Genomic DNA, 68,403 nt, shown 5'->3' on the forward strand with positions numbered 1-68,403 from the left:
TAAGTGGTTCTAAACTGTTAAAGGAAGCCTTTTGTCTGACATAAGAACGTACAGTAGGCCCTCGCAGAGCACCCACCTAAAATAGTTCTGTCACTTTGGGTCCTGACCCACCAGTTGAGAACCACTGCAAAAAGCAGGCAATAGAGTTGGTGTTTGAGCAGAGATTTCCTGAAATGAACAGGCCTCTCTGTGGAGCGTGACTGACCATAGTCCTGGTCCTGGACACACTTCTGAGCCCAGCCCTTGGACACTGCTCTCACTTTCTCTGACAGACTTCTTCAAACCAAGGCAGCAGCCTGCAGTCTGATCACACAGTCCAAACCCGAGCCCATTGTTTGAACTGTCTGATCGGACTCAGTGTAAACACGGGCCTTTTCTTCGGTGTGTTGTTTCTGTTCGCGGTGCTGCGGGCCCTTTAAGAGCACAGCCAGTAATTGTCGAGTCCTCAGCAGTCAGATACCCAGCGCGTCAGTCTGGCGCCAGTGCTATGCAAACTGTATATTATCGGCACTCCTTCACCTAAATAACAAGAGGAGGACCTCCTTGTCAAAGGAAAAGCGCAGCCTCAGAGCGAGCTTCAGTTGGATGATGTGGGAAGTAAATCGTACAGTGTTTAAATCCAAATATAAGGAGTTATGAAAAGCCCATAAACTGGGGCTGACCTGAAAAGCTGATCAAAGTTCGGAGGATTCTTTGCACAGCCCCGGGCAGTCCGCCTAAGGCCCTAAGTCCCTCTCCTGAGGCTAATGTCTGAGTGACCCTGTGGCAGAGTGTGTGTGATGTGTGCGCGCCTCACCTGGCCCGCTCAGCCGGCTGTAGTGGTACGGGTTACAGCACACCTTGGTGCCGAGCGCACTCCCGTGGCTCTGGCAGAAGCACAGAGCTTTGAGCCGGTCCTCGGGCCGCAGGTCGCTCCACCTGAACGTCCTGCACATCACAAAGTGCGGGCCCGGCCGCAGCTCCAGGTCGGGCCCCAGCACGCACTCCCCGGGATCGCCCCCGCGGCTCTCCACGGCCCGCAGGAGGCTCTCCAGACTCGGCTCCGTGAGTCTTTTGAGAAAGGTGTGCGTGTGGTCAGCGCGGTCCAGTCCGGGCTCGTCCAGTGTGGGAGTCCGCAGGCAGCAGTCCCCCAGCAGACAGCACGTCACCCGCCGCTGCACGCACATGGCGCCTGGGTCCGGCTCCTCTCTGTCGCCGCTCTCAGACACATCCCCCGGCTCCGCGTGGGTCACCGGCCGCCGCTCTCCACACGGACCCTCAGCCTGCGTGGCTCCATCCCGCGCGCCGCTGTCACTGACCACACGGCTTCTCCAGAGTCGCCGTACAAGAGACGCACGTTTCGTCTTGAACATAGACAACCTCCACAGTCCTCCGCCCCGTGCTCAGCCCGTGTGCGCGCCGCGGGGGCTCGCAGTGTGATGGGTGTCCCACAGCATAGACACCCCCGTGCTCTGGAGGCTACATGCAGCTCGGCTCCGTGCGGTCTCAGTCAGCGCACAAGTTTAAGAAGCCGCTCCATAACTCCTGCTGACAGTCCCCGCACCATAGCGGATCCGTTTACGCACACACGCCCGTAGTCCTCATCCAAAAGTCAGTCCTCAGCCCGGGGAGCTCCTGTCACGGCACTCGGGAACTCAGGAGTAGTTTAAAAGAGAGCAGCAATGACTCCAGTCTCCACTCCCCCACAGTCCCCTCCGGACACGCACAGAGCCACACACACGCACGTGCATATCTCCACGCGCACAACACTGCACACACTCACACACGCGGGCGCGCAGGAGCTGCGTCAAGGCGCCGCTGCTGACTCTACCAGGGGAGCGGGGCGGTCACAATAAGACTCTGCTCCCTCTTCAGACTGAGGGAACTGTGTCCATCAAATACATCACCAATAAATATCAGTCTGTAGCTGTAGCACGTGGATAGTGAAGAACAACAGCCTGGTCCCAAACATTCTTACCCTCCGACTATTAAGTACCCGGTCTGAGTCTGTTCCGTCTTTACTCTGAAGGCCCACGCGGTGCTTCCTGCGCTGCAGCGGCCTTGACTTGGCTCTCTCTCTCTCTCTCTCCCTCTCTCTCTCTCTCTCTCTCTCTCTCTCTCTCTCTCTCCTCTCTCTCTCTCTCTCTCTCTCTCTCTCTCTCTCTCTCTCTCTCTCTCTCTCTCTCTCTCTCTCTCTCTCTCTCTCTCTCTCTCTCTTTCTCTCTCCCCTTTCTCTCCCCCCTCCTTCTTCATCCCTATCTCTGTCTCTCTCCCTCTCTCCCCCTCTCTCTTCCTCCCTCTCTCTCCCTCGGTCTCTGGGCCTCAGAGAAAGCCGTGGAGCCATTGGTTGCCTCTCGCTGCCATCATGTGCCAGTCTAGACTCATAGGCGGCTGTGGAGCCGCACTGATTGTTGCGCAAACAAGTTTCAAGTTTCTGAACTTGTAACTCTAAAGCATCCTGCTCGGCGCAAACTCTGTCACACACGGTCTGTTTTTGACCTTTGATTTAACCAGGAAAATACTACTAAAGTAAAGAACCTTTTTTGCAGGGAAGTCCCGGCCCCTGAGGGGAACCTATTGTACATGGTTTTAGTGGTAGGGTAAACGTAAACAGGCAGACATGGCGAGAACATGCAAAGTCCACACAGAAACGCCCCCGTTCAGCCAGGGAATCAAACCCAGGACCTTCTGGCACTAACCACTGTGCCACCGTGCGCCACGGCACAAAGGAGGATCTGGGATAACGCACAGGACCTACAAAGGCAACACAGACCAGTCAGGACAATCACTGGTCAAGTTTAACTGAAGTTCATTTTTATTTTAATGAGACTTTGTCGTTCATCCGCACTGGAATGATCCAAACGCCGTGTTCCATTTGATCAACTGTCACATAACCTGGGATTAGTAAGGTCACCATTTCACATTTTGGAGTCAGAGAAAAAATATTGCGATTTTAAGCCCGTCAGGTTCTCCTCCCATCTCCTCAAAATAACTGAAGCTCTGTCAGAGTGACCACCAGGTTCTTGGTCTCCTCCCTGACCAAGGCCCTTCTCCCTGGATCGCTCAGTTTGGACAGGCCCAGGTCTAGAGGTTCTGAACATCTTACATTTACGACAAACCTGTTTCGGAGTCTGCAGACAGTTTAGACTTCAGGGCTTAGTTTCTGCTCTGACATGGTCTGTCAGCTGGACTGGTGGACTCTAGGAGAGACGTAGAAGCATCTCAAGGACGATCAGTGGAAAAAAGAAGCTCCTGAGCTCAGTTTTGAGAGTCAGAGCAAAGGGTCTGTATAGCCTACTTATGCACATGCAATATTTCAGAGTTGTATTTTTTAAAACCTTTGTTAAACATCCTAAAGCCGAGGGCACACGCCGTAGACTGGCCGCAGAGGTTCTTTGTCATGTCAAGCAAACTCTACCAGCACTTACGTTTTCCACGTTGCACGTCGTCTGTTCGGCCAGCATATGTCTGTTGTACGTTTTGTATGAAACTGTTTCCGTATGTCGCACTTGCGGACTCTGTGTGCCACACACGCGCCATTAGAGTGACCAACGCACATTCACATATCTCATGCGTCCTCCATACATGTCGCCAGGCCCACCTTAATATATCCATATATATACATATATTCTTTATTCTTTATTCTTTATTAGGATCCCCATTAGCGCCCACAAGTGGTTGCTAGTCTTCCTGGGGTCCTGGCACAATATAAAATTACAAAACAATTAAAATAGAACACATGAATGTTGCACATTTCATATAATCATACAACCTTATAGGACACATATAACACACGGTGACTATGCTCACATGTACTGAGCTTATATCCTGGCCTGCCAGACACTCCTCCTTTCTGTTCAAAAGAAGAAGAGTCTGGACAGCTCCTCGCAGCCTATCATTTCACGATTTTACCCACATCGGTCCAATCACGCACCGAGAGGCGGGACTTCATTGCCCCAAGAGGCGGAAGCCGCCACCACACTCGACCAAAACATTAAAGATGGCGTGCGCGGTGAGTGACACAATGTTTTATTCTGCTCTTTCGTCTTTTAAATCATAAAAAAAAAATGTAATCCCTAAAACCGGAGCAAGAAACAGCGTTCGAAGCGTTCCTCGTACATAAGGACGTTTTTGAAAAGTCTTCCTGCCGCTTGTTGCTGCGACGCGTTGCTCTGATTGGTTGATGCCGTCTGTCAATCACGCCCACCGGTAAATCGTTGAAATTAGGCTTTCTCCCAGACTATATGTCTTTGAAATATCTATGAGAAAGCATGTAATTTGGCAGGACAGGCAAGGCTTAAACAGGACCCTGCTACTGGAAAAGGCTGACTTATCTCTGTTTTGCCTCCCAAAAAGTTTGCAGGCAAAGCAAAATGCATTTCCACTTTGTGGGGAGTAGCAGAGCCACTCTCCATGTAATTCTCCCCATTTATGAAATATTCTGGCTTTTGAACTGGCATTCTGAAGCAGACACATCAGCGTTCTTATTTTGGCAGCGTTCTGGTCCCATTTTGGCCCAATATGCAATATGCAATAATTCTTAATTCTGATAGGCCCTTGACTATGGTAGGCCCCCTGGGCTCCAGCCCCTGCTTGCCCGTTGGATAAGGTGGCTCTAACTTCGCTATATACAGTAAAGCTTAAGGCCATTTGTACAAAGTTTTTGCAATATGCCAAGGGGAAGAGGGAAGGTGAGAGAGAACAGGTGTCAGAGAGGGAGCAGAGAGAAAGGTGTTATACACTGCTCACAAAAACTTAGGGCACACTCAAAAAACACATCCTAGATGTGTCAATCAATTCGATTTTTTGAAAATCTATTAATTATTATTCATAGTGTAGGGCAATGTGTTGAGAACAAAATAACATAAGAATGATAAATGGAAATCAAATTCTCAGCCCCTGGAGGTCTGGATCCAAAATTATAGTCAAAATCAAAGTGACAAATCAGGTCACTGGTTGATCCAAATTCTGTAGAAATTCCTCCAAACGAGTCTGTATCATCCTCAGTCGTGTGTGTGGCCTCCACGTGCCAATGTGTAAAAATAGTGAATACATTATATACACTGCTCACAAAAACTTAGGGCACACTCAAAAAACACATCCTAGATGTCAATCAATTCTATTTTTAGGATGAAAATCTTTATTCATAGTGTAGGGCAATGTGTTGAGAACAAAATAACATAAGAATGATAAATGGAAATCAAATTCTCAGTGTGTGTGGCCTCCACGTGCCTGAATGCACTCCCTAAAACGCCTGGGCATGCTCCTGATGAGACCACGGATGTCCTCCTGAGGGATCTCCTCCCAGACCTGGATTAGAGCATCAGTCAGCTCCTGGACAGTCTGTGGTGCGACGTGGCGTTGATGGATGGACCGAGACATGATGTCCCAGATGTGCTCTATTGGATTTAAGTCTGGGGAACGGGCAGGCCAGTCCATAACATCAGTACCTTCATCATGCAGGACCTGCTGACACACTCTTGCCACATGTGGCCTGGCATTATCAGGCATCAGAAGGAACCCAGGGCCCACAGCACCAGCATATGGTCTTACAATAGGTCTGAGGATCTCATCCCGGTCCCCAATGCCAGTCAGGGAACCTCTGGCTCGCACATGGAGGGCTGTGCGGCCCTCCAATGAAATGCCTCCCCAGACCATCACTGACCCACCACCAAACCGGTCATGCTGGATGATGTTGCAGCAGCAGAACGTTCTCCAGGGCGTCTCCAGACTCTGTCACGTCTGTCACATGTGCTCAGGGAGAACCTGCTCTCATCCGTGAAGAGCACAGGGCACCATTGGCCAATCTGCCAATCGCTGTGTTCTCGGGCAAATGCCAATCGGGCTGCACGGTGTTGGGCAGTAAGCACCGGCCCAACGCCCTCATACCACCCTCATACCCCCCTCATGGAGTCGGTTTCTGACCGTTTGAGGACCAACATGCACATTTGTGGCCCTCTGGAGGTCATTTTGTAGGGCTCGGGCAGTGCTTCTCCTGTTTCTCCGTGCACAAATGAGCAGATAGCGGTCCTGCTGCTGGGTTGTTGACCTCGGTCGCCCCCCCCCCAGGTCTCCTGGTGTACTGGCCTGTCTCCTGGTATCTCCTCCAGGCTCTGGACACTGCGCTGGGAGACACAGCAAACCTTCTTGCCACAGCACGAATGGACGTGCCATTTTGGATGAGCATCACTCCCTGAGCAACTTCTGTGGGTTGTAGATGCTCCTCATGATACCTCTAGTGGTGAGAACACTGGACAAATGCAAAAGTGTTCCAAAAATACGGTACAAAGGATGAAGACGGGGAAATGGTCTGTGGTCACCACCTGCAAAACCATTCCTCTTTTGGAGTGATCTTGCTAATTGCCTCTCATTTCCACCTGTTGTCTGTTTAATTTCCACAACACCAAGTGAAATTGATTCACAATAAGCGTGGCTTCCTAACTGGACAGTCTGATATCCCAGAAATTTGACTAACTAAGTTACATTGTGTTTTTTGAGTGTGCCCGAAGTTTTTGTGAGCAGTGTACATAGTGTGACGTATAGCATCAATTCACCAAAGGTGTTTGGATCCATGTGAATGGATGACTATGACATGTCGTCACCGTGTGTCATACTGCCCAAACGTATGTAAGTATTGTACATAAGGACGAAATATATAGGCTATACCCCTCCAAATGGCCGGGTAGTCTCTGCAGCAAATGCATGGCATTAGTACACAACTGCACACGTGCAGATTGATGTGCAGTGCAAACCTCATACGAAGCACGCCTGGAGCCCTCGATCAATGCGGGTCGGTCTTACACCCTCCAAGCACTGGCTGTACGAATGAAGCGACAGCCGTACGTCCGAGCAGCCTCCGTGTGACGCACGTTGACTTAAAAGTTATATGTTGGGTGTGCGGTGATGTGAACGCCGCAACTATGTTCTCCACAAACAAAAAATAAACGCAGCGATTTGGGAAACGCCAAAAATCTCATGGTCAAAAAGTCATATGACCGGTTGTGACCTGGGCATGAAAAACTTTGTCATTATGGGGTACTGTGTGTAGATTGATGAGGAAAAAAAACAACACAAATTTAATCAATTTTGGAGTGAGACTATTAAAAGTGTAGCGTGTAGACTTTGACTATCCACTGTGGACACGCACTGAAGCCAGTCTGAATGAGTGGCTTCTATAGATGGGACTTAAAGAACCAGGATCATAGGTTTGAATGTCATTGTCAGTGAAAGGTACAGTTACTATTTAGGAATATTTCTCTGGTGCAATAGTGCAACATGAAACACTAACTAGTATTACAATGTGGGCGTTCTGCTCTCCCCAAAATCTTATCCGATGGACAGGGGAGCGACTGATTTTTGCGTTGCATTATGGGTTATTGTCCCCATCACAACTTCCAGATTTGTCTGCCAGCGTGTCTTTGTTTGCTCTGCTCGCTGTCATCTACTTCTAGCAAAGTAAAAAAGTTGTGTAGCTGACATTTATGGTGCAGACTTTGCCAACAGTCTATGGTTCTGACTCCCTATGTTCACTGCCTTTAGCGGACACTCAGTCACACACTGCCCTACTCTTCAGTCTCCCGCCTGGCTCGTGATAAGCATCCCTCAGATTATCTCTCTCTGCCCAATACAGCTTCATCTGCATTTTCAACGTGAGAACATCCAGCCATGTCAATAAATAAGCAATGCCCGCTGAGACACCATTGCTGTAGTACCTCCATATCGCCGCTGGTCGCCCATTGAAAAGCATTGGACTTTAGACACGTCAAAAACAACTTTAAAGCCTGGTCCCATTTTTTTTGGAACTATCTAGAGCTAGATATTCCTCCTGTGATTACGCTGGGTTAGGTACAATTAAGGGGACCAGGCTGGTTCTCGTAAGAACAATTTTAGAAATCTCGTACTTAATGAGGGTCGGACTGTTAGCATTGGAGCAGCGCGAGCTACACGTCACGCAAGGGCCGAGTCTACAGTGAAGATCCCGCCCTTATGCCCTTTTTAGGAACATGCTTCGTCAGAGCTGGAGAGGGGGAGTCTGTAAATCCGCCATAATTCCCCCACGAGCGTGGTCATTATGGTAAACGGGGAGGAGTGAACAGAAGCTGTCCATTATACTATATACAGTCTATGTAAATAAGTCCTTAGCCGAAAGGTTAACACCTGGGGTAAGCTGCTAGCTAAATTAGCTTCTAGCTCGCATCAATCCTGTAAAACAACTAGCCTTGTTTTATGCACTAACAACATCAATAAAGCCTTAAAGATGATCACACACTGAGCTGGACTTGTTGATTTTGTTGTTTATTTCTCACATTTAATGAATCGGTCAGCACCCGGAGCTAACTAGCTAATCAGCAGCCTGCAGCTAGCTCTCATCGATCCGTTGAACACAGATATTATGAACTAATCATGTCAATAAAGCCAGCAACTTTATAAAGCAGTCTTTAAGATGATCTGAGTCGGGCTTGATGCATTATTGCGGACTTTTCATCAACAATGAGCTGTAGGCGATTGTAACAAGCTAACGGGGCTAACCTGGAATAACCATTGTCCACTGCCACGAATAACTGCCCTGTATTCAAGCGTATGGGCGGGATATAGGCTTTAAAGACTGGGGAGATCTTTGCGTATCATGGGGGTAAGATCCGTTGAGATATTACGTGTGACGTCACAAGAGTCCCGCCTGTTGGAGGCCTTCCCAATTCACTCAAGCGCGTTATTAAGTTGCTGTGTATGGGGGTTAGGTTAGCTATCTTTTGCACAAGGGTGCAAGTGTTCTATTTATGGCTGTTCAAACTCGCAGATCGCAGAAGGCAATGGCAATGGCCAAAATCCAACAGGACTAAACCATTTCCGTGTTAATTTGTTTGAGGAAAACGTGTCTCAGGGAAAACAGCAGAAAAAAGCTTTTTGTTCACCTTATATATTTGGGATCTACAGTTTAAAGGCTGGTTCATCAAAGGCAGTTGCATGTCTTACCATGTCTGTGAGGTAATATGATCTATCTATCTATCTATCTATCTATCTATCTATCTATCTATCTATCTATCTATCTATCTATCTATCTATCTATCTATCTATCTATCCATCCATCCATCCATCCATCCATCCATCCATCCATCCATCCATCCATCCATCCATCCATCCATCCATCCATCCATCCATCCATCCATCCATCCATCCATCCATCCATCTATCCAAGATAAGATAAGATAAGATAAGATAAGATGGTACTTTATTGATCTCACAGATGGAGAAATTGCATTCGATGAGAGAGCATCCGGCAGCAGCACCCATTCAGTGCGCACCACTCTTTTTTTTTTTTTCTTTGGTGAAAGATCGTTGTGTCGCGGCCGCCATCTTCACTGTTTTGGTCACAGGAGGAGCACTGGTTGATGGGAAATCCGTAGACGATGACCACGGCGGTGGAGCTCTGTTCTTGGCCACACAGGTGTAGTTGGCCGTGTCGGACAGACGCGCCTGCTTGATGATCAGGTTGATGATCATAGCACATGATTCTGACGTCATACCATGCCAAGGTGGCGCTAGATCCTATGACAGTAAAAACATGAATAAGCTATAAACTAGTTAAATAACTTTTCAAAAACATTCACAAATCAGGAAGCCGCTGCATTCTGTAGCTAATCTGTCACAAACCCATTTATGAACTGGGTATAGACATCAAGACCTTTGTAGCTCTTCAGTTCTTCCTTTGTGTACTTGCTAGGTGTCCACAGTAAGTAATTTACAATGCCAGTGTAAGCTACAGGTGGTAATATGGACACATCACTGGTCAAACTTCAGTTTCATAAGGGTCAATGCAACTTCATTATATTATCATATCGTGATCGTTCTGTTTCACCAAGTCTGTTTTTATAACCCACACTGTCAAACTGTGCTTTTGCCTTCGTTTTCTGCCATCAAATACACGGTATAAAAGAAAACACAAGCAAATTTGACCTATAATTAACATAATTTGAGTTTGAGACCTCCAACATGGCGGACGCGGCACTTCCGGTCATACATTTTCCGGTGCGTGAAATATCTCATAGGACATGGCTGTAGCAAAGAGCCCCAAAAGGGCAGTTATTTTTCAGGCATGAGCTCCTTCCAAAATGTGGCTACAGTCTGACCGCAGGATGCTCTCAACAGGAAGTGGTGTCATCTTTTGACCACAGCCGCTCAGTGGATGAAATTTTGGGAGAGCAGAACACCCAAATTAGTAAAGCTGATGAAGCTATCAGGGCATGCGAAGACTGACCATCAACTGGTTCTTTTATAGAATCCATCCATCGTCTTCCACTTGTCCGTTGCCGGGTCGTGGGGGCAGCCGTTGGAGCTGCCCAAATTTCACATTGCACCAGCCCCTATGGCTCCCCCTGCAGGTGGTGGGTCCACAGAAGGACGGCCTCATGATTCTAACCTGTTGGTCTCTCATAAGGGGCTTCTGAACTGCTCTTTTTCTGACCCGTTAACTAGGACCTGTTTGCCTCTCCGTACCAGGGGCACTCCCAGGATCATTCAGGTGCTCAAACCCCTCCACCTTGTTAAGGTAGCGGTTCGAGAAGGGGTTTCAGTATATAAACATGTAAATTAAAACAATAGGCTATATCTGTGTCTGGTTATTCAACGAGGTCGATGTTTAATGAATGACAAAGACCATGTAGACAGTAAGTGTAAAATACTTCAATAAAAATAAACGTGCAGCTCCTGTCACACGACACGACACGATGGGTCAGTCATGTTTAGGTTTAAGTCGTCCTTTTGTCTGTGATTCCTGCTGTGGCTTTTATTCTGCCTATGCATGTTAGTGTTGATATCCGGTGTCGATACTTAGCATTGAGATGTGGATGTACTGGTGTCAGCCTGACAGGAGGATAGTGTCATCATGTGGAATCACAAGGACAATGGATGAATGCGACCAGGCTCTTCAGACTGAAGCCGCATTACAACAGATCAGATACATCATTTCATTTTATTATTTAAACCGCCCCAGGTAACCCTGGAGTTTTAGCTCACCTCCTAGGGCGTTGACTTTGACAATTAAAGGTTGTAAGATCGGTTCCAACACTTCTCTTTTCACATCACACACATACGCTGGGCTTTTACATCTCCACTGTCAGCTTTGAGTTATCCAAATGACAAATACACTGCTCACAAAAACTTAGGGCACACTCAAAAACACAATGTAACTCTAATATCTGGGATGTCAGACTGTCCAGTTAGGAAGCCACGCTTATTGTGAATCAATTTCACTTGGTGTTGTGGAAATTAAACAGACAACAGGTGGAAATGAGAGGCAATTAGCAAGATCAGTCCAAAAGAGGAATGGTTTTGCAGGTGGTGACCACAGACCATTTCCCTGTCTTCGTTCTTTTTACCGTATTTTTGAAACACTTTTGCATTTGTCCAGTGTTCTCACCTCTAGAGGTATCATGAGGAGCATCTACAACCCACAGAAGTCGCTCAGGGAGTGATGCTCATCCAAAATGGCACGTCCATTCGTGCTGTGGCAAGAAGGTTTGCTGTGTCTCCCAGCGCAGTGTCCAGAGCATGGAGGAGATACCAGGAGACAGGCCAGTACACCAGGAGACCTGGGGGGGGGGCGACCGAGGTCAACAACAAAGCAGCAGGACCGCTATCTGCTCATTTGTGCACGGAGAAACAGGAGAAGCACTGCCCGAGCCCTACAAAATGACCTCCAGAGGGCCACAAATGTGCATGTTGGTCCTCAAACGGTCAGAAACCGACTCCGTGAGGGTGGTATGAGGGCGTTGGGCCGGTGCTTACTGCCCAACACCGTGCAGCCCGATTGGCATTTGCCCGAGAACACAGTAAGTGACAGACGTGACAGAGTCTGGAGACGCCCTGGAGAACGTTCTGCTGCTGCAACATCATCAGCATGACCGGTTTGGTGGTGGGTCAGTGATGGTCTGGGGAGGCATTTCATTGGAGGGCCGCACAGCCCTCCATGTGCGAGCCAGAGGTTCCCTGACTGGCATTGGGGACCGGGATGAGATCCTCAGACCTATTGTAAGACCATATGCTGGTGCTGTGGGCCCTGGGTTCCTTCTGATGCCTGATAATGCCAGGCCACATGTGGCAAGAGTGTGTCAGCAGGTCCTGCATGATGAAGGTATTGATGTTATGGACTGGCCTGCCCGTTCCCCAGACTTAAATCCAATAGAGCACATCTGGGACATCATGTCTCGGTCCATCCATCAACGCCACGTCGCACCACAGACTGTCCAGGAGCTGACTGATGCTCTAATCCAGGTCTGGGAGGAGATCCCTCAGGAGGACATCCGTGGTCTCATCAGGAGCATGCCCAGGTGTTGTAGTGAATGCATTCAGGCACGTGGAGGCCACACACACACTGAGAATTTGATTTCCATTTATCATTCTTATGTTATTTTGTTCTCAACACATTGCCCTACACAATGAATAAAGATTTTCATCCTAAAAATCGAATTGATTGACATCTAGGATGTGTTTTTTGAGTATGCCCTAAGTTTTTGTGAGCAGTGTATATAATGTATTCACTATTTTTATACATTGGTCTTTCTTTCTTTCTTTCTTTCTTTCTTTCTTTCTTTCTTTCTTTCTTTCTTTCTTTCTTTCTTTCTTTCTTTCTTTCTTTCTTTCTTTCTTTCTAATTTCTGAGTCAGTTCTGTGTGGAATAATAGGCTCTCCCTGCTTTCTGCTGCAGCTCAGTTACAGCCTGTGGGCCAGGAATAGTGCAACTGTGAGAGTCCATTTTATCCATTTTCGGACGGCCCAAAATCACAGCGGCCCACTGGGAAACGTCCTGACTCTCCCCATTACCCAGCATGCCTATGGGTACATCCTATTCAGGCGCACCTACGGAACTGTCCTGGGTTGTTCAGGTCGTCATGAACGGCAGGTCGGACACGGGGTCGCTTTAGCTTGTGTGTTTTGTAAACGGGGGTCAAAGGTTAAGTGAACTGTATTATGTTAAAGTGGCTCTCTCTCCTCTGCTCTGGAGCCGGTTAGCGCTGCCGCCGGTGGCCCAGTGCTTGTACACAGATGTTTGCAGGAGCCGTTGTCCTGACAGGCACTGCAGGCCCCGCCCAGCTTTGGCTAACTGCTAATTACATGAGTCAGAGCGGATGAGACGCTAACCCTCGCTCTCATTATCTTCTGTAAGCATTAAGATAAACACAGGACGGGCTGACTGGTAATGGCAGTGTGTCAGCAGTCGAAAATGTTCTGTTCGCTGGAATGAGACCATCTGACACACAGTGATGCACTGACGCACAAAGAGTGCAGGAATAATGACAGCGACATGTTCACACTTCTTTACTCTCACTGGGGGCAAGCTACGTCTGAAGCCACAGTTGCCCTGGGGCTGATAGACAAGGATGTGGCTGCCATTCACGATCAGCAAAGAGTAGCTAAAAGATGTACTCAAGTAAGAGTAACTTAACTTTGTAGTGACCAAAATGACAACTCAAGTGAGAGTAAAAATGTACCTGTGGAAACTACTTGTATAGTACTTTAGTACTGAGTAGGGAGTAACTGTTTGAGGGTAAAAGTTTGATTTTAAGATTCAGTCGAAGAGCAAAAATCTATATGCGGACTCTATATACGGAGTCTATATACAGACTCTATATACGGAGTCTATATAGCATATGAAGCATAAAAAACATGAAACACAAACTTTCCTGTGTCACATGAGCAACTACTGTAGATACTGATTGAAATGTCAAGTAGAAAAGTATCATATGGTAAAACTCTACTCTAAGAAGTACAATTACTTCATCAGACACACAAGATTGTCAGTGTCTTGCTCATGGACACAGCAACTGTACACGACAATTAGTAATCTGGCCTAAGAGGGCAGACTTTATATATAGACTCCGTATATAGAGTCCGTATATAAAATCCATATATAGAGTCCGTATATAGACTCCGTATATAGAGTCCGTATATAGAGTCCGTATATAGACTCCGTATATAGACTCCGTATATAGAATCCGTATATAGACTCTGTATATAGACTCCGTATATAGAGTCCGTATATAGAGTCCGTATATAGACTCCGTATATAGACTCCGTATATAGAATCCGTATATAGACTCTGTATATAGACTCCGTATATAGAGTCCGTATATAGAGTCCGTATATAGACTCTGTATATAGAGTCCGTATATAGACTCTGTATATAGAGTCCGTATATAGAGTCCGTATATAGACTCTGTATATAGAGTCCGTATATAGACTCTGTATATAGAGTCCGTATATAGAGTCCGTATATAGACTCTGTATATAGAGTCCGTATATAGACTCTGTATATAGAGTCCGTATATAGACTCTGTATATAGACTCCGTATATAGAGTCCGTATATAGACTCTGTATATAGACTCCGTATATAGACTCTGTATATAGAGTCCGTATATAGACTCTGTATATAGACTCCGTATATAGAGTCCGTATATAGAGTCCGTATATAGACTCTGTATATAGAGTCCGTATATAGACTCTGTATATAGAGTCCGTATATAGACTCTGTATATAGACTCCGTATATAGAGTCCGTATATAGACTCTGTATATAGACTCCGTATATAGACTCTGTATATAGAGTCCGTATATAGACTCTGTATATAGACTCCGTATATAGAGTCCATATATAGACTCTGTATATAGACTCCGTATATAGAGTCCGTATATAGACTCTGTATATAGACTCTGTATATAGAGTCCGTATATAGACTCCGTATATAGACTCCGTATATAGACTCCGTATAGAGTCCGTATATAGAGTCCGTATATAGAGTCCGTATATAGAGTCCGTATATAGACTCTGTATATAGAGTCCGTATATAGACTCCGTATATAGAGTCCATATATAGACTCTGTATATAGACTCCGTATATAGAGTCCATATATAGACTCTGTATATAGACTCCGTATATAGAGTCCGTATATAGACTCTGTATATAGACTCCGTACATAGACTCTGTATAGAAACATGGCTGCACCAATCTGTGCTTCACTTCATGTAATGACGCCTGTGTAACTGAACACATTAATGTTTAGCTGCAGACCCGGAGCCGAGACAAATCTACCGTGAAAAGCGAATTCACATTGATAGTGCGCCCTCTGCTGGCAAAGACAGATTTACGACGGTATTTAGCTCATGTTTTACAGTTGTATCGTTGGGATTATTTTGTGTAATTTCGAATGTGTTGACATGTAACTTAGTTCAGGCTACATGTACTATTATTTGGGTTATTTTATTACATTAAAACTGTATGTTTTACTCCTTTCATTGTATTTTGTAGGACAGAGCCTTCATTTGTTCATTTGTTCAACAAGGGACAGAGACAATATTTTGGAACAAAATCACATTTTTATTGAGGTAACGGCTATTGCTGTAATCAGTAAAGAAAGAAGAGAAATCATAGGGTTAATAATGTTTCAGATGCAATAACTAAGTAAAAAATAACATACCGTCAGGGTCTTCCCTGTTTCCTAAATTCAGCAGCATCTTTCTGTCAACTTCACTAAAACAAAAGATCAACACTGATGTCATTAATGTGTAAAAATCAAATGTTGTAATTCTGGGCTAATAATGATAATAATGATAACAATAATCATAATAATAATACTAATAATAATTATAATACTACAGTCAAATCTAGTCTGGAATGACATATACATGCAACAATGTGCCATTAATAATGGTGGCATAACTTTTTGTAAAATTTTATTTGTCCTTTATTTATCCAGGATAAAACTCATTGAGATTAAAACTCTCAAGAGTGTCCTGGCCAAGATTCTTTAAAATTAAAATAAGCAGTCATTTGCCACAGAAAGTAAAAGGTACCCGTAATAGCCTACCTCATTATGAATAAATTATATATTAACTTTACAGCCTGAAAGCATCTTTTGGGTAGCATGTAACTGGGATTATTTATTGTTTTTACTCATTTACAACTAGCATAAACGCTATCTTAAGCAGAAAATGAATGTGTCATGTTAGCTTTATCAAACAACAGAAGCATCTACGATTTCAAAATTGGTTCATAAGAAATCAAAAAAATGAAGTAACTCAGTTAAAGTCTACTCACGTACGTTGAGTTGATCAAATCAATCTTCCCAAGACCTAATACCGTCGTATATCCGTCTTTACCAGCAGAGGGCGCACTATCACGGAGGATTCGCTTCACGGTATTTCTGTCTCTGCTCCGGGTCTGCAGCTTTCCCCAACTCACTGAACATGGCTGCGTCTTCTCTGGGGGCGCAGGCAGGTCATGTTTTTGAAATGTTTGGAAAAGTTCCTGCATACTCTGATAATTACAGCCGCTGAACAGTAGGCCGTTTGTTGGATTGTTGGTGTGACGCAATGTTGTCATAAATCTTGTCCTGATGTCTGTTCGTGTTGTAATGTTACTGAAGAGCTGTGAGGTGCCCGAGGCCGTACATGAAACACTGCCTTTACGCAAACCGAGGTGTTCAAAGCACCGCCCGGTTCTTCTGCCGACAGCGCAGCATCGGAACCACGTGAGGTTAATACCTATATACCTATATATATACAGTATATATACAGTATATATACCTATACACCAACAACGCCAAACCACTGATAAATACACAGGCAGAATTTTTTTCAATGGCAACTTCTCTCTCACATATGACTGATCATCCTAAAGGTCAAAGGGTCAAATGACTACTTCCAATGACGCTAATCTTAAAAACAGCGAGTGACAAACTCATTTACTGCAGTCCAGTCCACATCGTTGTTGCCAGTGGAGCTGCACAAATGACATGGACATTGACAGCGGTCTTAGCGAGCCTCTGGACTTACTCGCTCAGGGGTAAACGTGGCTGGAATAGGGCTCAACACTTGGTCCAGCTTCGTCAACAAAGTGTTGGACTTAGACATTGAATTGCTCCAATACAAACAATAGCAGCAGTGCTTTGTTGTCACCATTATTCTGTGGTTACTGATACGGAAAGGCTAGTTGATTATAGTGAGTTTGTCCGAACATAATGAGATATGCAGCATGTGCGGTCAGTCGAGCTATTTTTGGCACAGGCAGGAAACCAGACACAGACCTGTTAGTGCCCTACAGGGAGCTACAGACACGCCCACACTGGTCAAAACCCACCCACACTGGTACAGACACACCCACACTGGTACAGACACGCCCACACTAGCCCAGACACACCCTCACCGGTACAGACACGCCCACACTGGCCCAGACACACACACACACCTGCCCAGACACGCCCACACTGGTCAAAACACACCCACACTGGTACAGACACACCCACACTGGTCAAAACAAGCCCACACTGGTCCAGACACACCCACACTGGTCAAAACAAGCCCACACCGGCCCAGACACACCCTCACCGGTACAGACAAGCCCACACTGGCCCAGACACATACACACACCTGCCCAGACACGCCCAGTCGCCCACACTGGTCAAAACATACCCACACTGGTACAGACACACCCACACTGGTCCAGACACACCCACACCGGCCCAGACACACCCTCATCGGTACAGACACGCCCACACCGGCCCAGACACACACCCACACCGGCCCAGACAAGCCCACACTGGCCCAGACACACACACACACACCTGCCCAGACATGCCCACACTGGTCCAGACACACCCACACCGGCCCAGACATGCCCACACTGGTCCAGACACACACACACCGGCCCAGACATGCCCACACCGGCCCTGACACACCCACACCGGCCCAGACATGCCCACACCAGCCCTGACACACCCACACCGGCCCAGACATGCCCACACCAGCCCTGACACACCCACACTGGCCCAGACACACCCACACCGGCCCAGACACACCCACACCGGCCCAGACAAGCCCACACTGGCCCAGACACATACACACACACCTGCCCAGACACACCCACACCGGCCCAGACACACCCACACCTGCCCAGACACACCCACACACACCGGCCCTGACACACCCACACCAGCCCAGACACACCCACACCAGCCCAGACATGCCCACACCGGCCCAGACACACCCACACACACCTGCCCAGACACGCCCACACCGGCCCTGACACACTCACACCGGCCCTGACACACCCACACCGGCCCAGACACGCCCACACCGGCCCTGACACACCCACACCGGCCCTGACACACCCACACCGGCCCAGACATGCCCACACCGGTCCAGACACACCCACACCGGCCCAGACACGCCCACACTGGTCCAGACACACCCACACCGGCCCTGACACACCCACACCGGCCCAGACACGCCCACACTGGTCCAGACACACCCACACCGGCCCAGACACACCCACACCGGCCCAGACACGCTCACACTGGTCCAGACACGCCCACACTGGTCCAGATACGGCCACATATATATCACAATAGGCTCGTTCGAGATGAGTTTTACAGCCGACTGCAGACGCACGGTGCCGGTTAGATTTCTGTCGATCTTGCTCCAGAGGCTCTGATGTCACGGGCGGCACGTGGGGCACGTGGGGCACGTGGGGGCACTTGATCAGCTGCTGCATCTCTCCAAAGGTGCAGCGGCTCCACGGCCCCGTGCATGATGGGAAAACGCCCACCTGTCCGCGGCTCACGCTCAGGTGATTGGATACGAGTCTGCTGTAATCAGAAACGTGCTCCTCGCCCCCTCCCCTCTCCTCTTTAGATCTGAACAAATAAACCATGACTCAAACTACTAAAGTTATGTATCGTCCCCTAAAACAGAGCTCATGTCTGATTCTTTTACAGAACAAACTCATGATTTAAAATATTTGATCTCATAAACTTGAACAAACGGGAAAGTTTTCTCTGATGATGAAATGAACGTGATGTCTGAACGAGACGCTGGTGATCTGAGGCCGCTCTCGTCGTTCTCTGCATGTGGAGCGGTCGGATGTTTGTTTTTTATTTTATTCATTTATTTGAGCATACATTTTGCTCAAAAGGAGTGGGCCGAAGCAAGAAGCTTATGAGCGCCTACCCCCAACTCGAAATGATAAAACATTTCATTTCACAAAAGTACAATCAAGGTAAACAAAACAACAAGGAACAATAGCAAAAAAGATGAAGAACTCGTTACCTTTCAGAACAGCTTATTATCGCAAACCAAACTCACAACCACTGTTTGAACTCTTCACATGTTAACAGAACGAAACACTACTACAAGAACGCTCTTGTTTCCTGTAAGATCCCTACAAAGCAAGTAACAAAGCGACCATTCATATATTTCTTTCAAATGTTTACCAATGCCAAATATCACCCACACTCACTTGTTTTTGTGACATAAGGGCACATTAATACACACATTATACCATGCTCAGCACAATATTAATCTATGTGCATTTTTATTGTATTATTATTATTGTGTTATCTTGCTTTGTATAACATCTCAACAATGTCACTAAATGATCTTTGATTTTAAAACTAATGAGTTTGTGTGGTCCAAAAACCCAGCTTTATGAATCACTCGGACAGCTCTTTTGTGCAGCATTAATATTGGTTTTACTGTGGTTTTGGGTACTACCCCATACCATGGTCTTTTTCCTCCGCCCTCGTTGCGTCGGCTGCTCTCGATCATCCAGGCGAGCCACAACCGCATCTCAGATTAGCCTATTGTTTGCATTATTTGACGTTTTGTCAGTTGGATTACATCACTAAAAAAACAATCTGACTTACACTCGAAGTGTAGGTCATCAATTAGTTTTTGAAATTCTATTTGTATTATTATAATTAGATCACCATTTTTTATTTCAATGAATATACTGTATAAAAGAAAATATGTTACTTGAGTAAATACGTACAATTGTTAAATATAAAAGGTGACTCATTGGTGTGAGGGTTCTCTTATTGCAGGGGTGTCCAAACTTTTTTCATGGGGGGCCGCATACTGAAGCGTACACAGGGTGAAGGGCCATAGATCGGTGGTTAGTGCCGCAAAACCTTTGACTAGCAGAGGTTTAAATTGCGCCCCACACCTTCATTTATGCTCAAAACCTTCATGCCAGCTCTGTCTCACAGTAAAAGGTTAGTTGTTTGGTTAGAATTGTGTAGAATTATTACATTTCAAATAAAAAGGACTATCTCTGATGATGTGTCCTGATTCAGCAAGAAGGCAGAGGGCCACCAAAAATTGGTCTGAGGGCCGCATTTGGCCCCTGGGCCGCACTTTGGACACCCCTGTCTTATTGGTTTAGTAACAGATGTTTTAATGCGACATAACAAATATCTGACTGGTGTATGTTCACATTGTATGGGATAAACATAATGCTTGTGAAATATGTTCAAAACCTTTACCACAGAATGTTGGACCTTATTTGTGAGGAACCTCCTAAACTTGTGTGGATGCGAGTGGATCCGCTGACCTCTCAGTGGGCTCTTCAAAGCAGGGCAGAACCTTAGTGCCCTCACACTTCCTGTTTGGTCTGGCCTCTGCAGTGTGAAAGACCTGCAGCGGAAAAACGGCTCCACTGGCCGGACTGTATCTCTCTGACAATCCGCTACTGAAGCCGTTTATCGTCCTCTGATAATGACACGACCAGCAGAGCGTCCCGCCAGACAGACGGGAGACAGGAGCTTCAAACAGTCAGGGGAGAATACAGAACAGAAGAAAGAGGAAACTCGGGTCATTATCTTTAATTGTGTTGGAGAATCAAATGATGACATTTCTGATCAGTTGTGGAAAGGCGTGTGTGTAACTGTCCTCATCACAAAAGCTCTTGAATGATAAAATAATAAAATGAGGCGGCTTCTCAGAGAATCCATCTGTCAAGAAATGTCCCCAATATCCGCTCAGTTTAAAAAAAAACAAAAAAACATAAAAACCAAAGTGAGCTTGACAAGGGGAGTCTGGGGCTATTTGTCACACTTTTTATTCCAGAGTTCACTGCTCATCGACAAAAAGTCCCACAAGAGTCAGACCTGCATTAAATAAAAGCTTCAACACTTGACTTAAAGTGAACCTTACTTCCTTTTTCTGTCATATTCAGAGAAATAGTTATTAACCATCAAACACTAGAACATCAGCTGTGATAATGTGTCCCATGTGGGGTTGGTTGTCACTATTGTTTTTTTTTAGAGTTTTTGGTGCTAACATGGAATATGATAAACCTTTGGAACCAACAAAATAAGTATTAAAACAGTTGAAATGGAATGCCAGATGTGTCATTAGCATTCATGATGAACCAACCCCTCAGTTGGTGTGACAACTAACCCCTCAATCTGTGAGTCAACGCCTCAGTCAGCGCGACAACCAACCCCCCACTTTACGAACAATGTAAGCTAGCAAATGGCTTTAGCAGGTGTCTATTGTAAATGGCAGTGGTTCCCAAAGTTGGGGTCGGGACCTCCTGGGGGGGTCGTGGGACACAGAAGTGGGGGTTGCAAGAGGATTTTGAAACCTTTTTTTTTTTTTGACATTTCTGACAGTGAATTTGGATTGAAAAGTTTGGGAACCCCTGAGTTTATGACAAAAGGAAAGCTCTCGCTACAAAAATAACTAAACATGACCAAACCCAGATATTAAAGTTTGGAAAAAGACAGAAAAACAATCTCATGATGTCTAAATGAGAAATACCAATACACATGCAGTATAAAAGTACCAGTACACAGCGCCCTCTAGTGTGGCTATAAAAGCAATGTGAACGTGTATCCAGCGTGACAAATGGCCCTCATCTCCCCTATGTTTTTTTTGCAAAGATTAAACATAACTTTTTTCACAATACAATGTTCTCATGTAATAGGAATGACCAATAGCCCTTTACATCATCAAACCTCAGGATATTTCTCGACACAGTGCAGACTCCACATACTGTACCTGAAGTCATATTGTGTGTCGTAATCGTTTGGATGTTTCTTTTCTACTTGAAGTGCTCCTTATGTCACAGGCTTTCTGCTGGGAATGAAAAGTCATGAAATTATTTCTGCCAAAATCAACAAAAGCATTACAAAGCATTCAATTGGTTTCAAACTGGCATTAAATCTAAATTTATGGGAAAATGATGGCATCGATGATACTTAGTGCGTATTAAACACTTGATGTATAAGATACTTCTGCAGGAGACGTCAGTGTTTATTAAGAAGGATTTTGTAATGTGTAGAAAGGCTCATGAGGAGTAACTGGAGCTGAAAGTAGAAATGTAATGTCCGTATAAATAAATGCAGAGGTCCCCTGGTTGGGAAACAGTTTCCCAAGGTGTCAAGGCTAAAGCGCAGAAAGAAGTTCCCGACTAATAAATAGAAGCACTAAAGCCTGTACTCCCAGTGTTGTCAGTGTTGTTGATCTCCAGTCCAGGGCCGGGTCCAGGCAGACTCATTGCCCTGTGATCATGTAATACAAGTCTAATGCATATGGTTGGCAACATCTGAGCATCTACACCTCAATAAAAAGAAGTCATTGATGCCTGGTTAAAAGGACAGTTTTATTGAGAAATCTTTCATAATTCATTGATAATATTATAAACCTCTGTCCTCCAGATCTGTTATCCTCCTGAATGAACTGTGTCCGTTACAAACTTCTGCTCCTCCTCCATAAACATTTGAAGATTGAAAAAAGGATAGTCACACTTACTAACTACACCTTATTCATTCTTATTGATGAATTAACACTGAAATCCTCATGAACAAGTGTGACTAATACTTTACAGTTAATGCCTAACATCAAATGAATTGTTCTACACATACTTCACTTATTCATTGTTAAGTAGTTAATAAGTGTTAGTCACACTTAAGATGAATCAAGTATTAACTCATCATTTACAAAGCCTTAATAAGGTGTAGTTATTATAAAGGATGATTTCCCTCTTGTGACAAAGGAAAGTGTTTCAAGCACCAGTCGTCTGCACTGGACTGTTGGTGTGTCCACATATTTATTGTTGAATCTACAGACTAGAATATTTTGCTCGATGCCCCAGTTTGACCAGTGGATGCCTGGGAGGCCGATGATATATTCATTTTAAAGTAGGACTGGGCGATAGACAAAAAAAGGATATCTCAATACTTGTGGGGACTCTCAATGATGAAGCGATACTTTTGCAAACATCGAAATTTACATCCGTTTGTCGCTACATTTCTTAACATTGGAGATAAACTCGATATTGTAAATTTGCATATGTTCCAAACCGCTGCTTCAATATCATTTTGCAGACGATATATTTGAAATAGAGCTGGGTAATCAAGATAAGACATCTGAGATTGTTAAATACCATTAAAATGCCACCCGTATTTTTTCAGAAGCTCTGGCCACCCACAGGGTCATTTTAGGATTCCCTCCACAGAGTTGACTCAATTTGAAAATAAAAACTTTTGGCACTGTTATCATACAACAGCAAAACCCGCAAGCATGAAACAAATGACCTTCCACGAGCAGAAGCAGAAGCATCAGGGCCCGACTGATATGGAGATGTGGACTACAGACGGCTGATCCGGTTTATTCATCTTTTTTCCCCCTTCCCGTACAGCCCATTGTCAAACATTCACCCCTATAGCAACGTTTCAATCATAGAAATAAATGTTTCACTTCAATACTGTACAGAAAGGTTTTAGAATGTCCAACTGCTCCAAGTCCGGGATCTCCAACCACATTTATCAAATAACTTTGCAAACAATTAAATAACAGTAAAGAACAAACAATAAACTCATGTGATTTCCTTTAATTGTGTTGAAATATCCTCTGAACTCCACCTTAGTCGCATATTTACTGGCAGGCCCATATATCAGGCGAATATTTGGGTATTTTACAATATCAGCTATCGGCTGATCTAAAGCTGAAAAAAGCCTTTATCTCCAGAAGCGAATGGGATAGAGACTTCACGTTTTTGCTTTGGAAAGAGCTTAGTCAGTGCCTTAAAATGAGCCATGAACCATAAGAGACGTACCTCTGGCTCACATGGAATCCAAAGTCAATCAAATCAATGGCATGTGCACCTAAAAAAGCACTTTTAACCAGGTATCGGAGTGCCTCGGATTTTTCTCTTTTTTGCTCATTCAAATCAATGTTGACACTCACATTAGCCAAACAGGAAGTCAGGCACCAGCCAGAGAAAAGAATCCAGTGAATTTCGGGAATAAAATCAGCTACAAACTTAGGCTAACTTGGCTAATGTAAACACTACGGGAAAAGAACGTAAATGCGCTGTTTACTAGTATTTGTTTATGTACAAAGTTATTATTTTTATGAACCTCATGACGTCGTGGTCCTAAAACTGGACTCAATGTGAGTCACAGTTTACAAGAAAACCATAGGGAATACGTGCAGAAGCAGTTCAGTCTGTCAATGCACCATCACAAGCACACTAACAACCAGATGCATCCTTTTCTAAGAATAAATACTTTGGCTGGAAAGTTAAGCTGGGTGCCCACGCATCAGTCGGGCCCTGTAAGCATGCACAGAGTAAGGTTTGGACGGCGCTGATCTGAATAATTGGATGATTTCCTATTGGTCTGTGGATGAGAGTTGCATAAAAAAGGTTCAGAATCTCTTCATCTGCCTGCGCTCCTGCCTTCTCTGCTTCTTCTCGTTCACCTCCTCTGGAGCCGAGGGGTTCTCTGCAGTGAACCACGGCCCCAGGATGTTCACCCAGAGCAGGTGGAGAGCGCGGGCCGGGGCCTAGGGACACACAAACACAGGTACGTTCAGACATTTGTAGTATCTCTCCCAGACACCAGGAGAACCAGGAATTTGTTTATCCATTATTGGATCCCATTTGCTGAGTGAGAGCTATATGTAGTCAGCGAGTCTTCCTGGGTCCATTCCAAAAAAGCATATACACATACATATATGTTAGGGGTAGGAATTTAACGCGTTCATTTCGATTCATTAATTACAAAGATTATAGCGCATTAATGTGGAACCTTTCTATTTGCGTGTTTCTGGTATGCCCAAATATCTGATCCGCCCACAACAGCAATGGACAAGACGCTTCACTCGGCCCGTTGGGGACTCAGTTTAGTTTTAAAAATGTCCTGATGTGACGATAGACAGCTGTACTGCTGTGTGCAGGTTGTGTTAAAGAGTTCTCCTTCCACCATAATTACTCAAGTCTAAAACACCATCTCAATGTAGAACATGGACAAACACAGAGACGCCCTCCATGCTAATGTTAGCATTAGCCTCAACACAGAGACGTCCTCCATGCTAATGTTAGCGTTAGCCTCAAACACTGGGCTTCTGTCCGAATCGCCAACAGAATCAGTGGACTATATAGTCGACTATATAGTGCTGGCCTATGTAGTGAATGAAGGGTTAGGGACTAGGGTGGACATTCAGACACAGAGACGCCCTCCATGCTAATGTTAGCGTTAGCCTCAAACACAGAGACGCCCTCCATGCTAATGTTAGCATTAGCCTCAAACAAAAGCTCCAGCCAGCCCACTCTGAGCCACAATAACCCTAACCCTGGTCAGGATAAATGACACTTTGATTTCTGTTTACAGCAACTGTTAAACACTTAAAATGTGCTGTTTTATGGCCCTTTTGCTTTATTTATTTTTTACTTTAATATAAATGTGGCATTATTATTACTGTTTAATGAACTCTACAAGTTACATGAGTGATCAGAGTTCCTAAAACACTTGGAAGCTAAATAGCTATAAATGCACTTTGCCTCTGTTTCTTGAATAACTATAGAGATTAACAATAATAAATACAGTTCTAGTTGAACTCATGTTTCTATCTAATTATTGAATAATTTAGGTGCAGAAAATGTTTTTTTGGTTTTCTACGAACTAACTAATTACAGACCTGTAATTAACTCGATTAAAACATTTTAATCGAGTCCCGCCACTATAATACACAACAAAAGAAGACGCGCCCTTACCAGAAGCCACAGGTACCAGAAGTATGATGAGATGATGCTCAGCACTTGTACGATGGCTGTGAGTAGAATCACGTCCTTCAGGTGCCTGCAAGACCAAAGACTATACTGTTATCACTGAAGTGACCTTTGGAGCTTCAAGGTGCATGTTCTAATACTGTCATTTCATTCATAACCAGGGTTTGGCATTGACACTTGTCGTCTCTCTAAGTCGCCACATAAATGCGGTGTTGATTTCCTGGTTCCGTCCTCTGTCTGTGGTCTGTGGTCTGCTGAGCTGCTGTCAGAATCTGTCGTGCCGTCGTGTGTTCTTACATTCTCTTGTGCGCTGTTTTAGCACAAAAACTAAATTGCAATTTCTTTTTTTTAATTAGACAGACATTTCGATTCAGTTAGCGATCTTATGATTATATTTGAATATTTTTTAAGCAAGTGAGAACCGTCAACAAAATAAATATCCAAAACAGCTATTTTACATGGCGGTCCTCGTTTATTACATTTCAAATCAAACAGGCTTATCAGGACAAAAGGAGAGGATGAACACACGGTTGGTGGCATTTTATGAAAACCACTCGTCACCGTGACCCTAAAAGTTCATGTCAAGCTCTGGTAATATTGTATTTTCATCTGTCTCAAGACACTACACCGGCTGATGTTATGCAGTGATAAATAGATGACGTTTTAAAGGGACTAAAATATTAAAACTAAGTATTTTCCTCCCCCTGCATGTTCCAGCCGCGTCCTAATGTGTAGAATGAGCTCAGACCTGTTCACCACAACTGCCTCTAAAATCCTGCACTGTCACACAGAAAGGTGTTACTTCAGGTCCAAGAGTCGTCATACACGAGCTTAATATAGAAGGTGCAGTTACAGGTAAGATCTTAGGTGGCAGTAGTGAGTGTAAAATGGCCAACTTGCCTCTAGTCCCTTTGAGGAATGAATCATTTTAACTTTCAGAACAATGCCCAGCAAAATCAGGTGTTCGGGTAGAACTGTTACTGTTACATGGAGTTTGCAAAGCGCTCGCGTGGACTCACTCAGCCATTCCCTGCTCCATGTTCAGGTCGATGCCTCCGTCTATTAGACTTCCATCTTCAGCGAATGCTGGTTTGGCCATCGACGACATGGAGCGGTAACTGCCCACGTACACGGCTAAGGCAAACGTCAGCAGCAGCTGGAAAGCACAACAAAGATGTTCACATCCTTCCATTTAGACCGGAGATACTGCTCACCGGTCCTGCACTTTAATATCTGGATTCATTTGGCAACTTTCATTTCTGTTCAAAATATGCCTCAATTTGCTCTTAGTAGTAAAACAACACTATTTTTCAGTATCAAACTTCTTTATAATATAATATAATATAATATGGAAATCAAACGAATCAAACAAAAATATATTCCAACTGTTCATGACAGACTCACTCACCCATGTCCAAAATGTAGATGAACTGTAGAAAATGAGAAGGTTTCCAACTGCATAGATGGCCTGTGGGAAGAGCAGAGCCTGGTGTTAGCCGTGTTTACTTTGACCACGGTCACGGTGATGGAGCTGCCCTTACGTTGGCTCCGAGGATGACCCGTGTGTAGAACTGCAAAGTGCCAGAGTTCTCCTCATAAATCTGCTTCTTTCCCTTCGTGCCGACTTTACCTTTGGGCTGGAGAAGAAAAAGAGAAGACACTTAATGTTCCTGCAAATCTGTACAGGATTGATCTCAAACTTCAGTTTTGTGAATGTGATCAATAATGACTGAAATACAGACTGCATGTTTGGAGAGGTCAAACTACAGGCTTGGTACCCCCTTCTGTAAAATGTAATTAGCATTTATAATAATTTAAGGCGCAAAACATTTCAAATCTGGTTTAATGATGTTAGTTTGGAGATTTGGATATTGGCAAGAGCCAGATTGATGTTACAGCAATGACATCAATCTGGAACCGGCTTGAATCGTTCGGGGAGAGGATGCACATTTGCTGCTGATAAAAAAAAACGCAAATCCATTCAATGGTTAGTTGTAAAAAAAAAACTCCTGTTTTTTGTGATCGCTTGCGTTGTTAATTAGTGTCTAATACATAAAATCCAATGTCAGAAATGTACAAAAATGTACCACTTCAGTGTACCTCAACCTCCCAGGGCTCAGGAGTAACACCCCAACACTATTTCGCTGTTCAAATACTCACGATTCACTCTAAACCTGCTGCTGGGACTGTTTGATAAAGACTGCATCCTATATGGCTGTACCTTTGTTCTTTGTTTTGTGCTAAAATGATTAGATTTTGAGCCATTGAGCCACTCTGTCCAATCAGACATCATCATTGTGTGACCTCTACTCACCTTGAGCCAGAACATTGGCTGTGTCTGTGTGGTGCTCCTCTGAGTGTATTTGTAATCTTAAACTACTCAAATGGAGATGTGATTCTGCTGTTGAATGTGGAAAACTAAAAATGATCATAACAGTACAATCCCTCGAGTTGTCACATTTTTGTACAATAGAATGAGAGGAAATCAGTCCAATTTAAATGATCTGTACATGGAATATATTGTTTATGTTACATTACAGTTTTTCTGGCTCATTTCTTGAAACAGAAATGACATTCTTAAAACTCTAAGATCATTTGGCAAAACAGTCTTACAGTTCAGCACAACACCATGGTTCACCTGCAAAAGCTCAGACCTCTCCCAAAACAGTTCACTCATGCTTCAAAACTACATTTCCTTCTCATTTAAACAGTCAGTGCCCCCAAAATGCTTTGTCCCTTTGGTATTGTGTCAGCACCGCAAGTCTAAATGTTAAACAACAACAACATAGGATTTGCACATCTATTCACTTGGAAATTGTGCTAATTGTCGGCTACATGTACTTGATCATTTGCAAAGATGTACTGAGACATTGAGACATGGACTTAGACATTTGCAATTTGATGAAATTAACGAGAAATTCAGTTCTGTTGTGAACATTTGCCAAGAGATTTGTCCATGTTGTTTTGAGAATGTCATTTCTGTTTCAAGAAATGAGCCAAACCAATGGAGAAAAACTGTAATGCCATTGTTTGTGTATTGCAATGCTTTAACCTCTTAACCCTCGCCTTAACCAAGTGCATTTTCTCCTATTCAGCTTTACCCAAATCTAAAAGCTTACAGCCTATAGACCAGTGTAATGCCTCGTTTGAAAGCTACAAAACGGATCTGAACAAATCTTTTTTCTTGCGTCGAACTTGTCACAGCCTTTTTTTTAACTTTGCGTTTTCGCCACACAATTAGCACTTTTCTATTTTGTGGCCATTTTTAGTGACATTTTCTGCACTTTTGTTGTGGTTAAAAGTGTTAAAAGTTAGGGAGGGGTATGTGTGTGCAAAATATGACCCAGGGAGCTCAGTCCCCATCTGGTTTAGCTCCCTTGGCCTTGAAGGGAAATGTCGACTGCGTAGGAGAGATAAGAGGTCCAGCTGCTTCAGACCTCCGCTCTCAGGAGGAAGAGAATCATTCCAGTAATAGTTTACACATTTATAACGTTATAATAGAGCCGAACTGGAGAAAATGTGCTCGGTTCGGGTGGGGGTTAAGAGGTTAAATGGCACCCCGGGAAGACGAGTGACCAGGTGGAAGCTAACGGGGTTTCCAGTAATAAACTACAAATAAAGTTTAACTATATGAATACGCGCTCCCACACAAACAATGAGAACAACAGTTTCCCTCGGTCATATGTCCATGAAGTCTCGCACAGTAGAGACAGTTGGTGAGTTGGTGCTCTGCTGTCTGTCTGTCACCGGTGAAGTGTGCAAAGCTCACCGCCATTCCCGCTCTCACACCGCGGCTTCTTCACCATGGAGCTCCCGGCAGAGGCCTTGTCCAGCTTTATAACCCTGAGGAGGAGTCCATGCGTTCAGACGACCGCTCTCACAGCTCTTCAGCCTTGTTTTAAGAACACATCAGCATTTGCGGCAGAATGGAGAGTATATCCGTCGCGCGGGACTGTCGTCATCAGCTCCCCGCGTTTAGGCCGCGGATGATGACGTAGACAGAATCCACCGTGATAGTGCGCCCTCTGCTGGCAAAGAGGGATATACGACGGTATTTATGTATTTAGCTCATGTTTTACAGTTGTATCGTTGGGATTATTTTGTGTAATTTAGAATGTGTTGACATGTAACTTACTTTAGGCTACATGTACTATTGTTTTGGTTATTTTATGAAATTAAAACAGTATGTTTTACTCCTTTCATTGTATTTTGTTGGACAGTGCCTTCATTTGTTCAACAAGGGACAGAGACAATATTTTGGAACAAAATCACATTTTTTGTGTCAACAGGCCATTGCTGTAAGCAGTAAAGAAAGGAGAGACATCATAGGGTTAATAATGTTAGCTTGCAGATGCTATAACATAGTAAAAAGTAACATTTGTACCGTCAGAGTCTTCCCTGTTTCCTAAATTCAACAGCAAAACAAAAGATCAGCACTGATGTCATTAATGTGTAAAAATCAAATGTTGTAATTCTGGGCTAATAATGATAATAATAATGCTACTGTCAAAACTAGTCTGGAATGACATATACATGCAACTATGTCCCATTAATAATGACAACTTTTTTTTTCTTTTTTTCATTTTCCTTTATTTATCCAGGATAAAATTTATGCAATAATTTGCCACAGAAAGTAAAAGATACCCTTAATGCATCATTATGAATAAATTATGTATTTACTTTACAGCCTGCAATCGCATTTTTTGGGTAGCATGTGATTGGGATTATTTAGCTATTGTTTTTACTCATTTAAAACTAGCATAAACGCTATTTCAAGCAGAAAATGAGTGTGTCATGTTAGCTTTTTCAAACAACAGAAGCAGCTACGATTTCAAAATTGGTTCATAAGAAATCAAAAAATGAAATAACTCGGTTAAAGATCACGTTCGTTGAGTTGATCAAATCAATCTTCCCAAAACCGAACACCGTCGTATATCCGTCTTTACCAGGAGAGGGCGCAGCTTCACGGTATTTCTGTCTGGGCTCCGGGTCTGCAGCTTTCCCCAGCCCTGTAATGATAATATTTAGATTTAATGATAATAGTTAAAGCCACACCGTGTAGAATTTTGCCCAATAAATAAAATAGAAATACAAGCATTTATTTCATGACAGATATTTACATCATTGAAAAATACCTCATAAATGTACAAACAAACATGGGTTTTTGCTGTGAGCGGCTCAGACATGACTGTAACTTTACTGGGAATGGGTACGTCTCCAGCTCGTCTCCATGGTGATGTCGACTAAAGTCAGCAGAATATAAAATTTGAACAGGTTAGGTCCTCATCCAGATCCATCCTTTCATTACCCACTGCAGTAATGGACTTTTCTGTGTAGAGCTGGTCATTAGGAACATGTTTTGTAGTGATGTCAACACCATAGTCCAAAAGTTACGCAGTGTCCCTTTAACCTCTTAACCCCCGACTTAAACAAGCACATTTTCTCCAGTTCAGCTTTAAACAAATCTAAAAGCTTCTCGACTGGAGCTCACAGTTTGAAAGTTACATCAAACGGATCTTTTTCCTTGCATTGTCACTTTTTTTTTTCTTTTTTTTTTACTGTTTTTTAATCATATCTCTTCTGTCACTTTTTTGTTGCCTTTTCAACACATTTTTCATCGCTTTTTTGTCACTTTTTTGTCTCTTTGTTGCTTTTTGACACTTTTTTGTTACCTTTTCATGTGTACACACTTTAAAAAACGTGTGATATTATTATTACAGTCTATAGATAGATAGACAGACAGACAGACAGACAGACAGACAGACAGACAGACAGACAGACAGATAGACAGACAGACAGACAGACAGACAGACAGATAGACAGACAGACAGACAGACAGACAGACAGACAGACAGATATAATTAGGTAGGGCTAACTATGTACTGTGAAAAAATAAATAGTTATTTAAACAAACTATTTATTTATATTCACATCATAACAAAAACATATTTATTTGTTATGTGGCAATTAAAGTTACACTGTGTAACATTTTGGACTATTCGGTTGCCATCAGTGCAAAACATGTTCTGACCAGCTCGACACAGAAAATGCTATTTTTGCAGTGGGTGGTCAAAGGGAGGATTTTGATGAGAACCTAACCTGGCAAAACACTACAGGCAAAACTCAATTTTTTCAGTTTTCAGGTTTTGGGCCAAATTGGTCTCTGAACATATAAGCTTTCTCCCGGAAACCAAAAATATACTAATCTTCACAAAAACATGTTTAAATATTGCGCGGATTCAATGTTCCCCCATAGACTTATATGGGAGAACACAATTTCAAGGGCCTTTTTCTCAAAACACATTTTTCTGTCATTGTGGCGACACTATGTCCACGTCAGTCGGACCTAAAGACTTCAAATTTTCCAGCCTTGGACTGAACAATATTTGGAAGATTTTTTCAGAGGGATTTTTTATTATTTAATCCCTTAAGCCCCATTTATTGAGTTTTGAATGTCAAAAAATAAGGCGAAAATTACATTTTTACACATTTTTCCGCTAAAAAAACAGTTTATTTTAAAACTAAACAAGAAATCCAAAATCCCCCGTGAAAAAGTCTTGGCATCTCATTTATCAATAAAATGAAACCATACATTTGAATGTAACTCTATCCATTATTCAGATTTCGTCGCCGAAAAGATGGGAAATTTGGGGCATTTTTAGGCATAAAACACCTTGTTCTTATATGAAAAGATAAAATGACAGAAAACTTGCAATGTATTTTTTTCTCACATTTATGCCAGTGATCTACAACAACAGTTTCAAATTGATATCTGTAAATATAATTTTTTTCCCTATTTGCCTGCAGTTTCTCGCCTTAAATCTCAAATTCTGCTGACTTTAGCCACATCTCCATGGAGACGAGCTGGAGACTGACGCACCCACTCCGGGTAAAGTTACAGTTAAGGCACATGTTTGTTCCTACATTTATGAGGTACTTTTCAATGCTGAAAATATCTGTCATTAAATAGCCTGTATGTCAATATATTAGCACCAAAGTACATCTCTGACATGTTACAGCCGTGTGAACCACCAGGGAGGGGCCTCCTGGTGGTTCCCAGAGTGAACTGCATTTCAGCTTCAGTTTCATGCAGCTAAAATCTGCATATGACAACTGCACTCTTGTCTTTTACTGTAATTGATCAACTTTTATGTTGGCGTTTTATCTTTTCTCTGCTTACTTGTAATTGTAGGCTATGTATTTGTATTGCCTTGTGTATGAATTGTGCTCTACAAATAAACTTGCCTTTATTTATTGTGTAAATTCTACACGTGTGGCTTTATTTATGACCTGTATGTGCCACATAACCTAAAAACATAAATCATTCAGTCCTTCGTAGCTTATTTGAATTTTGTAAAAGTGGTTTTCCCGGTGTGTTCGTCTCCTCCCTCTTGTCCTCTCTGGGCCGCCGTAGTTCTCTGATAAACACTAGTCCTGCTCGCGCGGCTGACAGTCCGCTCTGCGCCCTGCACTCTGCGCCCTGCCACTGCAGCTCATGTCCGATGCTCCACGTCCGCCGGGCTCTCCACTCCCGCCGCTGAGCCGGTCCCGGTCCCGGTCCCGGTCCCGGTCCCCCGCGCTCTGCCTCTGCCCGACATGGAGTACCTTCTGCAGGTGAAGATCGCGGCGCTGTTCGGTCTGCTGCTCCTCACGCTGCTCATCGGCTTCATCCCCGCCAGGGTCAAGTGGTTCCGAGACACCAACGGCACAGGTCCGTCCCAGATATTCAATATTTAGTTATTATTATTATCAGAGTTTGGTCAACGCGGGTCACTGTCCTGCTAGCAGAGCGTGCATTCTGCCGCTGTCGCTGGAGCAGCTCATGTGTTCATGGGACATCACCGCCCGGGCAGCTGAGAAGGAGCTGGTACCATGCAGGAACCAGTACCATGCAGGAACCAGTACCCTATGGCAGCGGCCAGGAGCGGACTGGGACTGAAAAACAGCCCTGGACTCTGGTCAGCGTAAATGTGACACTTCAACAAATACATATGTTACCCCCCCTATCTTACCCCCCGCCGTAACCGAGAGCATTTTCTCCAGTTCAGCTTTGCCCAAATCTAAAAGCTTCTTGACTGGAGAGCAACACTGTAGCGTCTCATTTGAAAGCTGAAATCTGGAAAAGTGATGGTAAATTTTTGTCACGTTGTCGCTGCATTTGCTGCTTTTTCATTACTTTTTTGTGGCTTTTTGGCGTGCTTTCGTCCTTTGTTTTTCGGGGGTCTAAATTGATCTTCTTCCTCACATCATCAGATTTTTTTTTCATCACTTTTTTTGTTGGGCAGTCATCTCATTTTTGTCAAATTTTTGTGACTTTTTTTTTTATAATAATAATAATAATAATGCATTGGTTTTATATAGCGCTTTTCTGGACACTCAAAGACGCTTTACATTGCTCTATTCATTCACTCCATACCCGGTGGTGGTAAGCTACTATTGTAGCCACAGCTGCCCTGGGGTAGACTGACGGAAGCGAGGCAACCAGTCTGCGCCATCGGCCCCTCCGACCACCACCAACCACTCACTCACTCACTACATTCGCTAGGCTTCCTGGTGTTACTAAACGGTCTCCCATCCAAGTACCGACCAGGCCCTTCCCTGCTTAGCTTCCAAGGTCTGACGGGATTGGGCAGAGCAAAGGCGGTGTGGCCACACTTTTTGGTCAAATTTTTCAAATTTTTTTTTGGTCAATTTTTTTGTCATTTTTTTGTCAAATTCTTATCACTTTTTCATCCATTTTTTCCTCAATTTTTCGTCAAATTTTTCTCACTTTTTTCACATTTTCATCCTTTTTTTCTCGTCTCAGTTTTGTTGCTATTTTCACACCTTTTTTCCAGAAGCTTTTGGATTGGGGTAAAGCTGGAGGAAATGTGCTCGGTTCAGGTGGGAGTTAAGGGGTTAAGCTTTTACATTTGGGTAAACCTCGGTTTCGCCCGGGGGTAAGGGTAAGGTAAAGTGAGGGGCCAGACCGGTGGCCCTAGAGCCGGTGGCCCTTCTGTGCTCTTCCAGAATACAGGACATATGACCAGTCCACCCCTGGCAGCGGCAGGGGTAGGCAACGTCAGGTCCCGGGGCCAAATCCGGCCCTCCAACATAGAACTTCTGGCCACCAGCATTACTTTGTGAAATAAAAACAAACTAAAAAAAAATCAGAGAGTGAATCCTTTTTAAATCCAAAAGAATGCTGAAAAAAACCCATTGTTCATTACTTGATCAGGGTCTATCCAAGCAGGGGATTGGATAACAGTGGAAAGCCAAAGCACAGGAAACTTTTGAGCAAAAAATAAGTGCCACATTTCAGCCAGAACTTCAACTGTTTAAACCGTCTTTTTGGTATTTTCAATCAAATTATACAGTAGAAATTGTTGAGCAATGTCAATGTTTTCCAAGAAACGTATGTAATGCCAGTTTGAATCCTTTGTAATGCTTTATAATGACAGTTATGGCCCTGATGTAATGAAATGACTTGCTTTTAAATGCCCTTTTAGAATATTCCCCGACAAAGCTCACCATTTGGTCATTTGTGATAGATACAGACGGCATCTCGTCATAGAAGGGGGCGTGGCTTCGTCGAGGGGGAAAATAGAATCTTTAGAGAAACGCAATTTTCCACTCTTTTGCCATTTTCTGGTGGAATATCAACTTATTTATCTCATACAAATTAAGTCAAGTGTAAATCGGGTCCATATGGATATTTTCTCACAGCAGATTGTGCAGTAGAAGTGAAAAAACGGCATTTGTAGCAAGCGCTAGCTAACCGTTAGCATTAGCCCAATGATAACATGTAGCATCAAGTAGCATTCTCCATTATTCATGTATTTATGGGCTGTTGAACCACTTTGCTCCTCCCTATGTCTTTGTATCATTATTTAGTAGAAACTATGTTCATATTTCAGCATTTGTTCCAGTAGTTTTTGAATAATTAGAGAAAATTTACATTTTTTCAAAATTGTTTTCCCCCTTAACTGTTTTCAAAAATGACCATATATGGGCGATTCCAGAGATGCCGTCTGTATCAATGTAGAACTGTTGCTTTTGTGAAAAGTGGTGCTTTACTTTGGGAGGTTTGGCCCCTGGTCTTTTGACGATGAAGAAAATGGGCCCTCCATATAGCAAACTTTCCTTACCCTGGCCTGTGGTAGCTCTGCTCTTGTCTTAGATCTTATATGATATAGCCGATATCACTGTCATTACTGGGAGAACCCACATGAAACAAAAGCAGTCTCGAGGTTGAATTGCCTTCTCTGCCTGCACGTACAAACTGTAGACTGAGATTGTGGCGTCATTCAATTCTAGAATGTGAACTCGACCTATTCAGTCGTGTTTTTAGTGGACTCTTCCTCCTCGCTGCTTCACTGGCCACGAGGGACTTCCTCAGGGCTGTAAAACTAGAGCTGAATCAAAAGCACACAGGCCTGGTGCACGTTGTGTTGAAAAAGGCGCTTTACCAGATTGTTTTGAATGAAAAAGGGGAACGAAGCCTCTACATTAGTCAGCAGTGTACCTACAAACTCATGTCTAACTTCTTCACAGGGTTGATAAGAACACTTCACGGTATTCACGGTAATGCAAACAAGCTCGATCAAAGTACTTCATAATGAGAAGTGCAGCGTCAAAAGGTTTCTCCCAATCTCCCCACAGTCCAAATGTCTGAAATGACAGAGTACTGAATCATTTGTATTCAATTGTGAAAAAAATAAATGATATAAGTCAGGTGTAGGGCAGTGTTAATTTTGACAACATATTTTAATTTAGTTTTAGTCTTAGTCTTTTGACTAAAATGTAATGTAATTTAAGTCGAGATTTAGAAAAAATCGTTTCAATTTTAGTCTAGTTTTAGTCGACTAAAATTGCATGTCAATTTAGTCGACTAAATTTAAGACGAATTTAGTCGACTTTGCATTTACAATATTCTTTATAATATATATTTTTTATAATATTTAATGTTGTTCCTCTGCTTCATGGAGCTGCTCCACATGAACAAATCTCAGAGCGGCTCCTATAGCAGGGAATTTACATGGTCTGAGGCTCTTTCAGACAGTCAATAAAAGTTTGGATGATTTTAGTCTCTCCTTTTCATTTTTATTTAGTCTTATTTTAGTCGACTAAAATATCTGGACATTTTAGTCATAGTTTTAGTCTCATGAGAAACTTTTAATTTCGTTTCAGTCCAATTTTAGTCGTCAAAAAATATCACTTTGACTAAAATTAAGACTAAATATTTTAGTCGACGAAATTAACACTGGTGTAGGGCCCTGAAAACTTCGAATTGAAATCTGTACTGCACATATTCTGCACTGCTGCATTCATTTGGACTGGGAAACGCGTTTTCCCGAGAGGTCATTGTCCCCAGGTGGTTTGTGTTCGTGTGCTTTTTAAGTGGAACAGTGGGGATTTGATGTCATCAAATCAACGGTCTTTTATCACTGATTACCTCATCATTTGAATTTGGTGGTAGCATTTCAAAAAGCTAAACTAAATCAATTTGACTTTTAGCTAGCATTAATGTCAGGCCGTTCTCTCGCTAATGTTACTCTCAAGGACGGCGAAAGTAGGAAATATTTAACTAACAAAAGCTCACATTAGACGATAAAAGAACACCTGATTTCCGCTTTCAGGTGTGGAGGCCGGGAAGCTCGTTCTGACCTAAGTTCTCCTGTCCTTTTCCCAAATGTTTTCCCAGAGGACCACATGAGGGGATTAAAGAGGGTGTATTGTTCCTTTAGTTGAATAGATTATACTAAAAACTCTCGGGGCCGGGACTCCATCCATGTTTCTATTGGTTAAGTAAAGGTCACTTCAATCCATTCAAATGATTAGCATGAATAGACTGGAGAAGTCGAGGGCCATTTATGAAAGTTGTGGCTTTGAAAAGCGATGAGTCCACAGTCTCGGCTAGAAGAGTAGTGAGAGTCATTAATCACCTCCATGTCAGAATGGGTTTAACATCCCACTATATCTCACAGTCATTGTTTAACAAAAGCTTGACTGCAAAACCTTATAATCATATTTTAACATAATGAACATAATAACAACACAGACATATGAATGCTTCCTGAACCCACTGGATACATCATTTTGTTGGTTTCCTATATTGTTATATCAGTATGGAATGTAGCGCTCTCAAAGGCGTGCTGACTGGAGCGCCCTCTCCCATGGCCCTGTAGTGGAGTCACATGATAAGGATGATCAGCAGTCCTCAAGAGTACTCGCACAAAACGAAATCCACCAAACTGGACCAGCCACTAGTGTCTGATCAGCAGTTTGTCTGAGAGGGAACTGAAACCTTCTCTTCACACAGGCCTAAAAAGAAGCCTAATGAAAGAGAGGTTTTGAGGAGTTTTGACTTGTGTACATATCACAAGACGCCACATATTACAGAAGTATCATTAATTTATATATGCTAACGGCTTAAAACCAAAACAATTGCAAAATTATTCACAAGTTCAGTTTTAGTTTGGATTTTTATTGACAGTTTTCCCAAAAAGAACCACAACTTCTTGTCATTTTTGTTTAGATTCTTACAAATGGTTTAAATTGTGTTGAAACTGTATTAATGCTTAAAGGGGCTAGATGCAAGTTTGCCATTTTATACTCACTACTGCCATCTCAGGTCATTCGTGTAACTGCACCTTCTATATTAAAGAGGGGGTATTATGCTTTTTTCAATCACATAGCACCAGTCTATATCACACTACAATGATGACCAAACCTTCTGTTGGTCTGTAAATGCAGTAAATTAAAGTAACTGCCTTGTTAAAATTGCTCTCTCAAAATGGCTGTAGTGAATGTCTTGAAATAGGCCTCTGTCTCTTTAAGAACCTCTGACCCTTTCCGACACGCCCCCTCCACACGCTGTCTGTGGCATCAGTGGGGAGGGGGTTCTGCTGAGGAGCAGTGGTTGGTTACTCGGCTGGTGACGAAAGCTCGGAGGCGTCTCCAGGAGGTGGGGGCGTTCCTAGGAGGACTCAGGCAAACCTATCCCTAAAATGGCCGCCATCAGAGTTTTTACAGATTACTCAAAAATATGTGAATGTGCCAAGGCAACACTTCAGGCATGTTTTTAATGAGGGAGTGACATAATAACATGATGTAAAGCTTGAAAAAGTCTATTTTGTATAATACCCCCCCTTTAAGCTCGTGCATGACGCCACTTCGGACCTGAATTAACACCTTTTTGAATGACAGTTAATGATTTTAGAGGCAGTTGTGGTGAACAGGTCTGAGCTCATTCTACACATTAGGACAAGGCTGGAACATGTAGGGGGAGGAAAATACATTATTTTAAATTTTTTAGACTCTGTATAGTCCCTTTAATATAACAAAGCAGCAGGAAGAGGACATTATATTCAATATAACGTTTAGTCAAAGCATCTCCATGGAGACGAGCCGGTGATGTCCCGCTCCCAGCAGAGTAACGATTAGAGGCGAGCCGCTCTGTGTAAAGACGTGTTTTGGTTTTTATGGTCATTTTCACCGAAACACCGAAGGTGTAATTAATGCTTGTATTTTTCCAATTACAAAACGTCACAAATCCTTGGTACTGAGCGGCCAGTATTTTGTGTCTTTCTTCTCCGCAGACACTCACCGGACAGTGCTCAGCCTGATCAGCTGTTTTGCCGGCGGAGTGTTCCTGGCAGCATGTCTCCTGGACATTATTCCAGACTATCTGACAGACATCAGTGAAGAGCTGGCCTCTCGACAGGTGCAGGTAAGCACACAGACAAAGGAACAATCTCTGGTCACTGGTACTTTAATGGTGCTTGGTTTAGGGCAGATATCATCGTCCATTGTGATGCCACGCCCCCTCCTGTCAGAAACACGCACTGATCTTCTGTTGGCCTAGTAAACTTTCAAACTTTGCAGGGATTGCACTGTAAATGAAATCAGGAATAACTGATATGCATGCTAGTTTAAGAGAGAGAGAAAGAGGCGCGGTGCAGGAGGTACGAGGCGACGAGCACACGGACCGGGCGGCGCGTGGAGTGGCTTCAAAAACCTAGGCTACGATATAAACTGCTCAATAATTGTCCCGTTCACCCACTGTTTCTTAAAGGAACAGGCCATACTGAGATATATTCTTACCTTAGCTTAGACCAGTTCTTTGTACCTGTCTGGTCTTCACGCGTGTCCTCAGTCACGTAAACCCAGCACAGACGGCGTTAGCATTTAGCCTCTCCCCCTCTCCTCTATAGCTCCATACAAGCTGAAGATAGAAGCTACCAAGCTCTTCCACGTTTTCACTATTTATATATGGTTACGTTAAGTGTTACACTACAAAAGTATAATTACACAAAATTAAACAATGTGTATTTTTTAGACGGGTAAAAAGGGGAACTATTTTGTAAGGCGTTATAACACCAGGAGTACTGGCCTTGTGTCCAAAGAAAATCCCAAACGGAATACTTACTGACTGTAGTGTGGGCTGTTTGCTTGCACTCTAACTGCTGCTGTGTTTGTGTGTTTGTGTGTGTGTGTTAGACCAGTTTCCCGCTCCCAGAGTTCATCATGGCTGCAGGCTTCTTCACTGTACTCGTACTGGAGAGGTTGGTGCTGCACTGCCGGGAAAGGAGAGCGCCCCCTGGGGAGAGGGAGCCCCTTCTGCATGGGGTTCATTCACACGGAGGAGGGGGCCCCGAGGGGCCCGAGCTGGAGAACAGTATTCAGCACGTACATATGGACCTGCAGGCTCACTCGCCCTTCCGCTCCTTCATGCTCTTCTTCTCACTCTCCCTACACTCCGTGTTCGAGGGGCTGGCCATAGGACTGCAGAACACCGACTCTAAGGTACAGTACTACATAGGACTGCAGAACACCGACTCTAAGGTACAGCACTACATAGGACTGTAGAACACCGACTCTAAGGTACAGTACTACATAGGACTGTAGAACACCGACTCTAAGGTACAGTACTACATAGGACTGTAGAACACTGACTCTAAGGTACAGTACTACATAGGACTGCAGAACACCGACTCTAAGGTACAGTACTACATAGGACTGCAGAACACCGACTCTAAGGTACAGCACTACATAGGACTGTAGAACACCGACTCTAAGGTACAGTACTACATAGGACTGTAGAACACCGACTCTAAGGTACAGTACTACATAGGACTGTAGAACACTGACTCTAAGGTACAGTACTACATAGGACTGCAGAACACCGACTCTAAGGTACAGTACTACATAGGACTGCAGAACACCGACTCTAAGGTACAGTACTACATAGGACTGCAGAACACCGACTCTAAGGTACAGTACTACATAGGACTGCAGAACACCGACTCTAAGGTACAGTACTACATAGGACTGCAGAACACCGACTCTAAGGTACAGTACTACATAGGACTGTAGAACACCGACTCTAAGGTACAGTACTACATAGGACTGTAGAACACCGACTCTAAGGTACAGTACTACATAGGACTGCAGAACACCGACTCTAAGGTACAGTACTACATAGGACTGCAGAACACCGACCCTAAGGTACAGTACTACATAGGACTGTAGAACAAAGACTCTAAGGTACAGTACTACATAGGACTGCAGAACACCGACTCTAAGGTACAGTACTACATAGGACTGCAGAACACCGACTCTAAGGTACAGTACTACATAGGACTGTAGAACACTGACTCTAAGGTACAGTACTACATAGGACTGCAGAACACCGACCCTAAGGTACAGTACTACATAGGACTGTAGAACACCGACTCTAAGGTACAGTACTACATAGGACTGCAGAACACCGACTCCAAGGTACAGTACTACATAGGACTGCAGAACACCGACTCTAAGGTGCAGTACCACATAGGACTGTAGAACACTGACTCTAAGGTACAGTACTACATAGGACTGTAGAACACTGACTCTAAGGTGCAGTACTACATAGGACTGCTGAACACCGACTCTAAGGTGCAGTACCACATAGGACTGCAGAACACCGACTCTAAGGTACAGTGCTACATAGGACTGCAGAACACCGACTCTAAGGTGCAGTACTACATAGGACTGTAGAACACTGACTCTAAGGTGCAGTACTACATAGGACTGCAGAACACCGACTCTAAGGTGCAGTACCACATAGGACTGCAGAACACCGACTCTAAGGTACAGTGTAAAGACCACCTAGGTCCTACTACGCTACTACGCACCTAGTGCGTAGTAGCGTTCACGCCTTGGAAGAGACAGGTGATTTGTTACAGAGTGGTGGCCCGTACGGGGAACACGGATCTGATGCACAACCATATCAGCGATTTGTCTATCTCGCGTACATTGCTGTGAATCGGTCAGACGTAGATGACTTATAAACGGATCGTCTCCTCGTGCTGCTCTAGTCATCAGCGACGTATATAAAGTTAGACTTATTGTCCGGGGTTGGACTACAGCCCGTTCATTGTCAACCCCAGCAGGGTGTGTGGCACAGGGGGGTACCGTCCAAGCACGGGGGCTACAACTACCAGCTCGTAGTGCCTGCAGCGCTGGTGCCACAGTTCCTGGCATATTACCACGATAGTCCCTTTGGAGGCCATCTAGGGAGAATGAAGACATTGTTAAAGGTTCTTCAGGTGGCCTGGTGGCCGACGGTCCGAAGAGACGTCTGGAATCACGTCCGCATGTGCCGGACATGTCAGCAGTACAAAAGTCCAAATGAAAAACCAGCTGGACTCCTCCAATCAACAGAGTTGACGGTACCAGGAGAGATGATTGGGGTGGACTTCATGGGTCCATTTCCCCTCAGCAAGGATCGGAACTCCATACTCATGGTGGTGGTGGACTACTACAGCATATGGATTGAAGCGTTCGCCATGAAAGACGCAAAGACACCCAAGGTCTGCAAGATCCTCAAAAATGAGATCTTTACGCGCTGGGGAATTCCTAAGTTCATGGTGTCTGATCGGGGACCCCAGTTTACGAGTCATCTGATGGCCCAAATGTGCGATACATGGGGTGTGACACAAAAACTTACCATAGCCTATCACCCCCAGACCAACATGACGGAAAGAGTCAACCGCACTTTGAAGAACATGATCGCCTCCTATGTTGGAAACCACCACCAGGATTGGGACAAATGGCTGCCGGAGTTCCGAATGGCCCTCAACACCGCCGTGCACGAGACCACAGGTGCCACACCGGCCATGCTGACACTGGGAAGGGAGTTGAAGGGGCCGCTTGAGAGACTAGTGCACAGTGCCCCTACACCGCAAACGTCTGCATATCGGACCCTTCAGATACATACACAGTTGCGAGAGGATGTTGAAAAACATGTGGGCGCGTCCAAAGCTAGACGAGCCAGATACTACAACGCACGACGCAGGGATGTACACTTTGCTATTGGTAGTCTGGTCTGGGTTAGGTCGCACCCGCTGTCCAAAGCTTCTGTTAAGGTCTCTGCTAAACTTGCGCCTAGATGGAATGGGCCTGCTAGAGTAGAGAAGAAATTAGGCCCTGTGAACTACCAAGTTCGTTGGATGACAGATAAGGGGAAGGTGGACACTATTAACGTGGTCGACATGAAGCCCTTCTTTGGTCCCGATAAGCCGCTGGCTGGGGGGGGGGGAATGTAAAGACCACCTATAGTCCATGGGCCAGACCAAATATCGGTACCGAAAAGGTGGCAAAGGCTATCGTTGATTTTTAAGTAGGTCCATGTCTGAGGTTTATATTTTTGTATGATAGCCTTTTCAGAGTTACAGCTTTATCATAGTTTTCAGCTGTTGAAGTGAACCAACGCCATGTCAAAAAAGTCGCTTTTGACACTGGTCCTTTTCTTGGTTGAGGCCATTTCCAGCCCATTAGATACTGATTTACACCATTGTATTTGGTATCATTGTAAAGAAGACGTTTTCATGTTTCATTTGAGCCCAAATGTACTACTCTGTGACTATTACTGTGGTAACCATAGCTCCTCAAACTCAAACCTGAGGACATTTTTTCACCATTTTCATCAAAACAGTTTTACTATGTTTAACACTGTTTCTTCAAAGAACATCACTAAGACAAATGTTTGATACTGGGGAACTCTCTAGACTCTGAGGATTCAGGAAATGTATAAAATGTCAGTACTTTTTCAACTTAAGGCCTCACAGTGAGCCCCGAAGTAAAAGAATGTCCACCTCACATGAGCCTCTCCCATTGAAATAAGCCTATATCTGCCATTCTAAGGTTGGAACAGCTGGTGAGACTTTCTGTCCAGGACAGGCCAATGCAACTTGAAATTACATTTGTGGAGAAGAACAGTTCTGTATTTTCAGCAAAAAGTTGTTTATCTATTTTATATATTGTAGATATTTATCATATAATATGCTATATACACACAGTGCCAATCTGTTTCTTTCACTACTATACATAGTCCTGTACATTTGTCTAAAATGTCTTAATAATCCAAGATAATTCCAACAGTGTGTCTTTGTAGACACCACATGGTTGTGCCAAAAAAGACCATATTTTACACCAGATACTAACTTAGTTGTTAATGTATTTGCTGTAGAACGTTTGTTCTGAAGTTGAATTTGAATTTGAAGTTGAATTTGAAATTGAAGTTGAAGTTGAATTTTTCATAAACCACACATTTGAACAACATCCTTGTTTACTGATTAGTAAGTTAATAAAGTAAAACATTTTGTAAGGTCATTTCAGTAAAGTTGTTTTATTTCATTACAAATAAATAAAATATAGTAGTATGGAGATGGTGAGGTGTGAGGTGTTAAAAGAGTCAACTCAAAACTAAAGCTTAGCCTCATCCAGAACTAAATCACAGAGGAATTTCTCCAGCTTTTCTGTTTTTTTGTGTATGTGCTGTATTAATGTATTTGAGTTTTTTTATGTTGTGTAATTTATTTATTTTCTTCCCAGGCATATTGAGTCTGTGCGCATGAAATATGCTGTATAAATGAATAAACAAAAGTTTACTTATTAGTTTTATGGACAGGACTTAAAGACACAGCCAGGAACCGGAGGGTGTCCGGTTTGGGAACCCCAGGATCTCAGGTGTTGTTCTGTTGGTTTCATCAAATCAGGACCTTCAGCTGCCCTGGGGCAGTTTGCAGCCAAGTGTGAAGTGGGATGAGTATCAGCACCTCCAAATCCGAGGCCATGGGTGGCTTCCCCTCTACAGGTCGGTGGAGAGGCCTTGCCTCAAGTGGAGGAGTTCAAGTATCTCAGGGTCGTGTTCACGAGTGAGGGACGGATGTAGCGTGAGATCGATAGACAGATCAGTGCGACATCGGTAGTGATCGTTGTGTCGGACTGTTGTGGTGAAGAGGGAGCTGATTTGCTTATTGATCTATGTTCTACCCTCACCTATGGTGATAAGATCTGGGTAATGACCGAAAGGACAAGGTCGCAGATGCAGGCGGCCGAAAGGAGTTTTCTCAGTCACCTAAGAGGAGCTTGGAATAGAGCCGCTGCTTCTTCCCATCGGGGAGAGCCATCTTAGGTGGCTCGGGGACACACTGTCTCTATGTGGCCTGGGAAGCTTTGGGATTCCTTCAAAAAAGCTGGAGGAAGTGGAGAGGGATGTCTGGAAATCTCTGCTTTGCTGCTGCCTCCATGACCTGACCATGGGTTAATTATCTTACCACCAAGTGTGGACTGAATGAATTCGTTTGGGCGACTTATCTCATGTGAAGAGTATTCCTTATACTCATACTCTATCCTTTCTTCCCTAGTTATGAACTATATCTCAATATATTTTAACTTGACCACTCAAAGCATGCCTCCTCTAAAACCCCAGACCTCAGACTTGCCGATGCCAATCCTTGGTGCCGTGTACAAAGTTCAAGGGCCAGATCTTGTGACTGGCACAGTCCGTGCGCAACTCTAAACGCAACGTGGTGCACGTGCGATCTTGCATGTGGCGCAGGTTTTGCGCTAAAGGCTGCGCTGCTAGGGAGAGGGCGTTATTTAAGAAAAAGAGGCCGACTGAGGCGTGGTTCATTATAAGCAGCACTCGCGCTGCTCTTCTATGGCAACCTTCACATTATGTTCCTCTTTACATCGCGCTGCCTTGTCTTCTTCTACGTCAAATTGAAAACAAAAGCAAAATTGCCTTGAAAAGTCTGTTTGAGCGTAGGTTACGCACGGCCTACTTTGATACAGTAGATCAGGGGTGGCCAACCCGCGGCTCTCGAGCCGCATGCGGCTCTTGGCCAATCAGAGTGCGGCTCTTTGCATGATTGGAGATGTTTAATACAATGCGGCTCTTTGCAAAATAATTGGTAAATATTTCCCATAAACTGTAACAGTCTTTGACCAAAAATCCAACCATAGTCCTACAGACCCTTCCATCTCTACATGAATGAGAGTCTGTATCTCCCTCCTTTTCGAGGCGGTGTGTAAAAGGTGCCCGTGCAGCCTCACTCACAGCGGGATGTAGGTTGAACAACAGGCAGGCAGATCGTGGCACTGGGATCAGCTTCTGTGCTTTTCAGGTTTCTGATCAGCTACTCTTTATTTGATGTAATTTGGCCACATATTCACAGAAAAAGATCATAATTAGGAAATGAAAAAAAGCGGAGCTCTAACGAAGCATATGATGCGAAGCGCGACATCGTAACGCGGAAATACGCAAAGATGCAACTTAAAACAGACTCTCAGATCCTCCAGAGGCTCCTGGTTAAAGTTTATGAACTTTATGCAGCCTAGAGTGCGTTCGAAGGACGAAGCTGCAGGCACTGAGCGCACAGGCCAGGGGCGAATCAGAGGAGGGGGCTCAGTGGGCAGGGCCCCCCATACAAACACACCCCAGCATTAAAAAAAATAAAATAAATAATAATAATCTAATTCTGTCTCAGTCAGAGCAGAAAGCACAAAATGTCATTTAATATACATGTATTTCAATCTTGTTGAGGAGTAAAACCATTCAATCTAACACAATTATTAAAAAAAAGAAAGAAAAAGGCATAAAGTTATAGTTTATTGTGATTAAATAAAACGGTCACATTCTATTTAATCACAATAAACTACCGCCCCGGAATCTCGCTAATGGTCGGTGCCTTTGTGGCTCTTCACAGGATCAAGGTTGAAAATTTCGGCTCTTGGTCTCTGACTGGTTGGCCACCCCTGCAGTAGATCAACACACACACCCCTAACACCAAACACACCCCGACCACCAAAACAACAACAGTTTTCCACAAATAAACCACTCATGCCTTAAGTGCCACAACACCAGGTCTGATCTGCGTTTTAAGGAGACATTTCCATCGTGTGTCAGTCTTTACCTCCTGATGATGCCACAGCTCAGTCCAAAAGAAAGAAGCGCATTTTACAGGGCACAGAGCAACGTTTTTTTTTTCCAATTCAGCCGCTCCAAGAATCCTGCAGCTGTAGCGCAAATGTTCCAATACGCTACAGTTTTCTTGCAACTGCTGCATAAGTCTGACCCCTCTGCAGCCGATTGTATAGTTTCTGATCAATTAAATCCTGTACATTTCGTAACTTTGCGCATTCGAACGGTGTCCAACGTGAGGCTGCTGCCTCTCTGTCCCGCTCGCTCAGCTTGGATCTGCAGCAGCGGAGGGACACTTTGATTTCTTTAATCTTTATTAAACATTGCACGCTGCATCATGCATGTTACGCGTTTACAAGAGAACCCTCCCCTCGCTGAGCCACCTCTGCAGGGCTCAGCATCACCTCGGGCTGACAATAGTTATATCGAGCTCAGTCAAATACAACTAGAAAACTGTCTCTTGGGAGCTCAGCAGGCACCACCTCTGAAAGCTCTTGTTGCCTCTTGTGCACATTTTATCTCAATACCAGCATCTTTTATGTTAATGGAAGAAACCAAAGCATCCAAAGAAAATCTGTCCACACAGACAGAGGATGTAAACTCCACACAAAAACACCTACATTGAGCTTCATACTGAGAGGCAAGACAACGCTAAGCAGTAAGACTAACCACTGAGGGCATGCAATCTCTCGCATTCAATAATTTTTGGGCCAGATCTTACACCTGGCGCAAAGACAGCGCTGCTCCAAACAAGACAAGACCCACATTATTTTCCTAGCTTACATCGTGCTGCCTCATGTTCTTCCTTTAGTGTTATGGGCTAAGCTCTATCAGATCAAACAAAAAACTTGAGCTAACCACTGTCCGTGTCTGAGAGAAAAAGATGTAAAGCCGGTCCTGCTGTGGTTCCAGTCTGTACTCAGCCGAAATTCACCCCCACTTCTCCCTTGCCCCTTCACAGTCGCAGAGTCTGGTTGGAAGAAAACATAACATTGCCAATGGCCACAGATCGCCATTGTCAACTGTTGCAGGAAAAGCTTGGTTCTTGCATAACCAACTGTCTAACCAACTACAGTTTGTGTCTCTGGCAGACAGCTCTCCCAGATCTCCTACAGCTGCAGGAGTTATGCAGGACACAGAACTGTGGCTGTGTTTAAGCTGTAGCTAAACTTACAATTTCCACAACTTCTTGGACATAAAGGTACTCCCTTCACCCTTTTCTATCAGCAAAATGTTTTTTGTACAAGGGGATTCAAGAGTGACTGAATGTCTAGCTGTCACCTCACAGCAAGACGTTCCTGGGTTGGATATCCCAAGCCATGGGGACCTTTCTGTGTAGAGTTTGCATGTTCTTCTTTTTGTTTCATGTCCCCTGAGTCAATTTTCTGTAGAATCCACTTCTAGTATGGTAGAACACCTTGGTACTTCTAACCTAGCTTTTGGCTCAAAATCTAGCAATAGTTAACCCCCTTTTGTCTTTGTCCCGAGGGCCATTCGACTGCACAACTCTCTAGAAGCAAAAGACAATGGTGTCTGCAATGTTATATTGCTAGAAACTTTATTTATTTGCCAATTACCAATGTAGAATTATGTGGTTTCAGTAGTGAATGAGTGAAAGTGATTGAGTGAGTGCATAAACAGTGTATAGGCTACATAATATGTGTTTTTTTTTTTTTTTTTTTACAATTTAGTATCAGGTTATATAATACAGAATAACTGTAATTTTTATAAATGTAATTTCAAGTTGCATTGGCCTGTCCTGGACAGAAAGTCTCACCAGCTGTTCCAACCTTAGAATGACAGATATAGGCTCATTTCAATGGGAGAGGCTCATGTGAGGTGGACATTCTTTTACTTCGTGGCTCACTGTGAGGCCTTAAGTTGAAAAAGTACTGACATTTTATACATTTCCTGAATCCTCAGAGTCTAGAGAGTTCCCCAGTATCAAACATTTGTCTTAGTGATGTTCTTTGAAGAAACAGTGTTAAACATAGTAAAACTGTTTTGATGAAAATGGTGAAAAAATGTCCTCAGGTTTGTGTTTGAGGAGCTATGGTTACCACGGTAATAGTCACAGAGTAGTACATTTGGGCTCAAATGAAACATGAAAATGTCTTCTTTACAATGATACCAAATACAATGGTGTAAATCAGTATCTAATGGGCTGGAAATAGCCTAAACCAAAATATGGACCAGTGTCAAAAGCGACTTTTTTGACATGGCGTTGGTTCACTTCAACAGCTGAAAACTATGATAAAGCTGTAACTCTGAAAAGGCTATCATACAAAAATATAAACCTCAGACATGGACCTACTTAAAAATCAACGATAGCCTTTGCCACCTTTTCGGTACCGATTTGCCAGATTTTGGGGTTTGGCCCATGGACTACCAAAACCCTCTATAATGTTGTTTAATGTCAGAACCTGGTCACAGTAGGCATAGACTGTGTCTTTTTTAATTGTGTCGTATTGTTGCCTGGGTTACCGGTATATCTGGGTAACGGGGCACGCGCACGGGCGCGCGAGAAAGGTGACGTCACACGCCGACTTGGGACACCTTGCCAGTGTTGCGCTGCCGGGAGCTAACCTTTTGTGGATGTATGAGAGTTTTTTTGAACTAACCATCCAGGACGGAGGTGGATTTACGCTTCGCGGAGCTGCTGGGAGTGTCTGGTCCGACTTGGGGTGCACGGGAGGGCAGCCGCTCGGGTTGTGAGTACTTGGCTGCCGATGGCCACATAGCCGGCTACCTGTTGCTATAACCGCGTTTATTCTGTCCCATAGAAACCGGGCCTGCGGTGGGTTTCAAGGCTTCCCGGTCTGGACCTGTATTTAAGGACTTATTTTGGACTATAAACTTTTATTTTCACGCACCTTAGTGCGTTGTTTTGTGTTCAACAGGTTTTACGCTCGAGCGTTGGGGTGGGATGTGGCTGTACATATAAAATTGAGCCAAAGCTAAATCATTTGTTTGTTTATTGGTTGTTCACCCCTGCTGGTATACAGATCCCCCGTTGCCTGATAGTGCGTACTTAGCGTTCACGCCTTGGAAGAGACAGGTGATTCGTTACAACAGTACTACATAGGACTGCAGAACACCGACTCTAAGGTACAGTACTACATAGGACTGCAGAACACCGACTCTAAGGTACAGTACTACATAGGACTGTAGAACACCGACTCTAAGGTACAGTACTACATAGGACTGCAGAACACCGACTCTAAGGTACAGTACTACATAGGACTGCAGAACACCGACTCTAAGGTACAGTACCACATAGGACTGTAGAACACTGACTCTAAGGTACAGTACTACATAGGACTGCAGAACACCGACTCTAAGGTACAGTACTACATAGGACTGCAGAACACCGACTCTAAGGTACAGTACTACATAGGACTGTAGAACACTAACTCTAAGGTACAGTACTACATAGGACTGCAGAACACCGACTCTAAGGTACAGCACCACATAGGACTGCAGAACACCGACTCTAAGGTACAGTACTACATAGGACTGCAGAACACTGACTCTAAGGTACAGTACTACATAGGACTGCAGAACACCGACTCTAAGGTACAGTACTACATAGGACTGTAGAACACCGACTCTAAGGTTCGGTATCCACACTCGCACTGAGGAGGGGAGCTGGGGGACAGTCCAAAGGATACATTAGGGTTTTAGCAAAGCTACTGCAGTCACAGTCAAAGGCACTACTTCAACAACAGCACTGCTGAAAGTGAAAGCGTTTCATTGTATGTGAATGTCTGCTGACACTAAAACTAGTTTAAGGGTCAACATCCACAGCACCCTCACTAAGCCCTGACTAATCATGTGCCTTTACACGGGGGGGTCTGCAGGGCAAAGAAACATGAAGCTGACCTGTGCCCCTCTTTGGAACTTGACATATATTTCCCATTCATTATTGTGTACCTATCTTTTATATTGGGCCACAATTAGGCAACAAACTGAAAGGATTTATGTGGACTTAAAGAAAGCCGAACCATGTTACATGTAGGCAATTTGAATCATCCATTTTCTTCCACTTTTCCGTTGCCGGGTCGTGGGGGCAGTTGTTGGAGATGCCCATATCACACTGCACCAGCCCCTTATGGCGCCTCCTGCAGGTGGTGGGTCCACAGAAGGACGGCCTCATGGTTCTAACCGGGCCTGTTGGTCTCTCATAAGGGGCTTCTGAACCGCTCTTTGTCTGACCCGTCACCTAGGACCTGTTTGCCATGGGACACCCTACCAGGGGCACGAAGCCCCTGACAACAGAGCTCCAGGACCATTCGGGTGCTCAAACCCCTCCACCACGTTAAGGTGGCGGTTCCAGGACGGGTCACTGCAATTAGAACTTTTATTTTGCCTTTAATAGGCAATTAATTCCATCTGCTGCTTCTGAAAGTTTTTATTTTTTATTTGTTTTTAATAATGATTATTTTTATTATTTAACCAGGAAAGTTCCACTGAAATGGGTAATCTCTTTTCCAGGGGAGTCCTCGTCAGAAAGGGCAACCTATTGTACATGTTTTTAGTGGTAGGGGAAACTTGAGTACTGAGAGGAAACTTACGCAGACATGGGGAGAACATGCAAGCTCCACACAGGAGTGCCCCCTCCACATCCCCGCTCACTGGAATTTGAGCATGATGAGGGTTCATTGTGCCTGCGGTCACATGACTTGACATCTTATGACTTTATTGATGTGTTTAAGTATGTTCCTTCTGTTGGGTTCAGCTTCTGCAGTCACAGTCAAAGGCACTACTTCAACAACAGCACTGCTGAAAGTGAAAGCGTTTCATTGTATGTGAATGTCTGCTGACACTAAAACTGGTTTAAGGGTCAACATCCACAGCACCCTCACTAAGCCCTGACTAATCATGTGCCTTTACACGGGGGGGGGGGTCTGCAGGGCAAAGAAACATGAAGCTGACCTGTGCCCCTCTTTAGGTCCTGACGTATATTTCCCATTCATTATTGTGTACCTATCTTTTATATTGGGCCACAATTAGGCAACAAACTGAAAGGACTTATGTGGACTTAAAGAAAGCCGAACCATGTTACATGTAGGCAATTTGAAGAGTGAAATGATCGCAGCCAGTGCAGTTGCATGTAGAGGGAGTAAAGTACTTGATTTCACTTTTAGTGTAAATATTACTCCCATATGTGTAAGTAAATGTTGCTTAGTCAAACGCTTATTTGAGTTAAATACTGGAGTATTTGCTGTAGGATATACTTTTAAAAAGATCATGTAGAAAATACAGATCTGTTATAATAATAATAATAATAATAATAATAATAATAATAATAATCACTTTTCATGTGCAATGTTAAAACACAAAGATGGAGCTACAGCGACTTCATGGTTCACCCTTAAACACACTTTTAGAAAAGTTACGTTAAAGAGCACAAGAGCTGTAAAAAAGTGAAGGAACAATATTTCTTAAAACTATTTTTATTTTTAAGTTCTTTTCATACATTTAAAAATAATTTAACTTTTAAACATTTTTAACCCTGCAATTGCCAACTTAATGACCCAAAGTTACTATAGTCCATGATCCCAAAACACAAAAAATGAATTAATTTTAAGTGCATAATGGGAAATTTCTGGTCTGTCTGGTGAGGCCTGATGTCTGTGACATATGACCTGAAGGATTTGTTTCCAAAGTTAAAATGTGTTTATGTAGCAACAATTTTAGTGAAAATCTCACATTAAGAAAGAAGAAAAGAAAATGCCTGTTACTAAACGGTTGTGAATCACATTAATAACTGCATTTCTCCATTGTTACTAAATCTCTCCCTTTATTTTGTGAGTTTTGCATCAGAGTGAGTCTGTGGAAGTGTTTAGGAAGGAGCAAGACAGAGTTAGAGGTTTTTTGAACCGGTGTTTGGACAAAAATGATTGGGATTCTACAGTTGTCTCTAAACCCCCCTGTCTACAGCTTATTTTGTACAAATACCTATGGAATTTCAGGGTGACCCATGACCAAACAAACCGATACTGTACAGACTTTTCAAGGCAGAATTGTTTATTTTGCGTTTGTTAGTGAATTTGGCAATGACAGTGATTGAAAGGTCAAAGGGCGTGTGTCTGAGGCCCTCTTCCCTTTGTGCCGCAGGTGCTGGAGATCTGCATAGCCATCCTGGTGCACAAGTCCATCATCGTGTTCAGCCTGTCGGTGAAGCTGGTGCAGAGCGGCGTACGCTCAGGCTGGGTGGCCGCGTACCTGGGCGTGTTCGCGCTGATGTCCCCCCTGGGCATCGCGCTGGGCGTGGCCGTGATGGAGGCGCAGCTGAGCTCCGGCGGCCTGGTGCGCGCCGTGCTGGAGGGGCTGGCCGCCGGCACCTTCCTCTACATCACCTTCATGGAGATCCTGCCCCACGAGCTCAACTCCCCGGGGAGACAGCTGCTCAAGCTGCTCTTCCTCCTGCTGGGCTTCGGCGTCATGGCCGGCCTCACGTTTGTGGGCTGACCCGGGAACCGCCCTCACACACTCCCATTTTTACCTCCTTTTGAAATCGTCTCCGATCTTAAACTCGATTTAGAGGGAAATGATCAATATTTGTATTTATTGATTACTGACTTTGAATCTCCCACAGCTGTTTTTAGTCGTATTATTTAGTGTTTTTTGATTATGTATTGGCTTTACAGGTACTTTTACTGTGCTGCTCTTTTGAGTCGTTTTGTCAAATTTGAACCAAAAAAAGAGTGAACAGAGGACGTCTGGTTCGGCAATATTTATTATTAGATCAAAATGTCTATCGACATTTGAATGAGTTTACTTTCAGTCAGAGTTGTTTATTTAAATGATATTATTAAGTTTCAATCTTGAACAAGAGTTTACTGATCTGCTGTCAGCACACGGGAACACTTTTATATCAGTGTTTCTTGGTACAGTACTACATATCATGTCCTTGTTAGCTTTAATATATTTTTTATTCCACAACTTGAGTGTAAACACTGGGTACTTTAAGTCTGTTTTTTTTTTATAAACCTTTTTTTTTTTTTCCGTCATGTCGCCCCAAAACTCCACTGGCAGTGTCCATCATCTCCCACTTGGTTCTGCCAATGAGAAATCACAAACGGTGAAATGAGTTTTTCTCCTGTAATGATCAGAGGGAAGTGTTTTCGCTGTTGTGCCGCTCCTTTATATCATTTATATCATGCACTGTTACGTTCAGAGTTTGCCTTAACGTGTGTTTTTCTACTTTGGGTACGTGTTTTTTTATTGATAAACCCATCCCGAACAATAAATGTGGCCTGAACACTGTCGCACTTTCATATTTTGAATACATTCATCATTTAGCCCCCCCTGAACCGAGCACATTTTCTCCAGTTCGCCTTTACCCAAATGTAAAAGCTTCCTGCCTTTAGAGCTCACAGCCTATAGGCCAGGTCACTTGTTCAGCGCGTTTCTGTCGCCTGTTGGTCGCTTTTTCGTGGCTTTCTTGTTGATTGTTTGTTGCTCTTTAGTTATTGTGCTTTTGTCACTTTTTTTTATTGCATTTTCATCACTCTTTAATGGTCAGTTTTCAGGAAACTCCTCCATGGCTGGGTCACCATTGATTTCCTCGTGTCAAAAGCCAAAGGTCCAGTGTTTCAGCTGTTTGAGGGGCTGTTCTTTTGTGGTCGACTGGGGGAAATGTTCTTCTGAAACACTCGCTGGATCGTGTTTTACCTTCATCAGACTTTTACGCACATCGTCACTTCATCGTTTGAGCTCCTCCGCCACCTCTGCGGGTTTGTGCCGTTCTGGAATATTCAGAACAGAGCTACACATTTGGATAAAGCTTTTTTCAGTCGTAACTTTTGTCTCAGTTTACAAAAGTTGCAACTGAGATAAGATTTGCCGGTTCTGTTTGTAAATAAAGGTTTGGCTGAGCTTTAACACTTTAGATGAGACTGAAACAGGAACATGTCAAAGCTCAAACCTCAGGAGAGTGAGCTGTGTCTCTTCTTTGTAAAAGCTGTTGATAAACTCGTTTGATTTACTGATTAGTTTCCTTCTATCTCACTGACCTTTGACCTGCTCTGCGTTTGCCATAAACAGTTCAAATTGATCTTCTCTTTTCTGTGTTCTATTTATCTTTACTTTATGTAAGTGGGCGTACACTCACTCTGTCTTCTGGCCAAGGTTAAACCTTTCCTCGGTCAGGATGACTTGGAGAAGGTTCTGCACACTTTTATAATCTCCCGCATTGACTGTAATGCACTTAATGTGGGAGTGAACCAGTGCACTTTAACCCGGCTGCAAATGGTGCGAAGCGCTGCAGCATCACTCCAGTGCTGACTCTCTGCACTGGCTCCAGGACACGCTCGGGTTCTTTTTAAACTCTTAATGTTTGTTTTTAAATCAATTCATGGACCTTTTTCTTTACATGAACTGCACATCAGCCCAGTAGAGGCTGCGTCTGCAGGACAACACCTGCTGGAGGTCCAGGACCTAAAGTAAGCTCAGTGGGTGATGGTTCCTTTTCAGTGACTGGTCCGAGGCTCTGGAACATGGACGAGCCATTACTCTCCTGACACTGTTTAAAGCCGAAAACACCTGCTCTGCACATGTGTCCTGTATCTGTGTGTTTTATTACATTGCACGAGCACTTTGGTTCAGCAGGTGCTGTTGTAAATAAAGGTCGATTGATCATTTGATCATTCATTCTTTATTTGTGAAACACTGACTGCATTAATATCTAAAACACAAACACATTCTCTTCAAATGAGAATATTGAGGCGAGACGCTGCGGGTGAAAAGGGAACTTTTTCAGAGAAGCTTCTTTTCACTGACAAAATCTGAAAAATGGATCAGTTTAACTGTGGTCTCATTCTGTTGGCCTGTTTTCTACAAAGACTTTTTCAGCGGGATCTTGGATCTGAAAAATCTGTCCAAAAATGTAATTTTGCCTTGTTTTTATAAATTTAAAACTCAATCAATCAGGTTATGATAAGGTATTAAAAAGTCCCTCTGGAAAAACCTTCAGAATATGGTTCAGTCCCAGACTGGAGGGAGACAGTGTCGCACCAATGAGAGAAAAATACATTTGAAGAAATGACCTTGAAATGACAATTTCCCAAATAAATGTGTGAGAAGAAACACTGAATGAGTGCAATAATGAAACATGTTTGTGTAAAGCTGAGTTGTTGGTTTTGCCTGTAGTGTCTCCTCTAATCGGGTTAGTCAAATATTTTTGTAAGAACAAAACTGTGGAAAACAAACTATAGAATCATCACTGAAGCGCCTCAACATTTGGTCCATGTTTATTTGTGTGTCCTGTGTGACGGCTCATAAAAACTTCTACAACGCTCCAATTGTGGATAAAAATGATCTGTAAGGTTCACATTAAAGGAATAGGCCACCGTTTTTACATACTGAGATATGTTCTTACCTTAGCTTTGACGAGTTCTTTAGGACCTGTCTGATCTTCACCCGTGCCTTCAGTCACGTAAACACAGCGCAGACGGCGTTAGCCTCTCCCTCTCTCCTCTATAGCTCCAAAACAGGTCAAGATAGAAGCTACCAAGCTCTTCCACGTTTTCATGTTGTAAGATTGTATAATTACAAAAATGTGGGCAGTTCTAAATGTATTTAACGCAAAAGCTGTTTTGGCAAATGCACACACACACTGCCTAAGTCTATGTCTGATTTTAGGAGGGAAACAGGTCATTTTTAAAAGTTCTTTCTTTCTAATGTTGCTGAAATGTAGTGAGTACTGTGAGGTATTCCTTTGATTTGAGGAACTGTATTCTAAAATGTACACGACTCAGAGAACATGAGTCAGGACTAAGACCAAATGTGTCACTCCCTTATTGAGCTTTGTGAGCACATTTACAAACATGTCACTGTCATCAAGTATCTGTCAAACCTTTATGTAAAGCTACTTTAGGGGAAGTTGGTCACTCACTTCCTGTTGTGGGTCGTGTGAGACTGTTCAGTCTCCTCCCGTCCTCAGCCGTGGAGCCCCAGGGGCTCATGACAGCCCCGCCCACTCATGTTACAACAATCAAGTGATATTATTAATGAGGCAGAAAAGACAGGTTCGGCTAAAATGACTAATAAACTGAATATATTCTCTGTCATATCGATCCTGTACAAATGTAATATATCAGAGTGACATTTCTTAAAGGAATAGGCCACTGTTTTTACATACTGAGATATGTTCTTACCTGAGCTTTGATGAGTTCTTTAGGACCTGTCTGGTCTTCCCCCGTGCCTTCAGTCATGTAAACACAGCGCAGACGGCGTTAGCATTTAGCCTCTCCCTCTCTCCTCTATAGCTCCAAAACTGGTCAAGATAGAAGCTACCAAGCTCTTCCACGTTTTCCCTATTTAAATATGGTTACGTGAAGTGTTCCACTACAAAGTATAATTACACAAAATTAAACAATGTGGATTTTCACCAGGGATGAAACCCAGAGTCTGGTGAGGTCGATGCCTTAGACTTCAGGCTGTCATTGACTGCATTTGCAACCAAATATTAAAAAGGAAAAAGTTATGTTTTAGTTGTTGCTTTGTCCCATTACTCATGGTCCCTTGAAAAGTGGAAGGTTCGTGTAAACGCTTGTAATTCCTACAGTGTTCATCTGATTTGGATGTAAACAGCCTCAAATTAAAGCTGCACCTCTTGTTGTTTCATTTCAAATCCATTGTGGTGGTTTATAGAGGCAATATTTATGGACCTGACAGTGTATTCTTGTTACTTTTGAAGTAATGTCAGTCAAATGTCGCTGATCACACTCACTGTAAGTGCTTTTCAGCAGGTTAGAATTCCTTATTCTGCATTAATGACAGTTTACAATTACAACTGAATTGATTGTGTTCAGATCCTTTCTCTCTTCCTCTCAGTCAGGGGCCAGAGGTTCACTCTTCAGAGACTTGGAGCTGTGACTTTCAGAGCACTCCCCCTCGCCCCTTTACCGTGACACAACTGATGATACTTTTAACTGAGGCTTAACTAAGTCAAATCAAACGAGGTCTCACCTCTTTCTTTCATATGAATCTATAATATAAAACGCAATCGCGGGATGGTCGGGGCTTAAGCTCCATAAGGGCGCCGCCATGTTATTTTCCCAGAAGTCCGCAGGCGGCCTCCACGTGACCGTCCCTCCGCCCGCGGGCATTGGCCACGGCTCAATATGGACCGTGGTGCATTACTGCTGTCCGAGGACAACCTGCGTAATGTCAGAGGTGCAGACAAATGTGTAAGATCCAATCCTGGCCATATTCCGTCAAAGCTTTGTCTACAAAAAAAAAGTACACGCAGAAAGTTGTCCAACAACTGGCCAAACACGAGCTTCAAATCAAACACGCTGCTCCGAGTGCTTCAGCCTCTGTGTGAGGAAAGTGAAAATGAAATCGCTTAGTGAGCGCATGGCCTGCACTGCGTAGCTTTTTTTTTTACTTTGCTGCTGTACCATTTGTTTTCTATTTTGCTTTCACGTATTGTGAGCCCAGAGGTACATTTTTATTATAAAGCAGCTTTGAAAGCATTGCCAATTTCATTCTAAGGTTATACATACTGTGTAATAACGATCATTAGCCTATTTCATTTCAAAACCAACTTATTATTTTTTAGATTGTACTTGCACCGTGATGCTCCGGGTCCTGCACCGTGAACATATTGTCGATGTCGTGGCTCACTCTGCTGGTGCTCTGGACACCGGGCTCACTCCTTTCTGCAGCTGCAGCGAGGAGGTAACTTTGCACTAGACCTGTGGTTCTCAACCTTTTGGAGCCGTGACCCCCATTTTAACAGTTAAAGGTGTTCGTGACCCCCCGCCCGGGTCACACCGTGAGATATCGGAACATTAGCCTATATAATTCTTAAAAAACAAAGAAAAAACAAATGGCTAAAATAAAATTCATCAAATTACGAACATATAATGGCACTCTGGTAAAATAGCAGAAACCTGCGACAATAAAATATTATAATATACGCAAATAAACATGGCGACCTCCAAAATTTGTCTCGCGACCCCCAGGTTGAGAACCAGTGCACTAGACTACATTACAGCGGTTCTGGGATGGCAGAGGCTCAGAGCTTTGTCTGGTCAAAGGGTCATGTGTAAAAATCATCAGATGAACGAAAGGAGTACGGGTGCATCAAACACTTCAATTGCAGTTTGTTTGAAATAATTTTTATACATGTGGCCATAGTAGTGGCCATAGTATTTGGAATGGAATGTGCAGGGGGGGCTTCCAGTAAAACGGTTGGGAACCACTGGTCTACTTAGTGCGGGTCTACAGCTTTACTGAGGGTTATAGGGACTAGTGTGGGCATTCCTTTGTAATAACGTATAATCTCAGAATATCACATCGTCTCACATAGTAATCTTATATATAAGCCACTTCTCTGTTTCTGACGTTCCTTTGCAGACGCACATTTAGTGTTAGTGCGTAGGAAGAGGAAGGAGGAAGAGGAAGGAGGAAGTAGTTTTGTAAAGAGCCTCACTGAGGACTAGAGGGGAGAAGTTAAACAGACTGAACTTTACCAGATCGAGTCGTTCGTGTGAAAGTGGAGCAGCAGAGTCTTCTCTGTCTTTTGTTCTCACAGTGTTCTCTCATTGACACGTCTGATTTGAGGCCCTGCCTGTGTAGGATATTTCAAATGCCCACAAAATAACAGCTATTTTTCAGCTTGTATGTGCTATTTTGTTTGTTTGTTTGTTTGTTTGTTTGTTTGTTTGTTTGTTTGTTTGTTTGTGTGCTTTATTGTCCCTGTAGGGAAATGTGTCTCTGCATTTGACCCATCCTTCGATGCCACTGGGGCGACCTGTAAGGGGCAGTGGTCGACAGCAGTGCTGCCATGATGTGGAGCCAGGCTCTACTTTTTGTGATTTGTATCAATAGCCTGGATGCACGCCTTCCTTCCTCTGTACAGTGAACATGCAGACGACCTCACACTGACAGAGCTTCTGATGGGCTCAATGCCTGGTCTGATGCAGAGGGCTCTGGACCCAGCATTCATTTTGCCTTGATCTTTGCCCCACTAAGCCCAAATCTGCTGAGAATACAATCTGAACACTCCTCTGTCTCACTCCTCTGTCTCACTCCCTCTGGCTTACTCCTCTGTCTCACTCCCTCTGGCTCACTCCTCTGTCTCACTCCCTCCTCTGTCTCATTCCCTCTGTCTCACTCCTCTGTCTCATTCCCTCTGTCTCACTCCTCTGTCTCATTCCCTCTGTCTCACTCCCTCTGTCTCACTCATCTGTCTCACTCCTCTGTCTCATTCCTCTGTCTCATTCCCTCTGTCTCACTCCTCTGTCTCATTCCCTCTGTCTCACTCCTCTGTCTCATTCCCTCTGTCTCACTCCTCTGTCTCACTCATCTGTCTCACTCCTCTGTCTCATTCCTCTGTCTCATTCCCTCTGTCTCATTCCCTCTGTCTCACTCCTCTGTCTCATTCCGTCTGTCTCACTCCCTCTGTCTCACTCATCTGTCTCACTCCTCTGTCTCACTCCTCTGTCTCACTCCTCTGTCTCACTCCCTCTGTCTCACTCATCTGTCTCACTCCTCTGTCTCATTCCCTCTGTCTCATTCCTCTGTCTCATTCCCTCTGTCTCACTCCCTCTGTCTCACTCATCTGTCTCACTCCCTCTGTCTCACTCATCTGTCTCACTCATCTGTCTCATTGCTCTGTCTCATTCCCTCTGTCTCACTCCCTCTGTCTCACTCCCTCTGTCTCACTCATCTGTCTCACTCATCTGTCTCACTCCTCTGTCTCATTCCCTCTGTCTCACTCCCTCTGTCTCACTCCTCTGTCTCACTCCTCTGTCTCACTCGGCAGCAGCTGATGTGAGCTCAGATTAAAGGTCCAGTGTTCTTCCTTTGGTCCACTCTCCACTCAGACACTCTCACCTGCCCAGGGCTGGACACCACCAGAGGGCGACAAAGAGCAGTCAAACACTACATTAACATTGGAAAACATCACGATAATGAAACACAGCTCAGCTGTTTTTACTGTGTTATTGGAGCTCATTCAGCTGAGTCAACTTGTGCTTTACTCAAATCATTCAGGGGAAAGTTTTGCAAGAAACTGCAAAAAATCATGAATTCAGTACTGCGTGTATGAGAATATATAAAACTGTATCGTACTGTGCACTAGTCAATTCCATTCAAGGGTTTGGGAGAAAATCACCATGAAGAATCTTTATCTCATCTGGTGAATGTTCACTGATGCCTCATTAACCTTTGAGATTCACAGTTATTTAATGAATAACGCACAACATGATCATAATGTAAATAAATAAGACCTCTCTTTTTCTCCTGTTTCTGTCTCTTCTCCCCCCCTCCCTCTCTCCCTCTCTCCCTCTGTCATTAGAGCAGTGGTTCTCAACCTTTCGGAGCCGTGACCCCCATTATAACCATGAATGGGGCTGGTGACCCCCGTCTGTATGTATCTTCTTTATTCCCACTGTTGGGTCACACCGTGGGAAACGGGGACATTAGCTGATATAATTCTTTAAAACAAAGGACAAAAAAGCACCAATAAATACATTAACCATGCATGTTGATATGTTCTGAATAAAAAGGATTGAATGCTTTTTGCGGCGCAGCTCAGAGCTTCTTGTTGTCCCTCACTGTAGTTTCACACAGAATTTCATCTCGACTGAGGAATATAGTTTCAAATCTACCCATAATGCATGTAAGAAAAACAAAATAAATACAAATGATAATTATGGCTCAAAAGCCTGTTGAGAAATTGCATTTCCCAAAACAGTGGCGACCATGAGAGCAGTGCAATTCACATTAACTCCAGACATGTAGTCACACATGCAATTAGAATGTTCTGAAGCAAAGCCTAGCATGTTTGAGCTGGCAACATTTCAGCGGCACAGCAGTTAGCTCTCGTGTCTGCGTAAGTTTCCTCAAGATACTTCGGTTTCCTCTACCACTAAAAACATAGGCCAGGATATGTTGGCGTGTTTGAGAGTTTAACATGCATGAGTCCCATGTACAGTGGAAACCAGATGTTTACATACACAACACACACACACATACATAAAAAGACACATTTGCATTGTTTTCTCACTGTTAGCCGTGAAACCAGAATTCACTTAGATTAGATAGAACTTAGATAACTTAGAACTATCAGAATTTTCTTCATTATTGACATTATATGACAGAAGAATGAGAGATTTTTTTTAGATACTTTCTGTTTCTGTTTCTACAAAGTCAGAAGTTTACATACACTAAGATTACTATACCTTTAAACAGTCTGGATCATCCTCGTGATTTCAAGACACTTGAAGGTTCAGGTTCATTGGTTAAAACAATGATGTAAATGTCCAATCATCACACAGATCAGACAGAAGGCGGGTTCTGTGTCCCAGAGATGAACAAGCTTAGTCTGAAATGTGAATATCAACCCAAGAACAAAAGCAAAAGACCTGGTGAAGAGGCTGAACCTGGTCAGAGTTTGAGTGAAACAAGTCCTGTACCGACATGGGGTGAGAGGGAAGAAGCTCTGACTCCAAAAGAAACACACAGTTTTCAAATAATAAAGACTTTTGGAGCTTTGGAGACATATCCTGTGGTCTTCCGGGGTGTTTTTTCCTCCATATTGGCCATGGTCATGTTTGACGATGACATCGAGATGACATCATGAAGAAAGAACTCTGTGTAAATATTGGAGCAACATCTCAAGACATCAGCCAGGAAGTTAAAGCTTGGGCTCAGATGGGTCTTCAAATGGACAATGACCCAAAGAAAACTGCCAAACTGGTTACAATGTGGCTTCAGTAAAACAAAGTCAATGTTTTGAAGTGTCATCACAAAGTCCTGATCTCGAATCTCATCTCTCATTCTTCTGGCATTTACCAAATGGAAATATTTTTTACAATTCTAATTGACCTAAAAAAGTAAAAGTTAATTCTGATTTCATGTCAGATAGTGAGAAATGTGACTTTTTAAAATGGTGTTTAGTTTAAAAAAAATTTCCAGCAATGCAACTAAATTCACAATGTGGCTGTTTCGGTCAAAAACATCCCATTAAACCATTACATTGTTAATCTCATTAAATGAGGTACAGAGGGATTCAAATGTGGTGTGTCTCCAAGTGAACCAGGAGCTTTGGAGGGTGAGCTGAGCCTATTCGTCATTAAGGTTTGGTCTACAGTTAGAAGCACCCAACCCAGTCGCACCCAAATGCATAACTATTACACGATGAGAACCACCACAAAATGGCCGCCGTGGGTCAGCATGTTCTAAATGAGCACTCCAAACGTGTCACCCGTGGACACTTCCATTTGTTCCTCAAACACTGAACATTCAGACAGGATTAGTCCGTACCAGTTTAATGTTTTAGCTTAGCATCATGCTAATGCAGCATGCTAGCATTTGCTTTAGCTTTAACCAAACGCCACATTAGAAAGATAAGCCAGGTTTAAGCCTCGTAACTCTTTTGTTTGGTTCATAATGACCATCAGTTTGAACACAGTTCATTAGTGCTTTGTGACATAACGGTGAGATTCCTCTGATCAAAGCCCTGTACCCGCTCAGCGCTGATGGGGCATGGGCCATTGTTCCCCGGGTATGTGTGCCAGGACAGAGGGCTATTCATAAACCCCACTAATGAGGGACAGGACAGGGGACGGAGCTGGGACGTCAGCCTGGGACCTGGGCTTGCTCACACAACTCTGTTCCCCAGCAGCCACAAGATAAGACTACCCACTGAAGACAGTTTTCAAGTGACATTGTAGGAGGTCAAACAGCAGCCAGTGCCATGGTGAGGCCAGCACTGTTTATTCAAGTTAAACAATTAGAATTGGAAACACGACAAGTGACTGATGCACTGCTCTGTATAAACTCCTCTGAAATAATAAAATACCCAGATGTGGACAGATGTTCCTCAGTACCGCTGCCCCGGAGCATCAGGGAACATGTTTCCTAACTGCACATTTGGGTTGTCGTCACAGTTTTCTCTCCAGGGTCAGGGTTAGGATCTGGATGAGACTCGATGTGTCACTGGCACGCCCTGTAGTACTCAGATATACTCAGATACAGTACTCAGATAAAGTACTGCTCACTCAATACTATTTACTTCTACTTAAACGGACTAGATGAAAGTTGCCATTTCTATACTCGCTACTGCCACCTCAGGTCTTGCGCATAACTGCAGTCTCTATATTAAGCTCGTGCATGACGGCACTTCAGACCTAGCCTGGCCTTAGCCGTCCTTAAACTCTGGTCAATTATCATTTCCCTACATGTACGTCTGGGTCTGATCTCAGTGGTTACATCGGTTGACTTTCAACCTACCGTTCAGCGAGCGGGGGAGGCGGGGCTTGTAGCTGACGTCAAGCATTTGCGCTGATTTGCTGGTTGTAGTTTGGCAATGGCGGCAGATACGAAAGTAATGGAAGCTCTTCAATCCATCCTGGCTCGGCTCCCAAATATCCAGAAATTAAAATTGAAGCCTTGGAATGTGCAAGAGCATAGCTGACAGCTGCTTCACTCACTCGGGCACATTACATATGTCACGACCAAACGCTAGTGAAAATCAGATCCAATTGTTTCAAAGGAGTTCACCTCCCACCTGGTAACGGAGCTCAATTGTGAAAGTCCAGACCCTTGTACGAAATGAGTACAAGGGTCTGGTAAAACCAGGCCACTTTGGACCTGAAGTAACATCTTGTTGAGTGACAGTGCAGGATTTTAGAGGCAGTTGTGGTGAACAGGTCTGAGCTCATTCTACACATTAGGACATGGCTGGAACATGTAGGGGGTAACATTTTTAAAAATCCGTCTAGTCCCTTTAACCCCTCCTGGAACCGCCACCTTAACGTGGGGGAGGGGTTTGAGCGCCCGAATGATCCTGGAGCTCTGTTGTCGGGGGCTTCGTGCCCCTGGTAGGGTCTCCCAGGGCAAACAGGTCCTCGGTGACGGGTCAGACAAAGAGCGGCTCAGAAGCTCCTTATGAGAGACCAACAGGCCCGGTTAATCATGAGGCCGTCCTTCTGTGGACCCACCACCTGCAGGAGGAGCCATAAGGGGCCGGTGCCATGTGATTTAAGCAGCTCCAAGAGCTGCCCCCACGATTAATATTAATGAAGAGGTACTTAAGTAAAAAAAAAAAAAAAAAATACAGTACACAATTTCAGAAATAGATTTTACAACATTTTTGGGCCAACTTTACAGTCACAAAGCTAGACAAACAAACACATGTGCGCTGACTGACATTCAGGGGACGTTTTGGCCCAGGTCTGGGGGGGCTGCTGCTGTTTGGGGCCTTTCCTTTACATCGTTGTTGCTTTCTCGTGAACTCCACATCTGAGAGCGTTGCTAGTATCGGCTCGTCACTCTCGGGCGTAGGACCTTTTCCACCGTGCTGTCCTTTATCTGCTGCACATGGTCAAAGTCGCTCGTCCACAGAAATATTGCCACTGCTTGTTTGGCCCATTCTATTTCCAGTTGTGTCATGTTGTCGCAGACCTTACCAGGCTTGAGCCTAAACCACTGATTCATTTTCTGGTAGGAGAGGTGTGGTTTACCGTCTGGTCCATAGCCGTTTATTGGGCGCTACAGATGTCTATCATGTGTGTCTGCACGCAGCCGTAGCCAATCGCATCAAATGTACCCGATGATGTGTGTCAGTCAATATGGTCTAAAGCTTGATGGAAAGATGACTTTGCGTCTGCTGCTGTCACGTTTCATCCATAAACAAACTACAAGTGTCCGTCTGTCCAGTAGCACGTCATCGTCTTGCCCTCCCCGTTCTCATTCATTGTTTATGTTGAAGGAGTCAGTCAGAACCTTGTATGGACTTCAGCTCTCTCAAAATATGTGGCAAAATCAAATAATAGTACTTTGCATAACTCGACAGTCACTCATCATCACGATAGTCCCTTGTGGCTCCCAGGGGCCCGTTCGCTCAGCTCTCTAAAGCCCTCTGCAGTCTAAGGAAAGGGCTGGACGTCTGAAAACACTTTATTGGGCAACCATGGGGATATAATCTGCGGTGCAAAACATCAGTCAGGTGACGTCTGGGGGCTTCAACAATGTGTGGCATTCCCTCTAGGACCACTGTCACTGTAGAAACCAAAAACAAAACTTCAACTCAAATCTGTCCCCAGTCTTTACCTTTACGTTGTGCTTTTGTTTCTGATGAAGGAAGTTAAGGGTAATATTAGGCCAATGCAATCCCTAAGAGACAATTTCAATCATGAGGTCTTCCATCAGGCTAAAGTATTTCACCAAACCAGAGCAGGACGTGCACACAGAAGGGTCTGTGAACGATCCTTTTATAAACTCGGTCCCAGAGTGGAAAGATCTGAACATTCCGTTTATGTGGCTCCATTGTTACAGCACAAATCCAGCTCCTCGTGTCTTCTGTTTACAGCACATGCTCCGTCACAGCGCCACACACAGGCCTGGCTGATGAATGGCAGCGGTCTTACACAGGAGTGGCTCCACGTGGACACACACGTTTTATTTACTGAGCTGTCTCCGTGTTTATAAAGAATGTTTTTTAAATCGTACCTGTTTTGCCTTTGTGTGGAGCCTTTAGACAACAAAAACACATGGGTACTTTCAAAAGTCCAAAAGTTCAGTTTCAGTCCCTTTCTGTGGACCCACCACCTGCAGGAGGTGCTTTGGGCAGCTCCAACACGACCCGGAAACAGAGAAGTGGAAGAAAATGGATGGATGGATAAATGTGAGAAACTCGTAGACTGTATAGAGAAGATTCACAACATGATGTGATGAGATCGGGCTCTGCGGTCATCCTCGCTGTCTCTCGTTCACAAAAGGCTGAGAGTTTTCAGTGAGGCCAAGTCTGCGTTGTTGGGTCTCTGTGTAAACTGCTCTTAACCTCTTAACCGTGCGTGGAGTGGATGAAACTGTCCTCGTGAAGCGCGTTGAGACTGTGTCTGTGAAAGGACTCCCCTCATTACAGACTGGTTACAGCCATGGGACCTGGCAACCCTAAGTGTGGGGCTCATCCTGTTTTCTGACAATGTTCTGAGAGTCAAAACTATAAGATACTTTAAATGCTAGAAAGCTTTGGTTGTCAAATGTGACTTTCATGTCTCATCATTTCCAGGATGAAGAGTCATAATCTAAGACTAGTTAGGATCTTAATCAAATGCCATGTGCTTTATTTAGCTGGAGGTGAAAACATCTCAAATGGTCGACTGGGGTCACACAGAAGACATTGATGTCCCGAGTCTTTCATCCTTGACTCCTGGTATACATGTTTTGGTGAGCAGTGACTGAAGGAGTGGTGGATGGTCTGTTATTGTGGATCTTCGGTTTAGTTTGAACCTTACCAGACCCGTTGTTCTCCTGCTGTTCCCCTTTATCTGCAGGAGGCCCTGACAGGTCTGACCCATCTGTGAAGGTCTCTGCATTTGACCATCATCAATGCCGCTGGGCGACCTGTGGGAGCCGTGGGCCAGTCTAATGGTCAGAAACAGGCTGGAGGATTAACCTATTGCACATGTTTTTAGTGGGAGGGAAAACCTATGCAGACACGGGGAGAACAAACTTCACAGAGAAGGCAAGGCAAGTTTATTTATACCGCGCATTTCACACAAGGCAACTCAATGTGCCCCGCCCGGGGATCGAACCTGGGCCAGTGTTCATTTGTCGACATCATTTTAGTCAAAGTCATATTTTTGCTGACTAAAACTACCCTAAATTAAAAGTTGTTAAACTTAAACTGTGACTAAAATGTCCAGATATTGTTGTCGACTAAAATCTGACTAAATAAAAATGAAAAGAAGAGACTGAAATCATCCAAACTTCCAGTGGCAGTTTGAAAAGCCTCATATCATTTCAATTGACTGAGCTTTGTTCATGCGGGGGTAGAAAATAAAGCAGAGGACCTTGATTAAACAGGATTGTGATTCATATTTTAAAGGAATAGGCCACCATTTTTACATACCAAGATATGTTCTTACCTAGCCTTAGCCAAGTTAATATATTCCCATATGGTCTTTGTCCGTGCGCTCTGTCACGCAAACGGAGCACATACGCAGCCTCTCCCACATGTCATATAGCTCCAAAAAAGCTCACGATAGAAGCTACCAAGCTCTTCCACGTGTTCCCTATTTAAATAAAGTTACGTGAAGTGTTTTCATGCAAAGTATATTTACACAGAAATGTAACATGTCGATTTTATAAGGAAATAAAAAGGGGTACTATATTGTGAGGCGTAATGATACAGGAGCACAGCGTCCGCGCAGTCACTCCTAAAGACTTCCCCCGCTCACTTCAGCCTTTTACAACAAGCAGAAAATATATTTTGGGAAAGTGCTCGCGCATTCCTACCTCATGGTGGAGCTCCAGAGTCCTGTGTCGTCGTCCGGGGTGAGTTGGAAATCTGTGAAACATTACTACACTATATAC

The 68,403-nt window shown here is 43.8% G+C and overlaps 3 protein-coding genes across 3 annotated transcripts in view; 1 reads left to right on the forward strand and 2 right to left on the reverse strand.

Moving 5' to 3' along the window:
* LOC306962075 (mothers against decapentaplegic homolog 6-like) overlaps window positions 1-1,708 on the reverse strand; it is a 54,051-nt gene extending 52,343 nt beyond the window's left edge. Inside the window, exon 1 of the mRNA XM_079555117.1 lies at window positions 797-1,708. Within this exon, the coding sequence (XP_079411243.1) occupies window positions 797-1,352 (556 nt within the window). The 5' untranslated portion in view covers window positions 1,353-1,708. The remainder of the gene's footprint in view (window positions 1-796) is intronic.
* tmem208 (transmembrane protein 208) overlaps window positions 1-29,780 on the reverse strand; it is a 381,758-nt gene extending 351,978 nt beyond the window's left edge. Inside the window, exons 1-6 of the mRNA XM_079555135.1 lie at window positions 29,596-29,780; window positions 27,368-27,463; window positions 27,235-27,294; window positions 26,846-26,982; window positions 25,812-25,896; window positions 24,296-24,601 (exon numbers count right to left, since the gene is read on the reverse strand). Of these exons, the coding sequence (XP_079411261.1) occupies window positions 24,464-24,601; window positions 25,812-25,896; window positions 26,846-26,982; window positions 27,235-27,294; window positions 27,368-27,463; window positions 29,596-29,601 (522 nt within the window). The 5' untranslated portion in view covers window positions 29,602-29,780 and the 3' untranslated portion in view covers window positions 24,296-24,463. The remainder of the gene's footprint in view (window positions 1-24,295; window positions 24,602-25,811; window positions 25,897-26,845; window positions 26,983-27,234; window positions 27,295-27,367; window positions 27,464-29,595) is intronic.
* A 3,394-nt stretch (window positions 29,781-33,174) lies between these two features.
* slc39a1 (solute carrier family 39 member 1) lies at window positions 33,175-53,533 on the forward strand. Its single transcript, XM_079555309.1, has 4 exons — window positions 33,175-33,537; window positions 39,407-39,537; window positions 40,308-40,613; window positions 53,179-53,533. The coding sequence occupies exons 1-4, from the start codon at window positions 33,423-33,425 to the stop codon at window positions 53,530-53,532; spliced, it is 906 nt and encodes a 301-aa protein (XP_079411435.1). The 5' UTR covers window positions 33,175-33,422; the 3' UTR covers window position 53,533.
* The last annotated feature ends 14,870 nt before the right edge of the window (window positions 53,534-68,403 follow it).

This window comes from Gobius niger (assembly GCF_951799975.1).
Source record: "Gobius niger genome assembly, chromosome: 4".
NCBI lineage: Eukaryota > Metazoa > Chordata > Actinopteri > Gobiiformes > Gobiidae > Gobius > Gobius niger.

Bases quoted from the DNA above. Each gene is read 5' to 3' on its own strand.
- slc39a1 (XM_079555309.1), top strand. From the start codon at position 33,423: ATGGAGTACCTTCTGCAGGTGAAGATCGCGGCGCTGTTCGGTCTGCTG. The intron at 33,538-39,406 runs GTCCGTCCCAGA...TCTTCTCCGCAG, and splicing joins CCGAGACACCAACGGCACAG to ACACTCACCGGACAGTGCTC. The intron at 40,614-53,178 runs GTACAGTACTAC...TTTGTGCCGCAG, and splicing joins TGCAGAACACCGACTCTAAG to GTGCTGGAGATCTGCATAGC.